The sequence below is a fragment of the Microtus pennsylvanicus genome, chromosome 5 (assembly GCF_037038515.1).
Source record: "Microtus pennsylvanicus isolate mMicPen1 chromosome 5, mMicPen1.hap1, whole genome shotgun sequence".
Lineage (NCBI taxonomy): Eukaryota > Metazoa > Chordata > Mammalia > Rodentia > Cricetidae > Microtus > Microtus pennsylvanicus.
Window position 1 is genome coordinate 64711104 of NC_134583.1, and position 71555 is coordinate 64782658.

Sequence of the window (71555 nt, forward strand, 5' to 3'; positions counted from 1 at the left end):
GTACCTGGCTGAATTTTTTTATTATTATTTTTTGAGACAAATAAGGTCTCATTATGTAGTCATAGCAGGCTTGGAAGTTGCTCTATAGACCAGGCTAGCCTGGAACTCAAAGAGATCCACCTGCCTCTGCCTCCTAAGTGCTATGATTGAAGGCGTGTGCCACCATACCCAGCCCAATTTTAAGTTTTTATTCATTTTTTGTTGTTGAGACAGGGTCTCATGTGGCCCAGGCTGGCCTTGAACTCACTCTGTAGCTCAGAATAACCGTAAAGTTACGCTCCTCCTGTTTCTGCCTCCCACCTCCTGGGCTTAATGGGCAACCGCCATCTCCCCCAGGTGTTATACCCAGCAGCGGTACTTAAACTCACCAAGTAGTTCAGTGAGCCTTTTCACCTTTCCATTTTAAAACAAGTCTAGGACTGGGGTGATGGTTCAGTGGGTAAAGTGCTTGCCAGAGTTCGTACCTCCAGAATCAGGATATGAAGTCAGAAACATGTCCAGCATTGTGGAGGCAGAGACAGGGAATACCCTGGGCAAGCTGGATGGGTAATGCATAGACTAACTGACCAGCAAGTCGAGAGATCTTGCCTCAGTAAATAAAGAGCAACATCGGAAGACAGCCAGTGTTAACTTTGGGCCTACACAAACACACTCATGTGTACACACCACTTACACATACACACCAAGGAAAAGAAAAAGTGTAAAAGGCTGGTCTGGTTTTGGTAGCACATACCTATAACCCCTATACTTGGAAGGCAGAGGCAGAAGGACCAGGAATTCAAGATCATCTTATGCTACAAAATAAGTTTGAAGCTAGCCTGAACTACACAAGACTTTATGTCAGAAAATAATGGCAACATAAAAAACCTTCCACAACACCCCTGAAATAGTCTGTCTTCAACCATTTGACTTTGCGATCCTACATTGTCATCTACAAAGTCCATAGTTAGAAATACACAACCAAATTTCCCCTCAAAATTAAATTGAAAACAAAAACTCGTAATGCTTTATGCCAGTTTTCAACATTTTGTTGGGCCACATTCATAGCTCTCTGGGGTGCATGTGGCCTATGGGAGATGTGCCAGGAAGGTTGTCTATGCATTCATTGTTCATGGGTTTATAGACCCTCAGTCTATTTTTTTTTTAAATAAGAAACCTTAAGACTTAACATTTATTTTTCCCATTTGCCATCTTTTTTCCATTAACCAACCTTTTTTCTATTATTGGGATAAAATATTAAACTCTTCTTTTGAAGAAAAATGTATTTTTCTCATTATGTTAGACTTTTTTTTTTCTGCAGAGCTTGGAGATTTTAGAGAAGAAAGAGAATAAAATAAATTTAGAAGCTGGCATAGTGTCTCTTACTTGCAATCCCAGCACTCAGGAGACTGAGGAAGGAGGGTCTTGAGTTCAAGGCCAGCAGGGGCTCCAGAGTGAGGCCCTCTTTGAGTAAAACAAAGCAAGTGTGTAGAGGCAGCTAAGCTCCATGGGAGAGCCATGGAGACGGCATCTGGTCTTCAGTGAGCGGCAGTCTCTGAACCTTGGCTCCCTGTCTGGCTGCCTCACAGGACAGGCACGAGGAGTAAGTAGGGTGGTGTGCAGTAGACTTGGATCAGGACTACTGATCATTAACTGGTATTGCTATGCTAACAGTGTAATGACCGCAATAATGATAGGCATAGCAAAGGTGTCTGGGTTTCCATTCTTTTTTGAGAGAAATACAGAGGGAGAGAGAGAGGGAAAGAGAGAAAGAAAAGGAGAGAAAGAGGGAGAGGAAGAGGGAGAAGAGGGACAGGGAGAGGAAGAGGAAGAGGAAGAGGGAGATTTACTCTATGACTCAGGATGGAACTTTTGTTGATTCTTCTGCATTAGCCCCCTGAGTGTTGAAATTACAGGCGTGAGTCACCACACCTGGCTGAAGGACTCTGATTTTAAAAGATGGGTTTTCACTGTGCAGTTCTTCTAATTTATGGGGATAAATATTGCCCTCAGCGGCTTCAAAACTGAATTCTGTACTCTCTTCTTTGAGGCTATATGTTTACCTCTAGTGTACCTCTTTATGTTCAGAATGACATGCCCAAAATAGAAGCAATGTGTATCTAGAATCTGACTGGGGTTATTTTTAGCTCTTTACTGAGGTGAACACACCCAGAAAACCTGTTGCCACAGCATTGTCAGTTGTCCCACAGCGAGCACAGCCACCCAGCATTCACACTGTGCCACAGTGTCCATGTGCTCTGGCCTGGTGACCTCCGAAAACCTACAGGACTGCCAGCTTTATTCAACTGTTGCATCCTGCGGTCTACGGGATGTCTTCTTTTGTGACCGCCTTCTTTTTCTTCATTTTGAGATTCATTTACTCATTAACTAAGATGCAGGATCTTCACCTCCCCTAATGCTTCTCTCATCAAAACATTATCATGTTTGTGTGTGGTATCACATGTAGGCTGCAATAAAGCTGTTAATATTTATTAAGTCTAGTTGAGACCTGGAGAATTGGAATAGGCTTTCGCCAGAATCGGGGAACAAGGAGGTAGAGGAAACAGTCTGTCTACAGCTTCAAAGGAAGAGTGGAGCTCAGGGGTATTGAGGACCCCGACTGTAGTCAGGCTTCTGGAGTAGACAGGCCATGCTCTGTCCAAATATTTTCCGAATTGTCACACCCCAGCTGTGCCCTGTGTTTTTCTACGAGCATAAGAATACATGAATAACGATGTCATCACTATTCAACTGAATATCCTCTTGCATCTGGGAGGTTTTTAGGGCACGTATAAATGTATGTGTATACATGTGTGTTCGTGTGTGTGTAAGTTTGTGCATGTACATGTGTGTTCTATTACATGTACATGAAGGCGTGTTTGCTTGTGTGTGCAAGCAAATGCAGAGGCCCGAGGTTGACACTGGGAGCCTTCCTTGATCACCCCCCAAACACTCACATAGGCAGAGCTGGCCAATGCAGTCATTCTGCTGGTCAACTTACTCCAGGGATCCCCCTCTGTCTTCTGAGCACTGGGGCTATAGGCAGACTATATGGCTATGCAGTGTTTATGACGGTTCTGAAGATCTGAACTGTGGTCCTCACACTTGCATGGTACGTGTTTAGCTGCTAGCTGTCACCCCAGCTCATGGGAGTTTTATGTCTACAGATTTTCAAATCTGAGACTTGTTGAGCCTGTGCATATATACACCCACATAGTTAGTAAATACTGCAAGGCTGTGTTTCAATGTCTGCCTGTGCCTTTCCCCACATTGTACAGCATTGGTTGGTGATTGCTTTAAAGTCTACCAATCTAACATTGAAAAGGCTATTTTATTTTTTTTCCCATGAAAATACTGCCTTTTTATGTTTATTGACCCTTTGGTCTCTCTTTCCTTTTATTTCCTTTCTCCTCCATCTGTGCTGACCACTGAATCTTGCCCAAGCCTTCAACCACTGAGTTATTACCTCAAGTCCCGACTTTGGATTGCATGGAAACGCTTACTCCGCTGAGCCATCTCCACAGTACCTACCATTCATCCTTCCTTGTCTTTTGTGAGACAGGGTCTCACTATGTATCCCTGGCTGTTCCAGAACACTGTTTGTAGACCAGGCTATAGACCAGGCTGGCCTCAAACTCACAGAGACCCTCCTGCCTCTGCTTCCCAAGTGCTGAGGTTAAAGGTTTTCACCACCACTCAGGCAGTTTCTCAGACTTTGTAATCAGACTGGGCATGGCTATTCTCATTTCTTCTTCTTTACTTTTCATGGGAATTTGTTTTTTTTTTAAAATAATTTTTAGCTCTTATTTTTTTATTTACTTGGACATCTGTATGTGTCTTATGAGTGTATACAGTGTATATGTAGGGGTGAATGCCAGAAGAGGGAGTGGGGTCCCTGCCCCGGCCTCCGGCTGGATTACAGGCAGATGTGAACCACCTGACTGAGTGCTGGGACTTGAACTCAGGTCCTCTGGAAGAGCAGCCAATGCTCTAAACTACTGAGCCATATCACCATCCCCAGACATTTGGATTTTTATCATGGTGACTGCTATAAAATCAACTTCACGAAGAGAGAGATCCACCGCCATTAAAAGGCAGGGGAGGACAGCCAGACTGTTGAGCTGGATGGAGTTGTCTTGAGCTAGTCTCAAAATAGCGTCTGAGAGACACTGAAGAGGATCACTGTGTTTTCTCTAGAATGTTCGCAGCCTTTCTGTGAACTTGCAAGAGCTCCCGGTCATGCCCCGGCACACAATCTGGCGACTGCAGGGTAATCGACTAGATCTGGATTGGATAGTCCAGGGTTTGATCTGGTGTCGTGGTCATGATGTCATCACAGATCTGACCACATTCTTGCACGAGCAGAATAGCTGTCCATGCAAGAAAAGCGGAGGACAATGTCCCCCCAAATGCTAACTGCTTTTGAGCTCCACCTGCGCCTGGTGGTGGGCTACAGAGACATTTTAAGGTAGCAGCATCTAAATAAGAGTAAAATAGAGGCCTTGGTTCTATATCATCCAGCTGTGAAGTCACTGGGAAAATCTGATCACCCTAGCCTACTAGGATCTTTGTGGTTTGAGAGACCACACTGCGCACAGGGTCTTCCAGACACTTGGCAGTTCTCAGGGTGAAAACAAGCTGGTTAACTAGAGACTCACCAGCCACTTGCTTTGGAGTTGTGGGATCTAGGCTTGCCTTGAGTGGGGGAGGGGCATGTTTAGAGGACTAACAGCTGGTTGGCCCGGGCAGGAGTGAGAGAGGATATAGTCTGATGTTTGAGGGAGCTGAAGTGGGTCAGAAGAGTCGAAGGAGAACAGCAGGGCCAGGCATGAGAGCATGGTGTGTGCTCAACTGTGTGGGCCCTGTGGTGTGAGATGAATCAGGGCAGGGGGTGGAAGGGCTGTGTCGCTGGCCAAGGGCTGCCATTTGAATGTGAAAAGCCTCCTGTGCTCTCCTGTGTTTGAGCTCTTGGTCCCCAGCTGGTGGGGCTGTTTTGGAAGGCTGTGAAACCTTGGTAGCATCTTGACACTGAGCCTTTGGCCCACTTCCGGGGCCTGTTCTCTGCTTCCTGGTGGCAGGTGTAATGTGACCAGCCACTGCAATCTGCACAGTGCCTTCTCCACTGCGACAGATGGTGCTCCTTCCTAAACTGTAAGCTAAGATAGGCCCTTCCTCCGTGAAGTTGCTTCCTTGTTGGAGACAGTCACTGGACGGACGGGGCAGGGAGCAACCATCCTGGTGCTTACACAGAGCCTTTCTTTGTCCCCCCGGGCCCATAGCTGGGCTGTTTCTCAGATCCTTCTGCAGTCAGGGGAAGTCAGGTAACCAAGTTCTAGCACATAGGTATACCTGGAAGAGACTTATTTCCAGACCCAGCCCATGGCAATCTCTTTCTACATTTACTGGAGGACATCCCAGGGCAGCAACATGGGGAGCTCAAAGATGGAAGTATCCTGGTATCCCAGTGACCACTTAGTGGAAAACTGTGTAACAGTTCTGTCAGCCATGAACCCATTATTATTATGTTAAGGCATTGAAGTGTTGGGGGACATGTTTGTAATGGCACTTAACGTACTCTCACAGAAGCCATAAAGGCTACTGTTTTCTTGGGCCCTATCTCAATGTATTTGTACAACAAGCCTATGGGAGTGGGTCCCTCCCATATACTAGAAGGGGGAATTGGACCCATGCCGGCACTGGGTGAAGAAGAGCATTCTGCTCCTCAAATACAGGCCCAAGTACCAAACTGTGCCGTACTGGCTCCCAGCAGTAAAGGAATGGATGAAAACTAGGTAGGCATGGGGACTGGGTGAGGAGTTACTTCAGTCTGTCTGTCTGTCCGTTTGTCCATCCATCTATCTTTCTATCTGTCTGTCTATGTGTATGTCTCTGTGTGTGTGTGTGTGACAGATTACATGTGGACAGCCTTGTGCGTTATTCTGCATCTTCTACTTTGCTCTTTGGAGACAGGGTCTTTTCTTATTGGATGCTGTGTGTACCAGGCTCGCCAGCTCACTAATGTCTGGGGATTCTCTTGCCTGCTGTCCTGTTTCTGCCTCTCTGTGTTGTAGGAACTAGGAAATTAGAAACTTGCTGGACCACTTCAGGTTTTATGTGATTTCTGGGGATTCAGACTCAAGTTTCACGCTTACCCAGTAGCTGCCCATTCCTAGTTAGAATTTTTAGAGCAAGCAGTGGCGCTGGTCTGGGAGGAAGCAGGAGAGAATTGCAGTGGGAGCTGCATGGGGAGAACGCGTGGTGACTATCTTATCTTGCTGCTCACAGGAACGCAGAAGGAAGGCCGAAGAAGCCTCTCGTACAGTGTGATGCTGGGGGAGGAGGAGGCAGGTGACAGAGTGGAAGATAATTGGTTGGCATGAAGGTAAGGCCAAACCTTTGGCTACACAAAGATGCTCAGGGGAGGCCTGTCGGGGCTCTGGCTTGCAAGGCAGCCGACACACTGCGCAGTCTTTGTCTGGGTGTATCCACTTCTGTCCTGGAGTGGATACTTGTAATCTGCACTACTGTGTTCAAGCTCTTTAATCTCTTTGTGCCTCCTTCAATCATCAAAAAGTACGGACAATGAGTAACAAGACTTATCTCAGGTCTGCTGTGATAAGACTCAGTGTGCCAGTCACGTGTAGGACGCTCTTGGCAAGGGGTAGAAATGGCCTTTAGACTCCCCAGCCTTTAATATTAGTCTTCTGTCTCTGTGCACAGACACTCAGATCAGAGCTCTCAGCCCAGCAGAATCCCGAAACTCAGCGGTTAGGACGGTGATGGGTTCACAGTAGCTATTTAAATATCTGTGAGACAGTCTAAGAAGAAAGCTCATTGTACCTTCTTCTTTCCCTCCCCCTTTCCCTTTCTCCCTCAGCCTCTCCTGTACTCTGTTAGTCCATCTGATGATCTACTTTTCTTCAAAGCTGACAGAGTAAACCTGAGCTTACAGTCTTTCCTTCCAATAGTGGCAACGTGTGCGTGACATAAAATGTACCTCTTAACTATCACAAGTGTGCAGTTTAGTGGCATTGAGTATCTCCAACTGTTTCATCCATCTCTGCCACTCATATCTAGAATATTCTCAATCCCACAACAAAAACCCAAGATCTCATTGAACAATAACCCACTCTACTCCAGGCTCTGGAAAACACTGGCTTTTTTTTTTTTTAAAAAAAAACATTTATAGATAGATTGACAGACAAACAAACAGAAAGACAGACAGATAGTATTTGTCCAGAGGTCAGAAGACAACTTGCAAGAGTTGGTTTCCTCCCTCCACTTTGTAGGTCCTGGAGGTCAAACTCAGTTATCAAGTTAGGAAAAAAACGACTTTACCCACTAGGCCATCTTGCTGCCCCCTCTCCCCTACTTTTTTTCTTTTTTTAAGACAAGATCTCATATAGGCAGGCTGGCCTCAGACTTCCTCTGTAGCCAAAGATGACCTTGTGCTCTCTCCTGTGCCCACCTCCCACGTGCTGGGATTACATGCGTGTATTAGCATGTCTGGGTCTGTGTGGTGATCAGGAGAGGGCCCAACCAGGGCTTCCTGTGTGCTAAACAAGCGCTTAGCCGAGTCCCATCCCGGCCCCATTCTTCTTTCTTTCTGTATTTATAAATGTGTCTGTCTGGGTGCATAATATGAGAGGAATTACACAGTCCTTTTGTAAGATCTCACTGATGTAGGCTATGGCATCCCAAAAAAGCACTTTCTCTTCTGTGGCATGCCGTACGGATAGTACCTACATCATGGAATATTCACCAGGTGAACGCGAGACAATCTGTACAAGGCTGTCAGCCGGTTCCTGGCACATACAAGTGTGCGGCGTAACACCCAAGTATGTAGTCTCAAGTTGATGGACATTATTATGTGTGCACTGCTTCATACGATTTTTATGATAGGTGTTATAGCTCTGAGGAGATTCCCCTACGGAAGTGATACAGTCTTGAGGGGAAAGACTTCCCCAATGGGAGTGTTACAGCTCTGAGGGGGAAGGCTTCTCCAATGCAAGTGTTAAGCTCTGCTTGTGTGTGTGTGTGAGGGGGATGGGGGTGGTGTTCCCTACTGCTCTGAGAGGAAAGGTATCCTGGCAGTTGGGAGCCAAAGAATACCACAAAGTCCCACTGCCCAACAAACCTCACACAAGACACTGGGAGAATGACTGACTGCCTCTGCTCAGGGGAGAACTGAGCAGAAGACAGAGTTTACATAGGCCTTCTTGGAGAACAGAGCTTTCCAGGGTGGAGATTTCCAGGTGGAGATTTCCAGGGTGGAGATTCCCAGGGTGGCATTACAGGGATTTCCAATCTTGATCTTGGGCTTTCTATTCTGTGGCGTGGAGCTTGGCTGTTTCTGGAGCTGCTGGGGTCTTTACGGCAGTTAGAGATTTTGTGGGCAGAGCCTGGTGGTCGGAGGTCCTCAGGGGTGGGGGCTTGGCCACTTGTGCCATGAGGGGCTTCTAGACATATTCGGAGTTAATTCGGGAATATATCTGGAGCTGCCTTGAGCCCTTCTCACGTCGGTTCACCCAAACCTTGTACGGATGCCGTGATAGGGTTCAGTCCTTGTCATCTGCAGATAAAACAGCCGAGGGGAAGGAGCTGAGTGGCATTCACTTGCATGACTAGCTCCTGACTTCATACTGGGCTGGGGGTTTGATGCAGGCAGTCCGAGTTGGTGGGGGAGGGGCGGGGAGGGCATCTCATTGGTGGTGCCCTGGCTTCCAGTATGTGAGGCTGTAGGTCCCACCCATCACCGGGTTTCCAAAGTCCACCAGCTTTACCACACAGAATAGTGTCACATTGTGTCTACTGCCCCAGGCAGCCAGCCATCATCTACACACATGCTTGCTGGATCAAGTTATGAGGATGAACGTGGAAAAGGTCCTAGGTGGCGAGAGGACCTTTGAGGACAGAACGATAATGGTAGAGGGGTTGGCTCCTACTGACTGTGCAGTTCTCTCCTGGTGGGGCCCTCCTCATGCCTGTGCACACACGCTGGCCACCTTTGGACCCTGGAGAGAGGAGGCACTGTGGAAGGGACCATGGAGAATGCTCAGCACGTGATGCAAGCAGGCCACACCTTTCCCGTTGTTGGCACCAAGCCCGGCAATCATTGATCCCACGTGGCCCTTGCCCTGTTGAGATTAGAAAAAAAAAGTTTACCCTTCTGGGGCACCTCCCATCCAGGCTTTATTGCTTTCTGGACACCTTTGGGGGAACGTCCCCAATCCTTTAAAAGCTGCTGTCTGTAGCGGACCAGTCTCTGTCCTGGAGATAAGGGCACACATTCTAGCGTAGCTAGTGTGCTGCTCCTGGTAGTTCCGGCTTGGACCTTCTTGCACGGATGTCTGGGGAGGTGAGTTTGTTGCCTGGGCAAAGGTACCAGGGTCGGGGATGGGGACTTCAGATTGGGGGCCGCTGCCACCCGTGTTTCCTCTCTTTTTCCCTACGGCAGACGCCAATGTGTGAGGTGGACCTAGGTGGGGGCAAGGTGAAGGAGACCAGCATGGCTAGCCGATGCCGTGTGTCCTGTTATGAGCGATACGTACAGCCGTGTATGGTGGAACTTTTGGGCTCTGCCCTCTTCATCTTCATCGGGTGTCTCTCGGTCATTCACAACAGTCCAGACACTGGGGTCCTGCAGCCTGCCCTGGCTCACGGGCTGGCTTTGGGGCTCGTCATCGCGACCTTGGGAAACATCAGGTGAGCCTAGTGCTAATACGGGGAGCTCTTGGGTACCCATTTTGGGGGGGTCTTACAAATATGGAGTGGGGTCATCTAGCTCGGCAGCCTGTGATTTCTGTGGGCAGGTCACCCTCCAAGCCTGTTAAATGGAAATAATACTGTAACTATATTTTAAAGTTATTTTCCAAGCCAACACACACCTATTACTACGCCTCCGCTCTATACCAAGCACCCTTCTGATGCCATTCTCTTCTCATAAACCCACGGAATAGGTCGTGTTATTTCCCCTGTTCTATTTGTTCTTCTTGGGGCAGGGGAGTGTTTTGTTTTTGCGAAACAGAAAGTCCACATCATTGGTAAGAGGTACATGCTAGAGGGGGCGGAGCCAGGAGTCAAGTTCAAGTGTCTGACTCTAGCTCCCAAAGCTGAGTGCCTCAGGAGAGGGTGGGGTGCTGTGGAAGTGGATTAGGAAAAGCACAGCAGCATAGAAGATCCAGCCAGGTTTTGTTTATCCACTGTGGTACACAGAAGGCCCCTGGGGCTCTACTCCCACAAGAGGGTTTTTTTTTGGGGGGGGAGGGAATGGTAGAAAGATGACCCTTCTCTTGTTTGGCTTTTATCTGGCTCAGTGGGATGGGTTGGAGGGAGGGGTTTCCTAAAAAAGCCAACTGTAATAGTGGATATCGTGTTTGGGGCATCTGATTGGGTGAACTGGGATAGGGCTACTCTCTGTCTAATCTCACTCGAAACCAGATCTGAGTGAGGACAGGGACACACTGTTCTCTGGAAAGCAAGAATGACCACTCTGCTGTCTCTTTAAATGTCCAAGGGAGGCTATGAATGGGATGGAAGGCATGTAACCCATCTAGGTGGTTTCCTGGCTGGGTGAAAAGGTGAGCCACCGAGCCTGTGTGCCAGACATAGAAGATGGCAACCGCTGGGTTCAGTGAAGCCCCGAGTATGACTAGCAGGCAGAGATTCACACTGAACACACACCAACGTCTTGGTTTTGCAGTTTACTATGTAGTGTGCCAATGTGGATCCTGGCCCCGTTTTTGGAGGACTGGAGCAAGCTCTGAGGGGTCTGGGGGAATTCATGGATGTTTTCCCTATGTGTTTGTCCCCAAGGCCACCTAGGGTCTGTCCACCCATCCCCAGCTCCCTCTGAGTCTCCATCCCACCACAAGGCTCTTTTGGGAAAATGGGGGATTTGCTGCAATTCTGCTTACAGCAGGGCTAAGACGGTCCAGCCTGCAGGCCCAGCTTGACGGACAGGCTAGCGTACGTAGTCTCACCTCATGGTGAGCCTTGGACCTGGCCTCAAGGCTTCCTTCTCCTCTTGGTTGTAGTGGCGGACATTTCAACCCTGCTGTGTCGCTGGGAGTCACACTGATCGGAGGCCTCAATGTCATGCTGCTTCTTCCCTATTGGATCGCCCAGCTGCTTGGGGGACTGATTGGGTCTGCCTTGGCTAAGGTTGGTGATCCCCGCTGGAACTGCTCTGCTGGCTTGTCTCCGATGGGCTTCCCTTCACCTCCCCAACTCTTGGGTTGATGTTCAATTTATGCTTGAAATCCTTCCACCAATCAAAAAGGCTAGTCCTGGGGCTGAGGGGATGGCCCAATGGTTAAGGGCACTGAATGCTCCTCTAGAGGATGTGGGTTTGATTCCCAACACCCACCTGGCAGCTCACAACCAGCTGGACCTCCAGTTCTAGGAGTCCCGCATCCTCTTCCGGCCTCTGTGGTTTTCAGGCATCCATCTGGGACATAGACATACATGAGCACAAAACATTCGTACACACAAAGATAAATAAAAAATATTTTTTTAAAAAGCAAGCTCTTCTTAGCTGCAGGCTCCCCATCCGCCAGCACTGGCAATGGAACGTAGTACCTTCAGTATGCCAGAGAACTGCTCTGCCATAGAATGCCATTCCCAGGCTGGGCCAAAGATTTTGTAGCTCTACACATAATTCCACGGGCTTCTTCTCCCTCCTTATCTCCTACCTCCCTTCCCCCCCTCCCTCCCTCCCTCCCTCTCTCCTTCCCTCCCTCCCTCGGTGCTCCCTCCTCCTTTCCATTCTTCCCTTCTCCCCCTCTCCTGACCCAGCAGTGCCTGTTCCCCTGAGGCTGACCCTTTCAACCCCTCACTCAGCCTTCCTCAAAGCCTGCAGGTCCTGCCTGACACATCTTCCACTTCCAGAGCTCGTGAGGCAGGCTAGTTTTGTGCTCTTTCTCTCAAAGGGGGTTATATAAAGCAGCAGAGGCTTTTGGACACAACACCTGTTACCCTCAATTTTCAGATGAGCAAAGCAAGGTTCAGAGAGGTCTTGTAGCTCCCAAAGTCACACATACAAATGAGAGGAACTGGGGTGCTGGCGTGGATATGTCCAATTGCAGTTGGGTTGGAGCACATGCCTGCTTGGTAGACCCCTGTGCCCAGCTCCCAGCGTCTCTCTGTCCTAGACTGAGTGGTTTTTCTCCACAGGCGGTGAGTCCTGAGGAGAGGTTCTGGAATGCAACTGGGGCAGCCTTTGCAGCAGTTCAGGAGCAGGGGCAGGTGGCAGTAGCCCTGGGGGCAGAGATCATTCTGACGATGCTGTTGGTATTGGCCGTGTGCATGGGTGCTGTCAACGAGAAGACCAAGAGTCCGCTGGCCCCATTCTCTATTGGCTTATCTGTCACTGTGGATATATTGGCAGGGTAAGTGTCCCTCAGCAGTGTGATGACCATGCCCAGATGTGGGCCCACATCAGGGCTGAAGACTACAGCTTCAGTTGCCAACAGGGGCCAGGGAAGCGTGGCAAATGGAGACAGTGGGCTGGTTTGGAGCAGGTGACGGGCAGTGGTGGGGTATGTGGCATCAGACAGTGCTAGGTGATTTTTGGCAGTGTGGGAATGTGGTGACCCTTCTCCTTCAGTTAGGGCTAAGTCAGAGACCTGGATTTTTATAAAAGTTCCTAATTTCTGCAGTAGAAACAAAACATTTCCTCAGGACATCAGTCTTATCAAAAATTTCCTCTACCCACCTATTTTATTTTGAGCCTCTTGTTCTGGGAGGCATTAAGGAAACAAAGTTGGGTAAGGAATCATTTTTCCCATTGTTTAGGTAGCCCAACAGGTTCAGAAAGGCAAGAAATGACGTAGGGTCACTGAGAGTCTAAATAAAGTGACAGACCTGGGACAGTCACCTACAATCTGATGACGTGTGTAAGAGGTCACTTCCAAAAGCTCAGTTCCTTCCTTCCTTTTGGAGACAGAACCAAACCTTTCTCAGTGTTCAGGTCTCTTTGCCACCTTGGGTGCGCTGGGAATGCAGATCAACAGTAGCGGTGCTTTACTGCCCTCTAGTGGCACTTGCGTTACTTACAAGTGTGCTCTACCACTCGGACAGGCTTCGGGTACAGAACCCAGTGAAGGCTGCAGGGCCCAGCCTGAAGGCATGGGGTCTGCAGACAGAGCCCAGAGTTAGAGGCACACCTTGTAATCAAGCCTCCTCTGATGAGCCTGGGGTACGTGCCCCTTTCTGGAGGAGGAGGGCACAGATCTGTGGCATGAGGACCTCAATGAGGCCGTCACGTTACAGTGATCATCAAGACACCCACGTTTTGTCCTCTATTCCTAGCTACAGCCTATGGGCTGGGCACTTTCATTTCACGCAGAGAGGTTAGACAAAGGTTACAGAGTAGAATTGCCTGGACTGGACTTTGAATGTAGGTCAACTGGATTCCAAAGTGAGGGATGTTCCTCGAACTTTGCTTTATAGACTTTGGAAAAGGATGTTTCCATTATTAACTTCTGTCATGACTAAGCAGGTGTTTTTTTTTTTTTTTTTTTTTTTGGCTGGCTATTGTTCTAGAATGTGTGGGGAGTGGCCTGTATGAAGGTCACATAGGAATCACCCTTTGCCTTTTACAGTCTCTGAGATCCACCCAGGAGCCCCTGGGAGTTTAGAGGGGGTGTCTGGGTGGGTGGACTGTAGATCTGATTAAGGGTGTGGATTTGAGGTAGGCCCTTCTGAGATGCTGGTGTATCTGTGTCTGCAGGGGTGGAATCTCCGGAGCCTGCATGAACCCTGCTCGTGCCTTTGGACCCGCCGTGATGGCTGGCTACTGGGACTTCCACTGGGTCTACTGGCTGGGCCCCCTCCTGGCTGGCCTCCTTGTAGGACTGCTCATTAGGTACGAGGGCGTCAGGGAGTCTCCAGCTGGTAGACTGACCTTCGCTAAACTGGCCCTGTCTCAGGCCATTGGCTCCAAGTGACAGAAATTCTCTTCATAAGGGGACTGACTCTTGGAGTTAGGAGTGAGATGTTCATGAATGGCTCTGGCTCCAAGTAGTGCTCAGACATATTTCTGGGGACTTGGAATATCTCATAGATTTTCCTTTCCCATGGGTGGGTTTCACATTTAGACAGTCTTGAAATTTTTTCTTTCTTTCTTTCTTTCTTTCTTTCTTTCTTTCTGTCTGTCTGTCTGTCTGTCTTTTTTTTTTTTTTGCACAATATATTTAGATCATACTCTTTTCCCCTCGAGGCACCCAGGTCCTCCCCATTTCCCTTGACTGTGTCTAAGAGGGTTGGATCTGGGCTGGCTGTGTGACCTTCTTGTACCACAGCACACTGCAGTGCAGTGGCCTCAGGCCATGCCCAGGGCCTGCTGTAAGACACCACTAATCACTCTGTTGCTGATTTCTGAATGGCCACCACAAGTGTCCTTCTGCCTGAGGGGGCTGAGCTCAAGGAACCACCTGTATACGGAGTTCTGGGCCGGGGGATTGGTAATGGGAGCTGGGTCTTTCTTCCAGGGGAATGGAGACCTTACAGGACAATTTATTTCTAGGCTCTTCATTGGAGATGAGAAAACCCGCCTAATCCTAAAGGCAAGGTGAAGCGCCGCTGGTGGCGTCCTCACTGCCTGGTGTCCTCCTCATTGCCTGGTGTCCTCAGCTGCCTGTCCTGAGCCAAGGACTGGACAATCGGATCATTTCCTGCAGGGCTGAGCTCAGAAGAGCTACTGTGGCAACAGCTGACCTTGGCCTGGCTTCTCAGGCAGACAGGATGCTGCTATGTCTTGCGCATGCTCCCCGAACTTGGATTTCCTTTGTGTCCATGGATTGCAACTGGGAATGTATGACCAGCAAGGCCTAAAGACAGGTGGAGACCACACAGAAAAAGAGTTTTTCTTCAGAGGGCAGGTCACAGGAGAGATGAGCATGTGGAGAAAGTGGTTGCTAAAGCAAACTGCTCTCTCTCTCTCTCTCTCTCTCTCTCTCTCTCTCTCTCTCTCTCTTCCTTCTCCCCTCCCCCCCATATATATATGTTGGGTTTGGAACCCAAGGTCTTATGCATACTAGGTTGAGCACTTTGCTACTGAACCTCCTGCTCTCCCTACCCTCTTTCCCCTTGATCCCACTGTTACAGAGGGGATTTCAGGAGCCCAAAGACCTCCTGGCTTCCCCACCTGCCAATGTGACTTCGTATTAAATTAAAAGTGTTTCCTTCCCACTGTCTTGTTGACAACTCTTTCATTGAAGACATGGATATGGATTGGGAGGAAATAAAAGCCTGGTGGAGCTGCAGAGTCTGGCTAAGCCTAATGGAGGCTGTTTTCCAGAGCCAATGTAGGTACTTAAGTATGGTCCCACTCAGAGCCTATCTGCACTCAGGCCGACCCACTGTACACTCAGCCTGGAACACCATGTTTTTTTTCTTAGACTCTAGCCAGAAGACCCTGCTGAAACTGAATGTAGAGCCCAGGGCCTTGATGAATGCCCAGTGCTGTCTGAATATGGACCAACCCACATCCATTGCACTCCACTGGGGTGAGGTAGGGATGGGGAAAAGCTGAAATCAAACTGAAAATCCAGATGCAGTTCACATACCTATGAACACCTGAATTTTGGCAAAGAAGCTAAAAATACACACTGGAGCAAAGACAGCATCTTCAACAAATGATGGTCAAACTGGATGGCTGCAAGTAGAAGAATCATGTAGATCCACACTTATCATTCTACAAAACTCAAGTCCAGATAGACCAAAGACCTCAACATAAAACCAGATACTTTAATCTGACAGAAGAGAAAGTGGGGAATAATTCTGAGCTCAGTGACACAGGAAAGGACAGCACAGGCGTTGAGAACAACAATCAATAAAAAGGATCTTATGAAACTGAAAAGCTTCTGTGTGGCAAAAGACACCTTGATTTGGACAAAGTAGCAGGCCACAGAATGGGAAAGAGCTTTACCAATTACACACCCAGTAGACGGTTGGTATCTTAAGTATATATAGAACTACAAAGACTGGACATCAGGAAAACAAATAAAAATGGGGTACAGGACTAAGCAGAGAGTTCTCAGAAGATGAAACACAAATGGCTGAGAGACACTTTAAAAAATGATGAATAAACCAAGAGTGGTGGCACACACCTTTAATTCCAGCACTTGGGAGGATCTCTGTGAGTTTGAGACCAGTAGGGAGTTCCAGGACAGCCAAGACTACACAGAGAAGCTGTCGAAAGAAAGAAAGAAAGAAAGAAAGAAAGAAAGAAAGAAAGAAAGAACGAAAGCCATTTTCATTCCAACTACCATTTACATAGCTAACTGAACACAGAGAAGTCGAGCTAGTGTCTAACTAGAGGTTTCACCCCCCACTTCTAGTAGTAGTGTTCACAGTACTAGAAGGTACCAGAGGAGAGAGGTAACCATCACCCCAGCTGTAAACCCTGAGATGTAAAATAGTGGCCTGCCTGCACGGAATGCCGGTGCACTAGTGGCACAGTGTTGTAGGAGTAACCAACCACTTTCTGATTGGATTTAAGGCCCATCCATGAGGTGGAAGCCATGTCTGACACTGCTCAGGTGGCCAAGAACCTGAGACTAGGTCGGACAGTGGCCTTGGTGAAAACCAATGATTTTGTTTTGCTTAAGGAATTTAGCAATAACATGACTACTAATAATGTTTTGCTGTCTCCATGGGTCAGGGACTTGTTCATCATCAGAGAAGCTTCCTCTTGTAGTGTAGATGGGAACCAACAAAGAGACTTACAGCTGGACAGTGTGCAGAGAGTCAGAGATTTTGGAAAACTCAGTTCTAAATGGCATGTCTTCATCAAACCCCTCACTTCAGGGCACAGGAATCTATGAAGAAGAAGTTAGCAACACTTTATTTTTATTTGTTTGAGTTAGCAACATTTTTAAGAGCCAATGGGGATGGAGGACTCCAAGGAAACAGTGCCCTCCAGACACAACAGGACTGCTGTACACATGACTGCACAGAGACTGTACCCAGCATACACAGTGCCTGTAGTTTCAAGCTGGATGGGGTCCCAGTGTTAAGGTGGGGAAGTGGACACGGGCTCCTCCCATCCCTAAATGAGAAGCTATCTGCAACTGACACTAGCTTTCAAAGTTAAAATTAGTTTTCTCCAAAGGAATCTCACTGGGTATTTTAACCATTCTTCAGGGCAGGCTTCATGCCAAGCATTTGATGGCCAACACAAAACTAACTCAGTGGTAATTTTGTAGACATTTGGTTTCATATTGCTTTGTTTGTGTATTTTTTGTGTTCTTGATCTTTTGCTCATATGTTATGGTTTCTGATTTAGTGTTTTTTTTCCTGTGTGAGTTTTTGTTTGTTTTGGAAATAAAGAGAGAAAGAAAGGGCATGGAGTTGGGTGGGTGGGTAGGACCTGAGAGAGTTGAGGGGGAGGAAAAGCATGGTCAGGATATATTGAAAAAAGTTTTCAACAAAAAGGAAAAAATTTTTTTAAAAATCATGGGTCATTTATGAAATAAAAGCATTTTGATACTATGGAGAAGCTCCAGGGAAAGACCATTTCAAATACAACAAAAATTCCCCCCATTTCTATAGGTTAAACAAAGCCCCCAGGGTAAAAGTGGAGGAAAGTCTCCATTACATTGGTGAGTACAAAGCCCACACTTATGCACAAAAATCTCCGTATCTATCTCTCTATCTTTACAGCACCAAAATTCTGAGTGGCCATCATCAGCATCTTCAGGAAAAGGGCTGGAAATTAACAGGGCTTCTGAGGCTGGCAGGGTTCCTGTCTACCTGGACCCTCAGAATATGATCTTATTTGGAAATAGTCTTTGTAGAGTCAAGTATACCTATCATACCTATCAGTATGAGACTATATTGGCATTGGGTGCTAAATACAGTGAGAGTTCTTGTAAGACAGAGAAAATGACACATGTCACATGGAATGCAGTTATTGAGCACACAGGAAAATGGGGAGACTGTCACAAGTCAACAACATGTGGAACCAGCAGAAGAGGGAGGAGGCAGGAAATCTTTCCTGTGGAGCCTTTGGAGGGGACAGATCCTTGCGGATACCTCAACTTTAGGTCTCTTGGCTTCTAGAACTGTGGAAGAATAAATCTGTCATTTTAAGTTCCAATGTTGACTGGGCGGTGGTGGCGCACGCCTTTAATCCCAGCACTCGGGAGGCAGAGGCAGGCGGATCTCTGTGAGTTCGAGGCCAGCCTGGTCTATAAGAGCTAGTTCCAGGACAGGAACCAAAAAGCTACGGAGAAACCCTGTCTCGAAAATAAAAAAAAAAAGTTCCAATGTTTGTGGAAATTTTTTATAGCAGCCCCAGGAAACAAATGTGGGCAGGCACTCTTATTCTCCTCTTCCAGCAGCATTAAGGGACTTTAGAGCTACTCAAGGTCACAGTATGTGGACAAATCAATTTGCTAAGATGAACTATGTTTGACTTCAGGGTCTAATTTCTGTTTCAGAGTAAGGGACTATTATGTCTTCTGCCTTGGATCTTGTCCATTTGTTCTCCATTAAAATGGGAACAGAAAGACATTTATTATAACTTCGCACTTTAAGTTTACAATTGAGTTTCACAATCCAGTTTCCATTTTGTTTTCTTAACTATAATCCCAGCACGGATATGAATTCATCTTTTTAATTTCACATTATGTGGTTTAATGTTTTCTCTATAGAAGGGTCTCAGAATGCACCACTCTTAGACACTTGAAATCTTGTATTCAGTTGCTATACTCAAGCTCTGTAATGAAAGGGAAGGACTGAGCTACACTTTGGCCACTTACTACAGAGACACATCTAGACACTGGCACTCTGTAGTGACCCAGCAATCAAAAGTCTTGAAGTCTTTGGATAGCACTGAAGTTTGTAGCACAAAGCAGCAGGTTATAAAATCCATGTGAGTCGGATGGTAGTGGCAGTGCACGCCTTTAATCCCAGCACTTGGTAGGCAGAGGCAGCTGGATCTCAGCGAATTTGAGACCAACATGGTCTAGAGAGCGAGTTCCAGGACAGCCAGGGCTATGCAAAGAAATCTTGTCTCAAAAAAAAAAAAATCCATGTGATGAGTGATAGAAACCCTTCACTTTGAATCTACTCTGTATTTAGTGGTTGGACTGAGCCATCTTACTGTGCCATTCTTCCTATGGTTTCTGGTTGTATAACTGAGAATATACATGCACAAAGCAGCTGACCTTCTACATTGATAATGATTGTTATGGTGAGAAAGGCTAATGGAAACCATAAAACTCTTCTATCAAAGCAGTGGTCAAGAGCAAGACTGTGAAAGGTTTGGTAGCATTCATCTGAGTTCGAGGCAAACCTGGGCTACATAGATCCTGTCTTCCATTCTCCAAATTAAAAAAAAAGTGCAATACTATAAAGAATGACAGACTTGTCCACCAAAAAAGGAGAAGCATCCTTTTTTTTTGCATAGGATGTTTTGGGATAAAAGCACTTGGGAAACAGCTTAGCGAAAGAGGGAGTGTTCTGACAATTCTTCCAGAAGAGGAGTGAAAGATTTACCTATGTGAAAGATGCTCCCCTCACCAAGATGAGAGATAAGGAATTGGGGCTGAGAGATTTCTACACAGATCTTGTCAAAAACCATGTGTCTCCTCGTGGCTCTCCCAGCCTAGTGATGTTGCTGAATCAGTACCCTGTTTCTCCTGGGTGGTAGACAAGCACTCAGGCTTTGTTATTTTTTGGGGCCTTTATCTGGAAGACCCTCCCACATACTGTTGCTCTTCTGCCATCTGTTTTACATTCTACCCCTCAGGCCCAGCGGGAGACACTAAGAGAATAAGTCTTCATTCTCTACAACTGTAGCTTTAGGGAAACAGCTAGGATCTCCTCCAGTTAATCTAGCATGCGACTCTTGTAGAAGCACATGTAGTATGTCTGTCCAACATCAGTTTTACCGTGGGAGTAAAGCAAGCTATTGTTTGGGATAACGGCAATGGCAGTTGGAGGACTGCTGTATACGAATTCACATGTCCCTTCTTGCTGGCTATCGAGGGCACTGTGAGCTGGCATGGAACTCAAGTTCTTTTTACTAGTTAAGGATTGGCCTTGAACTTCTTAAATATTCATTTTTATAAATAAAGACATCCTTCACATTATAGCAAACCAAAGATAGTCATTTATTTTAGACATTCCACATACAAGCTCTCAAGAAGACATCTAAGTGAACATTAATACAGAACGAAGACAGATGTCCATTTACACTTGCTCCTCGGATTAATTCAGGTGAAAATAGAGGCTTTGGACCATACGAATCACTGAGCTGCTCCTTCCACAGGGGTTTCCCTAATCCATGTATCTTGTCTGTCACTGAGCGCCAGAACTCACAAAATACTTTCTCCAATCTACTGATCCACCTTTGCCTTACAGGGTGATAGGGAGAGGGAAGTTTTCCTGTTACTGAACACAAGTGGCTTGTCCTTCCTCCTTACTAAGCAAGCTGGGCTGGCATTGTTATCATCTTCTCAAACCAGGAGATGGACTCAATGTGGCCCAGAGGTGGCATACAGTGGGTATGAATCTGGCCTTTCTATTTCTTTCATTTCATTTCTATGATGTTCCATGGCTTCATGAACATGTGCACTCCTGAAATTTTGGCAGTTAACTACTCAGAAAGAGAAGTTGTGATTTATCCAACTAAATTCAGGAAGTAGTAACAATACCAAACTTCTTTTGGCTTCTGATCTAATACACATTCCTTTGTGGCAGGAAGCCCTGATCTATTTAATGCATGAGTTTTCTTCTTTACAAAAACATGTTTCTTTCCAGGTAGAAAGAATTAGGCTGAAACTGTAACATAATCATCAGTAAGAATTAGCAAGGTATTTGTGGAAATTAATGAAAGCCTAGGCAGGAAATACAAACACAGTTTCTAAAATGTCTTTGCCAGAATGCCAGAAAATAAAGAATCTGTTTATACATATACCATTGTTCAAAAATAGGACTTGAGACAAGCTCCCAAAAAATATGACGGAGTAAAATAAATAGGTGTAGATAGTTGGCTGAGGTGAACTGTTCTGTCGAGATTTCCAGCATCCAGAGCAACGAAGCAGCAAGTTATAAAAATCACAGTGTTTCTAAGATTTAAAAAAAAGACCTGTTTTCTTCCTTGAAGTCCTTGGTATTGAGATCTATGGATCATTACAGAGTTGTGATAAAGATGTATTATTCAGGATGTGATCACTCATCCTAACTTTCATGCATTGGTTGACAAAAGAGAAACACACAAGCACCTTGGTCTAAGATGGTAGAAAGATCTGTTTCTTAAGAACTGAGAAAAGGACCACAAAATTAACACACATCCTAACAGATTGTTTAAGATTAGGATTACAGGTAGGAGAACACAAACCTACCTAGCTGTATCTTAGACACAGGAGACAATCACTTTGTCATGGTGGAGACAGAACAGGCCCTGGATCTTTCCTGTTGCTGGGAAAATGTATCAAAAAGTGGTGCTCAAACTGGTTTTCTATTTGCAATTTACAAAAGGTCCAGATGGGGTGACTGACCATCCACACTACCAAGGACCTAACTAGATTATTTTTTGCTGTAACACTTCCTTGCTGGAGGACAGCCACATGGTCCCCATCATTTTGTATGCCTCTCTGAGGTTACAACATGGTCTTCTATATAACAGTACATAAGTATTGGTGAACAAGCCATCTACTTTTTGAATCATGCTTCCACATAAGTATCAATCCTGTGAACATGTTACTAAGTGGCAATTTATACTAATGTGCATCTTTGCTAGAGCTGGAATTCCAGAACATCTACACAATTATAAGCACAAGCCTACTGGCACCACACAATTTTACTGGTCTAGGCAGAGCACCAACATGAAGCTGCATGTACCATTAGAAGTCTCTAATTCAGACAATACACAGGAAATAAGCTACTGAGGTGTCAACAATTATAACATTTCCAAAAAACACACATCACAAACAGTTACCAGCATTTACCTGAGTCACTTGCCTTCCAACAGGCTACATCCTATGTTGGCACCATAAAGTGCTTTTCTTTCTAGTGTCTACCTTCTTTGATACTTTGCTGAATGGGTCTCAAAAGATTCAAATATACGCACACAAATATCCTCTCTAGATGTTATCAAACAAGAGAGCATCTGACAGGAGCACAACCTAGCAAGAGCCCTGACTATGGTTCTCCTTTTACTATACTTGGGACTTCTTCCTCCCCAAAGCAAAGCTACACTGGGTTACCTATGTATTAAAGGTATGAATGCCACAGGCCTCATCTTCAAGTAACTGGTTTGGGAAGATCAAATTCTTGAATTTCATCTGTAATTCTATGAGTTAACTATTTACCCACCAGAAACTTTCTGGCAATATTTAGCTGATTAATGCCAGGGGTTATCAAAGACATTTCCCCCAGATGAGGAGGGAAATGGGGAAAATAAGGTGATTCTCTGGAGCGGAACTTTATAAACAGCTCTACCTTCACTGAGTGAACCACAGAGCTGTGGAATGATTTAGGACTCTCTAGTCAGGACTATGATCCTAATAACAGGAACTAGAAGCTTCAGAACCAGAGGCTAGTACGTGTGACGTCAACCCTGGAAATGTAGTCTGGACTGAGGTAGTAGCTCTTTGATTTAAAGCAGGCCTAAATAGTCCATTAAATATTTCAGGTCTCACATCCTTCTTCCTTACAATATTAAACTTTCAGAAATACTATTATATGACACTGAAATGTAGAGCTAGGCAGTTTAAAATATGCTAGCGTATCAATAGGTCTTCTTATAGGTTAAGAGTCAGAGAACTGATAGGGTAGAACTAGACTTTGAAGTCTGATTTTCTCTTAATGAGACAGCACTACCATGCATCCCCTCCCATCTGAGTGGGTCAAGGTAGTCTAAAAAGGTCAGGCTAGAGCACCTAGAACAATTAAGAGGTAAGTACAGACTTGTGATGAACAATGAAAAATTACTGGTCCCTGGAGAAGCAGCAGCCACTGGAGTTAAGTCTTCAGGAACAGAGAGGGAGATGAAGGGTGGGTAAGTGCTTCTCTTGGTGGGGGACAAGGTATTAGCAACATGACTTCAGCAGGGACACAGGGAATTAGGATCAACTTTCTAATGCAGACTTCTGAAGGACGCTATACAACTTTCACTCTTGTTTTATGCCCTCAAAACCAATATTGATCTGATACAGTTTTAATCAAACTCCTAAAAGTTCTACCCAGATATAAAAATCCATTGTCAAGTTGCTGTTAAGATCTCATATGGGTGATAACACTATAAAATGTTTCACCATTCATATATTTGAAAAGAACTCTCATCCATGTGCAAGAGTTTTGAAAGTTGCTGGACAATAGCATTAGCCTCAGCATTCTTATGGGAATTTTATTCTCAACTCAAAAAAAAAAAAACACAAAAAACAACCCAAAACTTATTCTCTCACCTTACTGAAAGTCAAGACTCATAGGAGAGAGGCAATCTGAGCATGTTAGAACATGAGGTGAGGGTAGATGAAATAATTTAGCTTAATTATATTCTCAGGCCTGTCTTGGGAACTGCAATTTATAGCTAAGTAAAGACTGCTTCAAAGAATGGGAGGAGTAGGGTAAGATGGCTAATGGGGCGTGTGGGAAAAGGAGCTCATTGTCAAAAGGTCTTCCTGAAGTCATCACTCTTCCCCTTGAGCAGGTTCTCTGGTGAGTACCCAGAGGGAGAGTATGGCAGTAGTTTTTCTCTCATGTGGACTTCCCGGTGTTTGGTGAGGAAAGAGCCTTTACTGAAGTGTTTGCCACACTGGGCACATGTATAAGGCTTCTCTCCAGCATGGATTCTCCGGTGTTCTCGGAATCTTGTACAGTTATTGAAGCTCTTCTCACAGTCTCCACATTTGTAGGGATTTTCTCCAGCATGGACTCTGCGGTGGGCACTGAAGTGAGAACTGTTGGTGAAGCTCTTCCCACACTCTCCACACTGATAGGGCTTCTCTCCAGTGTGCGTTCTCTGATGGATGATAAGACTCGAGCTCTGACTGAAGCTTTTCCCACACTCCCCGCATCTGTACGGCTTCTCTCCAGTGTGGATTCTCTGGTGGGCTCCAAAATTTGAGGAGTCATTAAAGCTTTTCCCACAGTCAAGACATTTGAAAGGCCTTTCCCCTGTGTGGATTCTTTGGTGTCTGATTAGGCTCCTGCTTCTACCAAAGTACTTCCCACAGACACCACACTTATGAGGGTTTTCCTTCTGGTGGGTCATCCTGCACAGAAGACGAGCACTCCTTCCAAAATTTTCTCCGTATTTGAGAAGTCTGTATGGTCTCCTTCCCACAAAAGGCCTCTGATGCACAGTAGCCTTCCCTATATCTCTAGGTTGAGACATCAGTTTTCCCTGTCTAATTCCTTGAAGGTTTTCCCATTGTCTTCCTGAGATGTATTCCCTTTTACAATATCTACTGGGGTTGGTATTTAAAACAAATCTTTTAGACTTTTCTATTAATGCTCCGTGGGGCTCTTTGTTCTTAAATATTACCTGTGTTGGATCCTCCTTAATACTACTTCCAGTTTCAAAATCTGGAAAAGGAAAAGACAGTAAAATTTCACAAAACTCCACATTAACAAAAATAATTTAATAATTAATCATGCCTACAATGATTATGATCCTCTAATGTTTTTTTTATTATTTTTTTATTGAAGAAAAAAAAATTTCAGACTCCTCCCAGCCTCCCATTTCCCTCCCCCTCCTCCCACTCCTCTTCCCCTCCCCCCACTCCTCTCCCCCTCCCTCTCCAGTCTGAAGAGCAGTCAGGGTTCCCTGCCCTGTGGAAAGTCCAAAGTCCTCCCCCTCCATCCTGGTCTAGGAAGGTGAACATCCAAACTGGCTAGGCTCCCACAAAGCCAGAACATGAAGTAGGATCAAGACCCAGTGCCATTGTCCTTGGCTTCTCAGCAGCCCTCATTGTCTGAGTTCCTCTAATGTTTATGGCTACACACTGTGACTTACTGATACACCATGCTTTAGCCTCTTTCAGTTCTATAAAAAGGCCAATGACATTTGCTACCATGTTGGTTCTCAGAACTGTTTTGAACTGAATTGCTATTCAAGGTACCATTCCTCATCTTATCCTTATTAACTCAGCAACAACTTGGTCTATCTCTCTGAAGTTGTAAACCATTCTATTTTCCTTCTTTCACATCTACACTAAAATATTACACTATACCTTATTTGAATATTTTCTAATGGACAACTCCAAATTCCTCAAGATATTTCTAATTCTTCAATAGCTAGTCAGGTTCTAGCCTAGGGTACTATTTTCCCCATATGATCTTGTAGCTGGTTTTTCTGGTTACCTCATGGACCACAATAATACAAATACTCCTTTATAATACTTCCAAAGCTAAATTTTCATTACACCCATTCACTATAAAGTACATCTTAGAATTGTGCTTCCGTGCTCCCCTATCCAAAATGGCACGGGGTTTTGATCCTACTTAATGTGCTGGCTTTGAGGGAGCCTAGCCAGTTTGGATGTTCACCTTCCTAGATATGGACGGAGGGGGGAGGACTTTGGACTTTCCACAGGGCAGGGAACCCTGACTGCTCTTTGTACTGAAGAGGGAGGGGGAGAGGAGTAGGGGGAAGGGGAGAAGGGTAAGAGGAGGGGGAAAAGGGAGGGAGGAGGGGGAGGGAAATGGGAGGCTGGGAGGAGGCGGAAACTTGTTTTTTTTTTTTCCTTTTCTCAATAAAAAAAATTAGTAAAGTCAAAAAAAAAGTACATCTTAGATTCCACTTCTCTGTGGATTTTATGGGAAGCATGACATCGTGAAGAGCCAGAAGCTTTGTAATGACATAGTTTGGTTCTAGCAACATCCTGGTCTCTAGTTAACTTTGTTTTTGTTATTAACTTTTAATTATGGGAAATTCACACACACAGAAGAATGAACAGTGTAATGTGTATAAAGAACTCCCATGAACTATTCACTTACCTTTAGCAATGATTTATTATTTATGGCTAATCCAGTGTCATCTCTATTCCCATACATTTCCAGGTCTCTATCCAGACACTTTGATGCAAATTATAAAATACATATTATTGTCTTTCATAAATATTTAACAAGCTGACTATCTTGGGCTAAATCAATCTAGCTTTGATCCCCCAAATCTTTGTGATTAAGTACATACTATAACATCTTGTTCTTAATTGTAGGTATCAACTGACTTCACTTCCACATATTCAAGTGAAATTGCTGGTTAGAGGACTAGCTTTGGCATGGGTGAGGAAGAGAAGGCAGTCAACAGTCAGTTCATTAATTTATATAAAAAGCTACAGTAATGTTACTTCTGATTAGTACTCTTTTTGAGGTTTTATTATTGGATTCAATATTGTTCTAGGATTTAGAGAAGTTATAACCTATTAGTTGACTCAGACAGTCACTGGTAATTTGATTACATTCTGAAAGTCACCTAAAAATAATATTCACCGGTATTCTTTTCAGTTATTAAAAAGGAAGTTGGAACTTGGGATATAACGCAGTAGTTAAGGACTTGGGTTGCTTTTCCAGATGAATAGAGTTTATGGCTCACAACTATCTGTAACTCTAGTTCCAGGGGTCTGACACCCTCTTCCAGCTTCTGTGGTTACCAGGCATGTACATGTGGTACATGAGGGAAAAAAACCCAAAATAAATAAATAACATTTAAAGAAAGAAGTTATATTGGACTTACTTATTCTTGTTTGAGACAGAGTTTCTCAACCCTGGCATTGGTTGTTCTGGAACTCATTCTGTAGACTAGATTGGTCTCAAACTCAAGAAATCTGCCTGTTTTAGCCTCCCGAGTACTGGTATTAAAAGTGTGTGCCAACAAACCTGGCTCGATTTACTCTTTATGATTTCTCATATAAATATCACCAGACAGCATATGTACGAAGTCCTTGCTCTGCTGTAACTGGCTGGACATTAGCTCCTCTTAATGAGCTTCTACAACTAATTCAGGTATTGTGATTGTGTAGTTCATTTAAAAATGTAATGTATATAGGTTGTTAATGGATAGTCATCTATAATAGTCAAGTTTGTAGTTATGTTAGGTTTTCTAGATGTACATAGATATATTTTTGATAGACATTCTTCATATCTTTCAAAGACTACAGAATAGGACATTTAATGTTTTAATAACTTAGGACTTTTCATGACAATGAGACACTCTGCTAGTGGCAGCACCAATCTACTTCAAGAAAAAGATGGGCATCGAAGAGGCTCCTTATGGAGTTTGATAGCCATTAGGGCAAGAAACTGCTCTTGCCTGGATTGTTGCATAAACTGGACACAGAGAACCCTCAGAGAGAGAACTGCTGAACTTGCCTAAAGGTGAGATGATCTTTCAGGGTTCCTGATTCATGAAAGAATCTGTGAGACATTCTGCAGGACACAGCAGATAGTGGCTGAACTGCCTTTGAAATTTCCTGCTTCATGGAAATGCCTGCTGGAAACTATGGGCCTGAAGGCCGAAGATGAATGCTCCAGCAGTACAAAAGAACATTGGGTGACTGTCCAGGCAGCGAGATGTCTCTGTCACTTCTAGAGTTTTGAAAGTTTCTTACTTCTTGTTTACTTAGGTAATATTATATCCATCTGGAGTCTTTGATAGAGTTGAAGAACGGTTAGTTATAGTTATGGTTTTCCTTTGTTATGGTAAAAGATAAAATAGATATAAATATTGTATCTGTAATTCTTACTTGATAACTGTTTTGTTATATGTAATTTTGCTATGTTAAAGTTAAAGCCTTCTTTTTTTTGTTTAAACAGAAAAAGGGGAAATGATGTGGGAGTGTCATATATCAATCTGTTGATTTCATTGGTTAATTAATAAAGAAACTGCTTGGCCTGATAGGTTAGAACATAGGTGGGTGGAGTAGACAGAACAGAATGCTGGGAAGAGAGGAAGTTAGGCAGACAGCATGCTGCTCCTCTCCAGGGCAGATGTGATGAAGCTCTGACCCTAGATGAATGTAGGCTAGAATCTTCCTGGTAAGTCACCACCTCATGGTGCTACACACATTAATAGAAATGGGCCAAGCAGTGTTTAAATGAATACAATTTGCGAGTTGTTATTTTGGGGGCTAAGCTAGCCATGCAGGAGCTGGGCGGGACGAAAAGCAGGCCCACTGCTCCTTCTACATCAAAGTGTTTGGTGCCAGAAGATAAAGTGTGGGAGCTGAAAGAATTTGGATACACAGATGTGTAGAGTCTAATATGTTCAAGGTGTGGGTGGTTCGGGAGAGATCATGAACCGTGACTTAGATATGAGAAAGCTTATGGAGCATGTAAAACACAGCAAGAAGTTTTGTTTCAGGAAAGCATAGAGAGAGAAAATACTAGCACATATGCCTTGAATGATAGGATGAACTCAGATTAAAGATGGCTCAATCAAAACATGGGTGAGAAGCAGGGCAGGATGGCACATGCCTGCAATCCCAGAAATCAAGAATTAGGGGCAAGAGGATCATAAGTTCCAGACCAGTTTAGGCTACAGTTGGGACCTTTCTCTCTCTCTTAGGATCCCTCCCCCCTTAAAAAGTATGGTTAAAATTAGGGTTTGAGACTTTTATAGTCTAGGCAAGAAACAGAGAAAGATGGAATAGAATAATGACTATCTATGACAATGAAAGCAGGGGTAGGCAGAATTAACAGTCTACTTAGCAAGTAATGTCATCTGCCTGGATGTAAATGCTGAGTGAGGAGGCTGGAAAATGAGCTTTAAAGGGCGCTTGTGGGGTTTTTACTACATTTAATGCTTGAGCTGGCAGTTAGATGCCAGTGAGGACAGCCAATGGGCAAGAGCAGGCTGCTGAGCTCAGGACCATGACAAAGCTTCTCATCTTGTCCCTGCCCATCCTTTTCCTCATGCACACTACACAGCAGTGAAATGCTTCTGATTTGAGCTTACTGACCTTCCTCCTCCAACTTTTTATTTTTATTTTTTAAGGGTAGAATCTCACATTCTCCTTTAAAGTATTTCTAGAAACAAAACACTGCCTGACCACCAAGACAGAAACTAATGCTAAAGTCCCCAAACCTGAGTCAACAGAATATAAGTAGCGTGGAAGGGAAGGACCACAAGAACAGGACCCACTTTACTCAGTTCTACTTCCCGTTTCTCTAACAGCAAATGGCATCCAAATATCTGAGTGAATCAACACGCACGAGCCATGTGCCAGGTGTACTGGTTTTTCAAGAAGTCACATTTTCTCCCCACTTTGACCCAAAGCCCCGATGACCCTTACCTGTTAGGCTTTGAGGTAAGTCTGTAGGTTCTTGGAACTCTGGCTCTTCTATAATTTCCTCCTCACTCATTCTCTCACTACTAGAATCTTCTAATACTGCTTCCTGGGAGGTCTCTTCAGGTTCCCAGATTGTAGGCTCCTGGGGTTCAACCTCAATGTGTCCTCTTTCTTGCCTTGAGAGTGGTGGGATTTCTTCTGAGGTGTTGGTGGAAAGGGCAGACGTTCGGCAGTTAATGAGGGCATCCATCTCCTTGTAAAATGCACAGGACTCCAGTACATGGCCATTCTTCACTTTTCGGTAACTCTTCTGAAGGCTTTTGAACTTGGTCCGGCATTGTTCTGGTGTCCGGAGAAAGCCACACTCTCGAAGCTGTTCAGCCACAACTCCATACAATTTGCTCTTCCGGTGACAGGCTTGAAGTGCTTCATAAAACCGAGTCTCACGAAGGATATCAAGAAAAGTTTTAGTTTCTTCATAGCCCCAGTGCACACCTGCCATTCAAGGACAAAGTTTAAAGATATAAAGAGACTGGAGCTTCTCTATTACACACACTATAAATGATAGAAAAGCCCTATTCTGGGAGAAAAACTGTGAAACACCATCTTTTGGACATGATAGTGTACTCAGGAACTCACAGCAGGTATGGCTACAGAAACTCTACACAGCCAGCCAAAACTCTAGCATAGGGTCGTGTGTGTGTGTGTGTGTGTGTGTGTGTGTGTGTGTGTGTAGCACTTGACAACTTCTGGAGGAAGAACTATTCTTTTTTGAGTGTTCCCACTGGTATGTTACCCATGCTTCATGGGATGGCCCCATACCCACATACGCATGGGGAACACCTACTGGATTTAGTATGTTCATAAATAAATGATGGGTAGTTAAGAAATACATGAAGTTTGGATGGTGATTTGGGGGGGTGGAAGGAAATGGAGGTGGATATGATTATATTTCATTGCATACATGTATGAACTTCTCAAGGACAAAGAAAATTATAATTAAAGTCTTATTCACAATAGCAACAGGAAATATGGAATATACAGAAACAAACTTTGTAAAACACAGTAAAGTCTATGTTTAAAAAATCTGTAATTCTTTATTCAAAGATTAACTAGAAAAAGTGAGATGCTGTGTTTCTAGTTACAAAGACTCAAGTTGCACAGATATTGATTTCAAATGAATAGGCAAATCCCAAAAACAGCAGTTTAATTGGAAGAGGAAGTGGTCTTCCACACTGCCACTGCTATGGAGACTAACTGAAGCACTTAGCCACCTAGAGTGTCTTTTCCACGTAGTTCATTCAGAACACTGGATTACAACCCCAAAAGAACAGCCTGAAATCTCCTACTAATTCTTTTACTAGTTTTCCTTGAGAATCAGAGTCATGTCCAAGTAGTTCTAAGTCTGATAACTCATCTAATCTTCTAATTCGAGACAGAGTATAATCTGTATGGCGCAGACAGCAGAATACAACTTTTCTTAGTAGTTTGTTAAACATGCTTTATGTTTTGGAAAAAGTAGTTGCTAGCCTCAATATTTACTGGATACTTCCAGTTCCATCAATCAACTCCTACACTTGAGACCATACCCAAGAGCCTTATCCTCCTGTTTTCAGATTTGTAAACACCTGTGTAGGCATGACGATCCTTCCATTTGTCAGCAGATCTGCTTATTTTGGGCACACATCCTCATGAACACACTTCCGGCTTTCCTAGCCTGATTTAAGTTTTCCATTTTATTGATGAACTTATCACCTTTATTACAATGAACTAGGAAAGACATCAGTAATAAGCGTGATGCATTTTAGCCTTTTAAGAGTACCTTTACCTGTTATGTCCTGTTGAACACCAGTAACAACCCTGTGAGTTCTTACTCATATATTCCACAGGGGAAAATTGAAACCCAGTATTGTTACATGATGCAGCTACTGTCAAAGAGTTATTAACTGGTTGTTTAATTCTGTGTGTTTTGGTCTCCAAATATTCAACAGTAGGTTCGTATGGTGCATCTTTTCTTTTCTTTTTTTTTTTTTCTGAACAAGATCTCACTGTGTAGTTCAATTGGTCTCAAACTTACAATCCTGCCAGGTCCTGAGTGCTGGGATTATAGGTTAGCAGCAGCAGGCCTAATCTTCTTTTACTTTAATACCTGTCTCCTATAGACGGTTCACCTCCTATGATGAGGGGTGTGTAGTTTTTTTTTTTTTGGAAATGTGTTAATCTTGGTTCAGTGAATTTGTGATTAGTGATATATTTACATTTATTTCTATCAGAATGAGAATGGCTCCCATAGACTCCCACAGAGAATGCCTGGATCCCAGTTGATGGAACTAAGCCAGATTAGTCTCGGAACAGGGTACTGATGTGATAGGTCTGACCGTGTAGTTTTTTGAAGAAATGTGGAAAACTTTGGACTAGGAAGTGGTTGAATGCTGTAAGTGAGGTTTAATGGGCTACCCTAGTAAGAACATGGAAGACAGTGGTGTGTTGACAGCTACGTATACCATGGAGGCTTGTATACTCAGGAGGTTTTAGAGGGGAACAATTATTAGCTAGAGACCATTGAGCTAGAAACCATTATTATGATATTTTTGCAAAGAATGTGGCTGCTTTTTGCCCTTGTCTTAAGAATCTGTGTAAGGCTAATTGAAGAGTTTTGGAGTATGTATTGGCAGAGATTTCAGGGTAGCCTAATACTTACTGTATCATGTGATTACTAGTAATCACTTTTATGTGGGTCTATGATAAAAAGGAGCAAGCAGAGCAAAAAGAAATACAAACTGTACAATCTGAGGAGAAGAAAAGCAACAGGAAATTTAATACTGGAGCCAAGTCTTGCGTTCTAAGAGATGAGAACTTTAAAGACAGGCCTGATGTGAAATGGAATAAAGAACAGTGTCCTCAGGACAACACCCCATTCAGCTAAGCTTCCAGCTTGTAAAAAGGAAATGCCAAGGGTTTTTCTGCTTCTGAAACAAAGGAAAGCTTATGAACAAATGAAAGCAATAAATCAAAACTTACGCAAATGTAATTTAAGGAGGTCCAGATTCCACCCCAAGCTTGCAGTAGTATTTGGCAACTTCAGCCACAGGAGTCTATCTTTTGAGTCATGAAAGATATAGTAGTAAAGGGGCTGTGAATCTTCCTCCCCAGTTAAGGAAAGTCATTAGGGACAGGCATATGGCAGGGGAGTCCTTGCATGTAGGTGCAGAAAAGTCACTTTGTGAAGCTGTGAAAGTGAAGACTGGATTGTGTTAGAGACCCCAGGATGTTGGAGGTACCAAAGTCATGGGATATCTGCCAGGGAGAGCTGCATATAGGGAATGATACCAGCTCAAAAAAAGAGAAGTGTTTCCAGTTAGCAAAGCTGGAAGGGAAAAGTCATCAAAGGCTTTTAGCATTGGACACAGAACTACAAGACTAGGGGTTTGCCCTGCTGGGTTTTGGTCTTGCGTTGGTCCAGTATTTCCTTACTATGCTCCCATTCCTCCTTTAAGAATGGTAATATATATTCTGTGGTATTCTATGTTGGAAGTATGTAACATGCTTTTTTTTTTTTGCAGTTGGTTCCAATTAAGAGACTGCCTTGACTCTCAGAAGAGACTCTGGACTTTTAAATACTTTTGAGACTGAAAGATTATGGGGACTAAATGCATTTTATTATATGGCAACAAGCCTATGGGGGCCAGGAAGTAGGATATGGCAGTTTGAATAAGAATGTCCCCATGGTTAGTGGAACTGTTTGGGAAGGGTTAGGAGGTATGGCTTTGTTGGGGGAAAGCTTTGAGATTCCAGAAGTTCACACCTTTCCCGTTTAGAGTTCTCTCTCTGTCTCTGCCTCTCCCCCCTTTTCTACTTGCTGATAAAAAGGTAAGCTCACAGCTACTACTCTAGTACCAAGACTGCTTGCCTGCTGCCATGTTCCCTGCCATGTTGGTCATGGACTCTAATCCTCTGGAACTGTGAGCCCCAACAAACTCTTTAGATTAACAGACAAGTAACCAAGACATATGTTTCTGTATTTATTTATTTAGAGAAGGGGCTTTGCTATATGGTTCAGGCTGGCTTCAAACTCCTGCTGTTTCTGTTTCCCATGTTCTGGGGTTATAGCTGGTGTGCCACCAGGCCTGGCTCTTCCTATTACTTTTATGTGACTCATTGTTTTGTGTTCTGTTTACTCTTCTTTCTTGCCTTTTAAATTGGACAGAATAAAGTTTGTATTTCATTTCCTCTTCTCCTTTACACTGTTTTGTAACTGGCCATACTGTATGGACTAATAAGATATCCTTCATCTATTACAAACTAACACAACTGGTTATACTAATCCTCAAATAATATTAGACACTTGAACTTTTTAGCTCCACTTACCTTCCTTCCACAGGAAGGTATAATAAATATGATTTATGATATCCCTTCCATAGGAAGGTATATAATAAATATGATTTATGATATGTGTATATATGAAAGTCTGCATCTGTGTGTCTGGTGCCCAGAGGCCAGAAGAGGGTGTTGGATTCACTGGAACTGGAGCTACAAATGGTTATGAGCTACCGTGTGAATGCTGGAAACTGGACGTGGATCCTCTGTAAGAGAAGCCTGTGCTCTTAGCCACTGAGTCATCTCTATACCCTGACCACCGAATATTTAAATGCATGCTTAGCTCTAACTTGAATAAGAGCTTGCAGGCTTCTCAGAGTTGTTACTCAGGCTGAGGACAGCAACAAACACCTAAGTGCCCTTTTAGTTGTGGGGCAATATCATAGTGAAAGCAGCATCGAGTGCGATAACCCTCCCCAGGATTAATCTAATCTACTACTTTCTCCACAGGAAACACTTCTATCTTCACACCAAGAAAATAAAACAGCATAATTCTTACCACTTAGGTTTTGAAACAAGACAGGGGCAGAAGGAATTTCAGACTTGCGTATAAACTCAATGCCCACTTCATCACCATCGGAGTCTTCAGCACCTTCTTCCTCCTCCTCCACCAAACTGATCTGTTCTTTAGCACCAATGCCAATGCTCTTTAGTCTGGGGAGAGAGATCATGGCCTTTGTCTTATCAGTAGATGAAATATGGGCTGCAGGGTTTAACAAGGCATCCATGTCCTCAAAGAAGGCACAGGGTTCTAGCATGTGGCCATTTCTCACTTTTCGATAACTTTTCTGAAGACTTTTGAACTTGGTCCGGCACTGCTCTGGTGTTCGAAGGAAGCCACATTCTCGCAACCATTCAGCCACAGCACCATATACCTGGCTATTTCGGGGACAAGCCTGGAGTGTTTCATAAAAGCGAGATTCCTTGAGAATTGCAAGAAAAGTCTTGGTTTCCTCATAGCTCCAGTGTACACCTGCAATTTTTTCATCTTCTAAACCCCACTGTTGCTGTTCTCGCCACACTTTCCCTGAATTCCTTGCCGGGACTTGAACCGCATGCACTGATTTCTCTTTGATGTAGTTGCTTGTCAGAACATTATTCTTCTTATTTGAGGAATGTAGACCTACAGTCCATGGTTCCTTTCTCTGTTCCAACTGGGCTATCTTGTTAGATGTAGACACAGTGCCTCCTACAGTAAGAGAAACATGTTTCACAGTAGGCACAGATGTCATTACACACCCCAATCTCCTGTTAAAACATCTCCTGGACTCTTTGTTTACAGCTCAGCATTCCTCAGCCAGGACCATGCACACTGTGGTTATTTACATGATGTCTTTAAGCACAGAAATTTAGAAATGCTATCTTACTCTCATGTATATACTGCTTTTATCTAGTTAATTCTTTCAGGAATACTCTCAACAGTAAGACATATTTCTCTAGTTTTGACTCTTTCTTTTGGATGACACTATATCACACTGTAGATTAGGCTAGCCTGAAACTCACTGATGGCTTCAAATTCATAACAATCCTTCTGCCTCAGTCTCCCGAGTGCTAGGGTGTAGTCCCAGAGTCACCACAGCTAACTTAGTATTTGTTCATTTTACTTATATATGTGCCCCAACACACCCATGCATGCATGCACACAATATACAACTGGGGCTATTAGTGAAGTAAAGAATCTGTATTAAGCTATATTAATCACAAAGTCTGGTATTGCCATAAAACAAAGAAAGTAAACTTGAATAGACAGCCCTGAAATAAATCCATCCACATATGGTCAACTAATCTTTGATAAGGGAAGAGGAAAGTATGTTCAATGAATGGTGCTAAGAAAACGGAGTATCGGGGGCTGGAGAGATGGCTCAGCGGTTGAGAGCACTGACTGCTCTTCCAGAGGACCCGGGTTCGATTCCCAGCACCCACATGGCAGCTCAAAACTGTCTGAAAATGCAGTTCCATGAGATCTGACACCTTCACACCAACAAATATAATAAAGTTAAATAAAAAAAGTAAAAAAATTAAAATAAAAAAAAGAAAACGGAGTATCTACATGTACAAGAGTGAAACTGGACTACTATCTTATACTACTTGCAAGAGTTAACTTGAAATGCATTAAATGCTCGTGGGGCTGGAGAGGATGCTCAGTTGGTAAAGTGTTTGCTATATAATCATAAGGACCTGAGTCTGATCCCCAGCATCCATGAAAAAGGCAGGCTTGTTGATAAGTGCTTGCAATCCCAGCAGAAGGATCTCCAGGATATAAGCTCTCAGCTACTGCTCCAGCACCATGAACACCAACCCAGAGGGTTAGAGTCCATGACCACCATTGCAAGGAACACGGCAACAGGCAAGTGAGAGACCATGCCTCAAAAAGTATGGAGGAAGACAACAGAAGATACCAGACATTGGCCACTGGCCTTTATATGTACACAAACACCCTGTACTCCCCCACATGCATGTATATACATGAGACCTAAACATAGGACCTGCAACCATAAAAGTCCTAGAAGAAAGAAAGCATAGGGAAAAAGATAATTGACCCTAGTCTTGGAAATTTTTTTTTTTGGCTATAACAACGAAAGAGGCAATAAAAGCTTTAGCATAGCAAGAAAAATAATCAACAAAGTAAAGAAACATCCTGCAGTCTAGGGAAAATACTTATAACCATATATGTTTCAAAAGGTTGAAATTTAAAATGTACAAGGAACCATATAATTCATAGAAAAACAGCTGATAAAAAATGGGCAAAGAATCTGATGTGCAAATGACCAACAAGTGCATGAGAAGGCACTCAACATCATTAATTAACAGAAAAGAGCAAATCAAAATCATAATGAGTATGACTTCACATCTGTTAGAATGGTTAGCATCAAGAAGATAAATTAGTAAGTACTGGTAAGGATGTATAGAAAATGAACCCTATGTACTGTTGGTGGGAATGTATACTCATCCAGCCATTGTGGAAAACAGTATGGATGGAACTTGAAAAATGAACTTGAAAAATTACTTGGGACAACTGTCATGCACCCCAGCTCTCTCACTTCTGTATATATTTGTAAAGGAAACCAAATTACAGCTGAGGCACCAGCACTCTGGAATTCACTGGAACATAATTTACAAACCTAAGGAAAATTATGGCATAAACAAAAAATTTTTATCAATGGATGAATAAAGAATATTTGAAAATGGCTCAGTGGTTAAGAGCATTGACTACTCTTCCAGAGGACCTGGATTTGATTCTTAGCACCTATAAGGTAGCTCACAACTGCCTATAATTACAGTTCCAGGGTATCTGATGCTCTCTTCTATCCTCCCTGAGTGAGCACTAGACACACAGGTGATGCATAGGCATACACGTAGGCAAAATACTCATACACACAAAATAAAAGTAATAATAAAGGATATGTGAAAATCTATAAAATGGAAAAAAGAAAAGAGAACTATAGAAAGAATGAGTTCTATATCTAAAAGTTTTAGATATCCTGGACTCAGAGTGTATTACATCATGTGAAATAAGCCAGATGGTGAAAGACAATTATCATACTATCTGAGCTATAAGTAGAATCTTAAAAAAAACCCAATATATATAGGAATACAACAGTGGTTTCTACTGGTTTCTGCACGGTTTGAGGTAGGCAATCCAGGCACATATAAAGAACGAATTGTAGCTATATACAGGATACATTCTGGGATCTAGTGATGCCCATAGCTTACAATAGTGTACTTCAGATTTGTCACTAGCTGAGAGTAGATTTTAAGTATCCTTCCTGTTAACTATGTGAGGTATGGTGTGTTAATTGAGGTCATCACTGCATAATGTATATAAAATAATAAAATTTCACATCTTAATTTTATAAAGTTTTATTTGCCAATTATACAATAAAAGTTTGGAAAAACTTGGCAGAAGAAACAAATATTCAAACAAAAACTTTGGTGTAGATATATCAAATAAACAATGTGAAACCGTTTTGCTTAAAGAGATTAAGAGGAGGGAAGATAAACCTTATAATTTAGCTTCAGGGTCTGAATCATATCAAACGTCTTTCTCTATACCAAAGAAACTGCAATCTACTTTCTTTTTCATGAAGTGGAAAAATAATCAATGAGTTCACCCCCCCCCCAAAAGCCCTGACTGTCCTGGAGTTTGTTCTGTAGACCAGGCTAACATCGAACTCACAGAGATCCACCTGCCTCTGCCTTTCAAGTGCTATGATTAAAGGTGTGTCCATCACATGACTGACAGTTCACTTTTAATTGGTATAGATATATGTTTAGTGAATACTGAAAATAAATAAATAATTTCATTAACTAAAAAACTCTGTTGATGGAAAGAGGGCCTGCTTTTTGTCCTGGTTGCCCGGCTAGCTTACACCCGCAATAATCACACAGAAATTATATTAATTAAATTACTGCCTGGCCCATTATCTCTAGCCTCTTACTGGCAAACTCTCACATCTTGATTTAACCCATTTCTATTAATCTGTATGTCACCACGAGGTCATGGCTTACCGGGAAAGATTTAGCATGTCTGACCTGGCAGCTCCATGGTGGCTCTCTGACTCTGCTTTCTTCCTCCCAGAATTCAGTTCTGTCTTCTCTGCCTACCTAAGTTCTGTTCTATCAGGCCAAGCAGTTTCTTTATTGATTTACCAATGAAAGCAACACACAAACAGAAGGACCTCCTACACCAAAACTCCAAACAAGCCCATCCTATCAATGTAATAAAAACAGTAAGAACATGAAACAAATTGTACCTGCTGCTCTAAGTCCTGAGAAGAGCAAGTGTCTCCAATGGGAATCTCAGTCACACTGCTGACTCACTGCTGCTCTAAGTCCTGAGAAGAGCAAGTGTCTCCAATGGGAATCTCAGTCACACTGCTGACTCACTGCTTGTTTCACTTTTTGGTGGGGGGAAAGTTTCCTTTCATTTTTTTTTTTCGAGACAGGATTTCTTTGTGTAGCCCTGGCTGTCCCAGAACTAGCTCTGTAGACCAGGCTGGCCTCCAGCTCACAGAGATCTGCTTACGTCTGCCTTCTGAGTGTTGGGATTAAAGGTGTGCACCACCACCACCAGGCTGGAGGGCAAGCTTTTTAACCTCACTGTATCCTGAGGAATAACACCATCTGTTCAAAGACTAGTGCACAGTTTTCCACACAGTATCCAGTATGTATGCAATGGACTTTAGCTTTCTTCTTCACATAGCACACACAGAAAGTTTGCAGGATTTTCCTAGAGAAGCCCATCAAATCACACCCTTTCTGAGAAGCACTGGGGATGGAGACTTGTTCTTTAATTCTCATGTGAGAGAAGTAGAAGAGGAGGCACATAGGCTCAAGTACTCAGAAGTTCTAGGAAGGCAAAGCAGTGAATGAGCGGCCAGAGCAGGAACCATGGCAGTTGAGCCTTTGGCATAGTTTTGGTCAAGTACTGCCATGTAGGAGGATGGGCTGACTGTTTCTAAAGTCTCATTTCTAAGAAAAAAATGTAAATTTTTCTACACTAACTTTAATTAAAATATCATGCAGACCAAAATATCTACAGGCCATATTTAGTCCATAACGAATTAATCTACAATCTACAACAAAAGATTGGGGCAGGTGTCTCTGGGCCTGGGTTGTTTCATATGAAATTGTATAATAAAGGAGATAGGCTGAACTGGAATTCTCAAAGTATAGTCCCTCTTCACTAATGGCATATTTCATGAGTGACTCAAAGCAGACAATAGGGTGCCTGATAATTTTTGAGGACCACCTTGTTAATTTTGTGACAAATATCATGTTTTTAGAAAGGGTTTCTCTGTGTAGCCCTGGCTGTCCTGGAACTCACTCTTTAGACCAGGATGGCTCCGAACTCACAGAGATCTGCCTGCCTCTGCCTCCTGAGTGCTAGGGTTAAAGGTGTGTTCCATCACTGCCTGGCAATGCTGTGATATTTTATACTGGTAATTTTTTAAATATTTGTTTTTTTAACAAAAGATAATTATTGATTTGCCTTTATCCATTTATTATATTGTTTATTTTATAATCTCAGTACTTATATTTTTTATTATTTTATGACTCAATTAATTAATGTATGTGTGTATGTGAGTGTCTGTGAACCACAGTATGGATATGGAAGTCAGAGGACACCTTCTGGAAGTTGGTTCTCTTTTTTTACCATGTGGGTTTTGGGATGGAACTCCCATTGCTTATCTCCGCAACAAACACCTTTACTCACTGAGTTATCTCACTGGTCCTAATTTCTGAACTTCAACGATTATATTTAGTATTGTCTAGTAGAACTTTCTGTGATGATGAGTGTAGTATTAATTGTGCCATCCTATATAGCAACTGAATACCTTAAATATGGCTACAAAGGAATTTAGTTGCACCGAATTTTAATTAACGCAATAAACTTAACACTTGTTTAAAATTTTTTAAAAGACTCATTTTTTAAATCTTATGTGTGCGTGCACATGCTATGTATGCATACCATGTATGTGTAGTGCCTTCTTAGAACTGGAGTTACATATGGCTGTGAGCTACCATGTAGGTGCTAGGTAACAAACACATCTGAAGAGCAGCAAGTGCCTTTAACTGGTAGGCCATCTCTCCAGCCACAAACTGAAAATTGAAACGTATGTATGGCTAGCAGTTACTCACCAGGCGGTACAGAATTATAGTGTTTATAATGTATGCTCTATATCCATTGGTTATAAAATTGGTATCAGTACACATTTGCATGAACAACCTGTGTGTATATGTGTGTGTGTGTGTGTGTGTGTCTGAGCATAACCCCAGGTGCTGTTCTTCAGGTACAGTCCAACCCTGTATATGTGTGTGCAGGAGCACTTGTGTGTATATATGTGTAGAGGTCAGAGGCAAACCTCAGGTGGCATTCCTTAAGTACTGTCATTTTCTTTTCTTTTTTTTGAGACAGGGTCTCACTGTGCAGCTCTGGCTGGCCTGTAACTTAACTCAGAGATATGGCTGCTTTTGCCTCTGAGAGCTGGGTTTTAGAAACTATGCCATTTCACCTGGCTTTCTATTTTATATTTTTAGAGAAGTTCTCTCACTGACTGGTAACTAACCTAGTAGGCTAGGTTAGCTTGCCAACAAATCCTAGGAATCCACTTGTGTCTGCCTCACTTCCAGGACCAGGATTATATGAATGTACTACTACATTTAGTTCTCTCTCTCTCCCTCTCTCTCTCTCACAAGGGTACTGAGGATTGAATTCAGGTTCTTAAGCAAGAACTTTACCAACTGAGCAATCCCCCTAGCTTGTTCACCTTTTTCATATTTTAGGGGATCAAGTATACCACTGTCGGGCTGGGTAGGCTACGCTGACTGGTTAGTGAGCTCTTGGGATCTGCTTGTCTCTGCCTCCCCATCATGGGTTTACAAGTACATTCTACCACCGCTCACTTTTTCAAATGTGGACTTTAAGGGCCAAATTTGTGTCTTCATGCTTCCAAGCACTTTCCTGACTGAGCTGCCCCCCCCATTCTGGTTGTGATATTACTCATTAGTCTTTGCCATTTGAATTAAAACTCATACATGAATGAATACTATTTCTCTCTCCTGTGAAGTAGATGGAGACAGTCCTCTGAAAACTTGCCTGGAGAGTGACACTACAGTGGTCATGTAAGCCTTCACACTTGTCTACTTAAATAATTCACCAAGGTTACTAGATTTAAATCACTTTTTATTCAATATTTAAGATTTCGATCCACCCGTTAGGCAGCTCTACATTAGCTGTTGAGGTCATTATTGTTAAATAAAAACAAACTGTAGTAATACCTGGTGACTTCACAGACCTTTAGGCTGATGAATGTAAGTTTGTATTTCCTGTACTATAAATATGGTATTCATATACAACTCCTGTTAAGTGTTGTAACTACTATTATAATGTTCTTTTTGGAAAGAGTACATGAATAAGGAAAGGGAAGAGATAAGTAACTACAGCAGACAATCTGTGGAGATTCTTTAAGCCAGTGTTTTTCTACTTTCCTAGTGTTGTGACCCTTTAATATAGTTTCTCATGTTGTGGTGACCCCCAACCATAAAATTATTTTTGTTGCTATTTTATAACTGTAATTTTGCTACTGTTATGAGTCATAGTGCAAATACCTAGAGACAAAAGTTTGCCAAAGGGGCCATGACCCACAGGTTGAGACCTACTGCTTTAAGCACTAACATTTACAACTATTTATCACCAGTTGGAATTAAAATATAAGAATGCTTACCCAGGGAAACCATGCTCCCTGCACTTTCCTTCCTGATTTCGTGGTGGAGATCCCTGTGAGTGGGACTCTGATGTACACTCTTTCTGTAGGACAAGCTTCTCATTGTGTGGACATCTTTCACTGGTTCCTGTAACAACACTAACACCAGTGACTACCAAGACAACTGCAAAGGCTTTACATTAGGAACAGCCACGGATGAAGCAGAGGAGGGCCCTAAAGGACTGAGTAGAGGAAACGTGTGTCATGTGTAAGTGGAAGATATGGTAAATAATGAGGATGCGATAATGTAAGAGAGCTGGTCCAGCAAGGAGTTCATTACTGAGAAGACTGAGTCTAACCTCTTCTGGAAAAGAAATGAAGGGAGAAATCTCTTTGGAAGAAGTGTAAGCAATGCAGGCTAGTAAAAGCATGGGAAATAACTGTGACTGAATTCCCTAGAAGGAAGGCCAGGGAGGAGGACAATTACAATTAACCTGGGAGTAAATTACCTGGGTTGTCACCTCCTGATCTACAGTGTTCCATTCATCACTAGGGACAGGAACCCAGAGAGAAGAGTGAGCTAGAAAAAGAGAAGAAACAATTATGGTATACAGTAGTCTGAATTGTGGTGCTTTAATTCATGCTGCTTCTCCTTTTAATAAACGAGAGCACAGCTGGGCAGTGGTGGCACACACCTTTAATTCCAGCACTTGGGAGGCAGAGGCAGGTGGATCTCCATGAGTTTGAGACCAGCCTGGTTTACAAAATGAGTTCCAGGACAGTCTGTTACACAAAAAAACACTAACAGAGAAACACTGTCTCCAAACAAAAAAAGAAAGGAAGGAAGGAAGGGAGAAAGAAAAGAAAAGAAAGGAAGAAAGAAAGAAAGAAAGGAGAGCATATCAAAATCTACAATAGTAATGGATGATTTTTTCAATGAGTTTAGAGCAATGCCCAAATCTACCTTATCCTAATAGCTGGGCTCACAGCTTCAATGCTTCTGGAGCAAGCAGATAATACAGTGCACGAGGAGAAGGCTAGGACTGGGGAACTGGAGAGAGCATGCTCCACTGAAGAGCACAGCCTATGCTTGGCTCTAGATGGTGCTTCAGCATGAGACTGTGACATTTGAAGACTCAGCATTTCTGATGTTTCCAAGAGAAGCCAGATATGCTGGCTCATTTTTATCTAAACCTGACAAGCTAGAGTCATTTGGGAAGAGGGAACCTGCATATTGAGAAAATGCTGTCTGCCCCCACTGGCCTGTGACAAGCCCATGGGGTGTTTTCTTGATTGATTACTGATCTGGAGGGTTCAGCCCACTGTGGATAGTGTTACCCCTGGGCAGGTGGGTATAGATGGTATACGAAAGTAGGCTGAGCAAGTCATGATGAGCAAGCCTGTAAGCAGCACCCTCCATAGCCTTTGCATCAGCTCCTGCCTCCAGGTTCCTGTCCTGTTTGATTTCCTGTCCTGACTTCCTTAGATGTGGAAGTAGAAGTGAAATAAACCCTTTCCTCCCTGAGTTGCTTCTGTCATGGTGTTTTATCACAGTAACAGAAACCCTAAATAGGACACCAGAAACCTGGGACTTTTGTGAGATATCACATTTTTAGAACAAAGAGCAAAAACAAAAACTCCAAATCCTAAACAAAAATTCTTTGTAGGTAAAATATACAAGTCCTATTTGATGTACAAGTTACCGGTTTGTCATTCCTAGCATAAACTAATAGTTTAAGAACTGAGAATTTAGTTCTCAGCTAAGTCCTGCCAACACAGCAAACTGTACAGCAATGGGTATAATGAGCTCTTAAATAACCTTCTCAGTGCAGGAGAAAAGAGAACTTTTTATATAGCAATCTCAATGGTCTATCTCCTTCTTTGAGCTCACCTTCAAGAGTAATTTACATGTGAGCAGAGCTCAGAAGCTTGCTACGCCTTTCTATAGAAGTAAAAAAAAATCACTTAAAATTATGTGTATTCGTGTGTGTATGTGTGTTTCTGTCTGTCTGTCTGTCTGCATGTGGGTGCCATGGTCTGTATGTGGAAGTTGGGGACAAAAACTTTCAGGAATTGGTTCTCTCTTTCCACCATAGGGATTGAATTCAGGTCATCAGGCTTGGCAGGAAGTGTTTTTATCCGCTAAGTCATCTTACCAGTCCCCAAATAATTTTCTTGGAAACATCATGGTCTTTGAAAAGTTTATGGCTGAAATCGCATTCCTTCATAGTTAATTATCTTTCTGAGATATCCAGTCCTCAAATTTCTGTCCTCCTTCCTCAGTCTCCAACAGACTTTTTTTTTTATCCTTTTGAAATTATCACCATGGATGGCAATGTCCAGAAACATTATGAATAGGTATTTGTTATCATACCAAGTTTCTCACTTAAAGTTACTGGAGCCACCTAACTCACATGATAAAGGGAGCTCTGATACAAAGAAATACAGGGTAATTCAGAGTCCACTAATATTTGCAACACATTCCTTTATATAGGGTTGGCTACAGCAGAGAGCCACTGTGAATCTTTTCTTTCAGTGAAAGCTGTTTCGACTCATAGCTGAAGTTTAAAAATATTTTTTTCCATTATGGGAGAAAATAAATTAGCATTTATTGAACACTATTATGCATGCACTGGCTATTTTTCATGGCCCATTAACAACCTTGCTATTTTTCTTTTACAGATGAGAGGATAGAAAGTTTGAAAAAGAACCTAAGTCCACAAAAACAAAACATAGGAGAGCTGGGTTATGAACTCAGGTCTGCTTGCCTCTTTCAGCCCAAGATCACAGTGTGGGGGGAAACAAGAAATAAATGAAGTCTTTAGACAGGCTCTTTCCAGATCTCTCTGCTAGCCTATGAAGTGAAGTGAAGACACATTTTGGGAGATGGAAAGGTAATTGGGCTGGGGAGACAGCTCTCTCCCTTCTATCTGACTTCTTGTATCCATATGGAGGGCAGCTAGATGTTGCCCTTGTTTGAACACCAGTTAGGTGTGGTATCCCTTGTTTAGGAAATCTTACCATTTCTCCCTCTCATGCAGCGTTCTGGAATGCTTTATCTTGTGAGTGAAGTTTTGGAATAAAAATATCTTGTTTCCATTTCTCAACAGTTTTTCAAGTTGCTTGTGGTCAGCTGAGAGCACATACACATGTGGCATGACTAAAGTGAATGCTGAGCGGAGAATTTTAAAACAACTGACCAGATTCAAAGCTGCCCTGGGCAATCTAAGTTTCCCTAATTTCCATCTTTATGATCCTAATTTACTTTGGTAAGCACATATTCCTGACTCACTCACTTACTTACTTACTTACTTACTTATTTATTTATTTATTTATTTATTTATTTATTTATTTATGATTTCTGTCTTTTCCCTGCCACCGCCTCCCATTTCCCTCCCCCTCCCGCAATCAAGTTCCCCTCCCTCATCAGCCCAAAGAGCAATCAGGGTTCCCTGCCCTGTGGGAAGTCCAAGGACCACCCACCTCCTTCCAGGTCTAGTAAGGTGAGCATTCAAACTGCCTAGGCTCCCACAAAGCCAGTACGTGCAGTAGGATCAATTGAGACAGGGTTTCTCAGTAGCTTTTGGTTCCTGTCCTGGAACTAGCTCTTGTAGACCAGGCTGGCCTCGAACTCACAGAGATCCACCTGCCTCTGCCTCCCAAGTGCTGGGATTAAAGGCGTGCAACACCACCGCCTGGCTTCCTGAGTCTTTAAACAGATGAAAAATTTCTTTACAAGTATTCAATTTATTTTTCAAATGGATATCAAAAGTACTTATACTGAGCAAGCCATAGTCTTTGGGATACTATGTAGGGATACACGGTCTCTGATCTGGGTGTACTCTGAATTCTTCTTACCATTTTTGGGTAAAGGCCTATACTCTCTTTGTTGGCTCAGCTGTTCCTGGTATCCTGAGTGGAGGCTTCCAGCTTCTTTCTGAGGAACAACGCTGTGCTGGGTCTCCAGTTGCTCTGGCTCAAAGTCAGCTACTTCCCACACAGTTCCAGGTGGGGCTTGCTTCTCTGAGGGTAGGGGACTACTGACCTGCAAAGTAAAATCAACGTCATAATGGAAAGTAGAGGAAAAGACCTGCAAACCAGGGCATTAAAGGGCAGCAGAACTGAGAAGGAATGATGTCTCTGTGGACTGAAATGGACTCATAGGAGTTCAGGAATAAGGGAATAAGAAAGCACTTTTTATTTGCCTTTTTTTTTTGCGTGCACGGGGGTGGGGGTGGTCATTACTACAAAGACCTTGTACCTATCAAGTGCACACAAACTAATCTGAACACTAGTTAACTGAAAACTTATAAAACCAACTCCTAAACACATCCTGTGCAAGGTGAAACCACAAACCTGGCAAACACTGCAGGATTTCATGAGTTGACAAAAGGGTGTTGAAAATGACTATACCAGCATGCAACAATGCTGAAAAATGACGGTCTGGCAGTTAAACTGGATGAATGCCAAGGACCATGGCACTAAGTGCACTTCACAAGACAATGGCTGGAAGAGTAAAGGATTAGAAAAGATTCTCAGGTACCCATGACATCTCCCCCTCCCACCAAACACAAACCCTGTGATGCATTAACTATTTAATACTGTCTAGATAGTTTTGGTGGAAACATTTTCCCATCCCCTTCATTCAAAATCCTCTCTCACCTTCTTTCTCAGTCTTCTGGTCTCTTTCTCCAAATGTGCTACCAGGGCCACGGCCTCCTCTCCACTTTCTGGGCACTGCTTCTTTGCCCAAGCCTGAATCTTCTCCGGGAGAATGGTGAGAAACTGTTCAATTACCAGCTGCTCGAGGATCTGCTCCTTGGACCGCATTTCTGGCTTCAACCACCGGCAGCAGAGTTCCCAGAGTTTACTGAAAGCTTCGTGGGGTCCCGTCACGTCCTCGTAGGAGAACTGCCGGAAGCATTTACGAAAGGACTCACATTCGGTGCTGCCCGATCTCGCCAGAATGGGCTCTGATGCCCACGCCGAGTTCTTTTCCACTTGCATTATGATGCACTCCTCAACTTCCACGTCGACCTGAGAGTCCAGGACTGTAGCCATGATCCAACCAGGGCCAACAGGTCTAGCTCCAAGGAAGGGCCCAGAGAAGCTTCCGAGTGCCCCCTTACTTAAATGCCCTTGGAAATACGGTTCGGGAGGGAGATAAAAGATAGCGCGTCAGCCGGAACAAGGAACTCCAGGGCTGATGAATCAAATTTTTATTAGAATCTTGAAAAGGTGAATGTGCATCCACCCCAAAAGTCTGCAAACCCGCCCTCTTCTCCAATCAAGAGGTGCCCCCTCCCGTGAGGTTCGTTCTCTAGGGGCCAAGGTCGGGACGAGAACCGGACGCTGGGCTGGGAGGGAACACAGGGACTGAGGAGCTGGGCTGAGGCGGCGAGCGGGAGGGGGTGTGTCCGCGAGGCGCGGCCGGCCTAGGGCTCTTGGTTCGGGTCCAGGCCGCCGCAGGTGTCCAGCCGGGGCAGGAGTGTCCGAGGCCGGGACAGGGCTCTTGGCGGCTTCCAGCAGCGCCCGCGGCACTCCGGACTCCTCCACACGAGGCTGCCGAGGGCCTCGGCCAGGGTTGGGGGTGTGGAGGAGAAGAAGCAGCGGGACGAGGCGAGGCCTCGCGGGGCGAAGAGCTGGCGCGCAGCCTCGTCAGCTCGCCCAGCGGGGAGCGCGGGGGGCGCTGGGAGGCGCGGGGCCACGCATGCGCCGCTCGCGACCGGGGACGGGGGGCGGGGGTCCGCGTGAGGCTTCCTCGCAGGCGAGGGGGAGGCTGCGTGGAGGAGTCTCGCGAGAGCGCGCGGCACCGTGACTGGCCGCCGAGAGACTTTAGGGGTGAGGGTGCGAGGGATGAGCTCGGGGCGGAGGGACACGTTGAGGTCGGAACCCGTTTCTCCAGAGGCCGTGAAGCACGGCGCGAAGCAGCAGTGAGTGTCCTGCTGCAGGCCCTGGAGACGGCCCTGTGGAGTGGTTTCCTTAGTGAAAGGGGATGCGAGTGTGTGTGCGTGCGTGCGTGCGTGTGTGTGTGTGTGTGTGTGTGTGTGCGCGCGCGGCGCGCGTGGGGAGTGGACTCCTTTGTTTGGCGGAAGGATTACAGCCAGGGTTTGGCCATACATATTTAGAATGCTTGCTGTCTGGGATCCTTAGAGCCATCAGTCCTTCTGAGAAGGATATGTGCTAGACTCTGTTCAAATGTATGGTCTAGAGAAGTCTCATTTTTCTTTTTGGGAATCTCTTAATTGTGCAAGGCTCTGGGTCTGAGTGGGCAAGCATGGTTAAAAGGGCTACCTGGTACCTAATAAACCAGACCTGGATTTCTCTGCTGCTGCGAAACTCCATAGCTAGATGTCCCAGAACCCGCCAGTTCATGAATACGTATCCAGTATTTATGGAGTGCCTGCCTATATGTGACAGTGCTTTAGGCTCTTGACATTCATTAGTGGGCAACGCAAATCTTTTTCTCAGAGTCGGCAGCTTATTAGAAAACAGGTCAATGACTTATTAATCAGGGTTTTTCCCACAATTTGACCAATTCTGACATTCCAGAGGCACAAAACATCATATGTATACAAGGCATAACTTGAAGGAAGGCCAGACATAGTCCGTGGGTGCACCTAGTGTCTGCCAGGGGATAGATCAGAGCCAGCACACAGCTTGTCTTAACTGCATTTAAAAAATAGTATATATTGTGTACTGGCTTCCTAGCAGACATGGTGAAGGGGGTGAAAATAACCAGCATCCTCTTACCATTTTTGAGTTTTCAATCTGGGTATGGAAAACATCAACAAGCCGCAAATAATGTTCTCTGTAGCTGTGGTGACTTCTTCCAAGAAAAGAAACACATCTGAGATTTGGTCTAGGTAAGAGGCCTGGGTAAATTTCTTGGAAGAAGCCTTTCTCGGGATGAGATCCAAAGGACAGACTAATTACGGATCGAGCAAGCCTTGTCTTGACAAAAATCCCGTCCAGAGGATGGGGGATGCTTCCAGTTATAGTTTAGAGCACTCAGACCTCAGTAGGGCGACGCAAGTGCCGAAGGTGATGGATGGGAAACCGAGGTTCAGACTCAGACAAGAAGAGGCCCCTTCATTTTTGCGGCTCATTTATGGTATTAAGCCAGGTGTGTATCTGAGCATCTCAAAATCATGAAGGTTTGCCACACTCGGGGAGATGTTAGCTTGAGCTGAATGAAGCAGAGTATAAGACACGAGGGAGCTGGATGAAGTGGTGCTTGCCTGGAATCCCAGAACTTGGGAGGTGGTGGAGACAGCAGGATCAAGAGTTCATGGCCTTAAAGCAAGATTGAGGCCAGCCTGGGCTACATGAAGCCCTGTCTTATGAATTGAGTGGGAGACATTAGGGAATGGTGGGGACTGAATAGGTTACATTTTTCCTCTTAGGAGTAGCTATTAGATCTAACCTTTGCTACTAGACTGGAAAAGGGGTCAAGACTTGCCAGGCCAGGTTAATTAAAAGAAGTTGGTTAGCAATGGGATAATCACACTTTTGAACAACTGAGAAGCACACCCATTGTTTCTACTAGGATGATAGCTTTATGAAATAGGATGTAAAATATTTTTTTTTTGAGAAAATCTTGCCAGGTGGCCTTGTCGTGTGTGTGGTCTTTCTGCTTCTACTTCTGGAGTGCTGGGATTCCAGGCACTCATCACCATGCCTGCATGGAAATGTGCCTCCCTCTGCCTCTGGATTTGTGCAGGTGCTTGTCAAGGGAGGCGCATGGAAATTTTTCATTTGTTTTTGGTTAAGAAATTGCTTTCCTTAGGTCTTGCTTCAGAAAAAAAAAAGATCATTTTCTTTCTCTGTTACCTTGGCTTAAGTAAGGCAACATTTCAAGCCTGTCTTTTGAAGTTGCAACCTGTCTTCTGTAAAAGTTCTACCTTGAGTAGAAGACATTTGGACTCACCTTCATTATCTCTTAGGTGTGGAGATTATTATACTTTCTGGTCTTTCAGAAGTACATACCCATATCTCAGAGGAAAATTTCAGAGATATACAAAAGTAGAATTAGCTCATGTTCTTGCCATTCAGCTGTAACTGTAATCTCTCTACTCTGTACCTCCATCAAGTCTCCTGATCCAGAAGTGTTTTTGAAGCAAATTCTGAGCATTCTGTGTATCCTGTGCAGGCATCAGAATGTATTGCTGAAAGTCAAGGGCTCTGATTTGAAGCAACTTCGGTAACATCATAAGCCCACCCCAGGCACATCAACAGTTCTTTTGAATAGAGGCTTTTAAAGGACAACCAAGGTCCCCATGTTTGCTAATTAACCATTATTCTGACTTCAGCACGAGTGTTTGTGTCTTGAGAGCAGAAGAGTAAGTATTATTTTGACTTCAACATGAGTGTTTGTGTCTCGAGAACAGAAGAGCACATTTGTCAACAGAGAAGTACATTCACACACAGGTCAATAAATGCAAGCTGGAGACACTGAAGAGTAGTTATTTCCCTAAGACCTCAGTCCTCTGAGTAGATCGGAGACTTCTTTCTCTTCGATCCCCAAAAGAGCAGTTAACCCAACTGCTTCTTTGGTAGACCATCTCACCATGGTCTGTCATTTCATAAGCCTTCCTAGCTGTTTTGGCACTGCTCCCCTGTCCATGGTGCTGACCCAGTAGCCCTTTGGCTAGCCATCTGAAGAACTGAAACTTAGTTTGGTTAATATGATTTAATGTAGGATTACTGTAAAAGTGATCATTAAATATGCATTAAACAGCTGCAAGAAGTGCTGTTTATACATGTGCCAAGTAAAACTAACCCCACATTCCAAGCTGGAAAGCATCCCAGTAATACTGGCTAACTTTCATTTCTTTTATGCCCTCATAAGAGAAATAGCCAGACTTAGACAAATACAGCATGTGTATTTGTGTGTCTATCTCAGAAATGTATTTCAATGATGTGGGAGTGTCATATCTGTTGATTTCATTAGCTAAGCAATAAAGAAACTGCTAGGCCCATTGGATAGGCCCACCCTTAGGTGGGTGGAGTAAACAGAACAGAATGCCGGGAGGAAGAGGAAGTGAGGTCAGACTCTACAGCTCTCCTCTCGGGAGCAGAAGTCCGACATGCTCCCGGCTCCTGGTCAGACTCGACAGCTCTCCTCTCCGGAGCAGACGCAGGAGAGACGCCATGCTGCCTGCTCCAGGGAAGACGCACACCATGCCCCAGCTCCGACCCAGGATGGACTTAGGCTAGAATCTTCCCGGTAAGCGCACCTAGGTGCGCTACATAGATTATTAGAAATGGGCCAGAGCAGTGTTTAAAAGAATACAGTGTCTGTGTAATTACTTGGGGCATAAGCTAGCCGAGCCGGGCAGGCAGCTGGGGTGTTTGGGGACGCAACCCTGCCGCCGCTCATATTACTACAAATGACGCCCAGACGTGTGGCTAACTGAACCCACTGAAAGCCTGAGAAAGCTTGGGAAAGAGTAAAGCATGTTTTCTTGATTGTGACAATTTCTCTGGTCTACTTTGCTTGCTAGAGGCAAGCAAGTGCCTCATCTAAGAGAGGCTTCCTGACTCAGCTTCAGCTGCAAAGCCTGCAGCTCATTAAGAGGTCCTGCCACGAAACACTTAAATGGTGTTGACGAAAAGCTGAACGCATACTTTTCGGTTTTCAACCTTAGCAGGAAAAAAGCTGCGCCGTTTAAAAATGCCGGCTTTCTGGGCCATCCTGCCAGGGCAAACTCTGACTGTTTGAGGCAGGAGGGCCGGCTACTGAGAGAGGACTTGAGTGTTGTCTGTTGTAGCTTGCTGGCTGGCAGGGACCTTGCAGCCAGTACCTCAGCCAAGAGGCTAAAAAGCTAAGGAATGGACTGGATCTAGCTGGCAAAGCCACACCTTTAGTCCTACTGATATTGCTTGGCAATTTAAAGGCTCTTGTGGTCAGAAAAAGAGAGAGATACAGTAAAAAGAGAGATTCAAAGACAAAGAAAATTTCTGAATGGTTTAAAGTGTGTTAAAAATATATGCAGACTAAAAGTTAAAATTCTTAAAGTAAACCTCAAGTAAACTTCAAGGTGTGGTAGCACACGCCTTTAATCCCAGTGCCTAGAAGGCAGAGACGAACAGATCTCTGTGAGTTCAAGGTGTAGTAGCAAACACCTTTAATCCCAATGCCTGGGAGGCAGAGACAGGCGGATCTCTGAGAGTTCAAAGACAGCCTGGTCCACAGATATACGCTCAAAAAGCAAAAAGTTAACTTAGGAATGTCTCAGCTTAGATTCTTAAGCGCCTAATGATTTAAAGGCGCAAATCAAAAGTGCTCCTGGATAGTAAAAAATTGCAGATTCACAATAGGACAGATTCAGACCACTAAACGAGTCATACTGTTGGATGAATGTACGTTGGCTTGGGAGAGAGAAGAAAAAGAATATAGAGAATAAAGTTAATGGTTTAAAAAGAAAAAAGTAAAAGTAAAGTCTTTAAAGAGACAGAGTACAGATAGTTATAGATATAAATAAAAATAAGCCGCGTAAAGATGGAAAATTCACAGAGAGTCTGGATTATGTACATTGTGTTTTCTTTAAAATTTTTGACTGTGAAGGAGCTAAGTACAGAGAGACATTTCATTACATGGGCTGCCAAGCTAAACCAGAATGGATATAAGGGTATTATGATTTCAGAATTTGGGTCTAAGGATATGATGCTTTGGAGAGAGTCTTCTTTTGTTTTCACAGAGGATGAGACTCTATGGATTTCTTCTATTCCGATTTGGTATGATAGACCACGTCCTCCTGAAGGGTTGCTGTGAACATCTTCAGAAAATTGCCTTGCTCAACTGCCAACTGAGATAAACCTGGCACACAGGTTACACCCTAAATAATCTGATTAACGACGCCCCCATTCAGCAGGAAGCAGTTTGGAGAGAAAAAACTGCGCCCATGTTCCCAAATATAGTTTATAAATGTTCTTTTACATTTAAAGGGGGAAATGATATAGTTATGAATAATTTGCATTGGTATGGATTTTAAGGTCAATTTTGTTATATGTATAAATGTTTCTGATGTAACTTTTACTTGATAACTGTTATATGTAATTTTGCTATGTTAAGGTTAAAGCCTTCTTTTTTTTTTTTTGTTTAAACAGAAAAAGGGGAAGTGATGTGGGAGTGTCATATCTGTTGATTTCATTAGCTAAGCAATAAAGAAACTGCTAGGCCCATTGGATAGGCCCACCCTTAGGTGGGTGGAGTAAACAGAACAGAATGCCGGGAGGAAGAGGAAGTGAGGTCAGACTCTACAGCTCTCCTCTCGGGAGCAGAAGTCCGACATGCTCCCGGCTCCTGGTCAGACTCGACAGCTCTCCTCTCCGGAGCAGACGCAGGAGAGACGCCATGCTGCCTGCTCCAGGGAAGACGCACACCATGCCCCAGCTCCGACCCAGGATGGACTTAGGCTAGAATCTTCCCGGTAAGCGCACCTAGGGGCGCTACATAGATTATTAGAAATGGGCCAGAGCAGTGTTTAAAAGAATACAGTGTCTGTGTAATTACTTGGGGCATAAGCTAGCCGAGCCGGGCAGGCAGCTGGGGTGTTTGGGGACGCAACCCTGCCGCCGCTCATATTACTACATTTCAAGTATTATTTTTTAATCAAAGGTAATTAATTGTTCATTTTACAAATTAAAAATTGCCTTCTTACTGGATAATAACAGTAATTGTCAGAATAATGTAAAATATCCTAGTTCTTAGACTGTTGAGCAAGACAATAGCAAGGAATGTTCAACCACTTTCCCCTTCAATGCAGACAGACAGGCAGAGACAGCCAGAGGATTAAAATTTTTTGTGCCAGTCAACTTTTCTACCACTGTGTCATACTCTGAGCCCTCAGCTATTTCTTGATATATTCATGAAGTTCTCATTTTTTTTTATGTGGGCTGGAACAATGGCTCTGTGGTCAAGAGCACTGGTTTCTCTTTCAGAAGATCCAAGTTCAATTCCCAACACCACCCAGTGTCTTATAGCCACCTTTAATTCCAGTTCCAGGGGATCCATCTCCCTTTTTTGACCTTCTTGGACACTAGGCATGCATGTGGTACACAGGCAGGCATACATGCAGACAAAGCACTCATGCACATGAATAAGATACATTTAACAAAATTTAATGCATATGTTTTTTATGAAGCACCATGCTAGACACTATTAGGACAGATAGATAACATGACTTAAGTCTTTTACTCAAAGCATTAACAATTAATACTAAAATGGAGAAAGTCAGAATTAGTATTTATTAGAATAAATGCGATTGAGGTATGTAGGGTGGCCATATTACAGAGCAACAGCCTGTGTAGGTGTCTCAGCTGTATATCCCCATGTATATGTGTGCATATGTGTTTGTGTGTATGGAGCCTGGAGGTCAACCTTAGATGTTTTTCCTTAAGAGATGGTCATTTTGGTTTTGGGGGTCCAGAGCTCACTGATGAGGCTAGCCTGACTAGCAGGAGCCCCTAGGTGTCTTTCTGTATATGAGTGTTTTGTCTGAATGTATGTATGTGAGACACAGTGTGCCTGGTACCTGAGGAGGTCAGATTCCCTGTAACTGGAATTATGGAGAGTTTTGAGCTGCCACATGGGTACTGGGAACTGAACCTGAGTCCTTTGAAAGAAATAAATGTTCCTTACTGCTGAGGCAACTCTCCAGCCCCTGCTCTACTTAATAAAAAGACCCCATTGAGTGCTGCCTTCTGTGCAAATGTGTAGGTCCATCTACTGGAGAATGGACAGCTTCTCAGAAGCTCTGTCCCTAAAGAGAACTGGCTCTTCCTCCCCCAGGAGCCCTTAGGTGCCAATAGCTCCTCAGCTAGGGAGGAGCTAGCTATTCACATTAGGAGTTGGGCTGACCTGATCTTGTGTGGATCTTGTCCATGTGTGCAGTGACCCTGCCATGTTCAACAAATATTTTACTGTAGACACCCACTATTTCTGACTCTTAAGATTGTTAGGTTTCAAACCCTGGGACAAATGACTGAGGTGCCTATTTAACATACCAAAGCAGACACTGGCCTCCATGTTCTCCCTGCATCCTTCATTCCCTACCTGTTTCAGGACCCTTTTGGCTTGCATACCCTATTCCCTATCCTAAACTTCTCCATCCCAGGGTCTGGGCTGCTCTTTACCCAGAAGCCCTTTCCTATATAATCCAACCATTTTGGTTACCTGGTCTTTTCCATCTATTCTCTTTGGACCTCCTGGCTGATGCACCTGGTTCCCCTCCCCCCATTCCCGCCCACTTTCCTCACATGGTTCACAATCATGTCTACTCTGGACTCTGCCAGATGTTCCTGCCTCTGTCTATGCTCTCCATCTTATCTATAATAAACCTTCTCTTCCACAATATCTAGGAGCAGTCATATCTATTCCTTTTTTATTTCTTTTTTCTTTCATCTGTTGCTAAAACCTGGGACCAGCCATATTCTTTTCTTTTTATTTCTTTTTTTTTTCATTCAGAAATTTGTCTGCCCCATCTTCCATGAAATATCTGAGTCTTTTTTTTTTTTTAATTAATTAATTTATTTATTTATTTATTTATTTTTTTTTTTCTAATATTTATTTATTATGTATATAATATTCTATCTGTGTATACGCCTGCAGGCCAGAAGAGGGCACCAGACCCCATTACAGATGGTTGTGAGCCACCATGTGGTTGCCGGGAACTGAACTCAGGACCTTTGGAAGAACAGGCAATGCTCTTAACCTCCGAGCCATCTCCCCAGCCCCAATTTATTTATTTATTAAGGATTTCTGCCTCCTCCCCGCAACCGCCTCCCATTTCCCTCCCCCTCCCCCGATCAAGTCACCCTCCCTAATCTGCTCGAAGAGCAATCAGGGTTCCCTGACCTGTGGGAAGCCCAAGGACCGCCCACCTCTAGCCAGGTCTCCTAAGGTGAGCATCCAAACTGCCTAGGCTCCCCCAAAGCCAGTACGTGCAGTAGGATCAAAAACCCTCTGCGATTGTTCTTGAGTTCTCAGTATTCCTCATTGTCCTCTATGTTCAGCCAGTCCGGATTTATCCCATGCTTTTTCAGACCCAGGCCAGCTGGCCTTGGTGAGTTCCCGATAGAACATCCCCATTGTCTCAGTGTGTGGGTGCACCCCTCGCGGTCCTGAGTTCCTTGCTCGTGCTCCGTCTCCTTCTGCTCCTGATTTGGACCTTGAGATTTCTGTCCCGTGCTCCTCTGTCTCTGTCTCCTTTCATCGCCTGATGAAGGTTAATATTCATGAGGATGCCTATGTGTTTGTCTTTGGGTTCACCTTCTTACTTAGCTTCTCTAGGAACATGCATTATAAGCCCAATGTCCTTTATTTATGGCTAGAAACCAAATATGAGTGAGTACATCCCATGTTCCTCTTTTTGGGTCTGGCTTACCTCACTCAGGATAGTGTTTTCTATTTCCATCCATTTGTATGCAAAATTCAAGAAGTCCTTGTTTTTTACTGCTGAGTAATACTCTAATATGTATATATTCCATACTTTCTTCATCCATTCTTCCGTTGAAGGGCATCTAGGTTGTTTCCAGGTTCTGGCTATTACAAACAATGCTGCCATGAACATAGTTGAGCATATACTTTTGTTGTATGATAGGGCCTCTCTTGGGTATATTCCCAAGAGTGGTATTGCTGGATCCAGGGGTAGGTTGATTCCGAATTTCCTGAGAAACCGAAACACTGCTTTCCAGAGTGGTTGCACAAGTTTGCATTCCCACCAGCAATGGGTGAGTGTCCCCCTTTCTCCACAACCTCTCCAGCAAAGGCTATCATTGGTGTTTTTTATTTTAGCCATTCTGACAGGTGTAAGATGGTATCTTAAAGTTGTCTTGATTTGCATTTCCCTGATCGCTAGGGAAGTTGAGCATGACCTTAAGTGTCTTTTGGCCATTTGAAGTTCTTCTGTTGAGAATTCTCTGTTCAGCTCAGTGCCCCATTTTATAATTGGATTGATTAGCCTTTTACGGTCTAGTTTCTTGATTTCTTTATATATTTTGGAGATCAGACCTTTGTCAGTTGCGGGGTTGGTGAAAATCTTCTCCCAGTAAGTGGGTTGCCTTTTTGTCTTAGTGACAGTGTCCTTTGCTTTACAGAAGCTTCTCAGCCTCAGGAGGTCCCATTTATTCAATGATGCCCTTAGTGTCTGTGCTGCTGGGGTTATACACAAGAAGTGGTCTCCTGTGCCCATGTGTTGTAGAGTACTTCCCACTTCCTCTTCTATCAGGTTCAGTGTGTTCGGACTGATATTGAGGTCTTTAATCCATTTGGACTTGAGTTTTGTGCATGGTGATAGATATGGATCTATTTTCATTCTTTTACAGATTGACATCCAGTTTTGCCAGCACAATTTGTTGAAAATGCTGTCTTTTTTCCATTGTATACTTTTAGCTCCTTTATCGAAAATCAGGTGCTCATAGGTTTGTGGATTAAAGTCAGGGTCTTCTATTCGATTCCATTGGTCGACTTCTCTGTTTTTATGCCAATACCAGGCTGTTTTCAATACTGTAGCTCTATAATAGAGTTTGAAGTCAGGGATGGTAATGCCTCCAGACAATCCTTTATTGTATAAGATTGTTCTGGCTATCCTGGGTTTTTTGTTCCTCCATATAAAGTTGATTATTGTCTTCTCCAGATCTGTGAAGAATTTTGATGGGATTTTGATGGGGATTGCATTGAATCTATAGATTGCTTTTGGTAGAATTGCCATTTTTACTATGTTTATCCTCCCAATCCAAGAGCAAGGGAGGTCCTTCCATTTTCTGGTGTCTTCTTCAATTTCTTTCTTCAAAGACTTATAGTTCTTGTCGAATAGGTCTTTCACTTCCTTGGTCAGGGTTACCCCTAGATATTTTATGCTATTTGTGGCTATCGTGAAAGGTGATGCTTCTCTGATTTCCCTCTCTGTTTCCTTATCCTTAGTGTAAAGGAAGGCAACTGATTTTTTGGAGTTGATCTTGTATCCTGACACATTACTAAAGGTGTTTATCAGCTGTAGGAGTTCTTTGGTAGAATTTTTGGGGTCACTTATGTATACTATCATATCATCTGCAAATAATGAAAGCTTAACTTCTTCCTTTCCAATACAAATCCCCTTGATCTCCTTATGTTGTCTTATTGCTATTGCTAGAACTTCAAGCACTATATTGAAGAGGTATGGAGAGAGTGGACATCCTTGTCGTGTTCCTGATTTTAGTGGGATGGCTTTGAGTTTTTCTCCGTTCAATTTAATGTTAGCTGTTGGCTTGCTGTAAATAGCTTTTATTATATTTAGGTAGGATCCTTGTATCCCTATTCTCTCCAAGACCTTTATCATGAAGGGGTGTTGAACTTTGTCGAATGCTTTTTCAGCATCTAATGAAATGATCATATGATTTTTTTCTTTCAGTTTATTTATATGGTGGATTACATTGATAGATTTTCGTATGTTGAACCAGCCCTGCATCTCTGGGATGAAGCCTACTTGATCATAATGGATAATTTTTCTAATGTGTTCTTGGATTCGGTTTGCCAGTATTTTGTTGAGGATTTTTGCGTCGATGTTCATGAGTGAGATTGGCCTGTAATTCTCCTTCCTGGTTGAGTCTTTGTGTGGTTTTGGTATCAAAGTAACTGTAGCTTCATAGAAGGAGTTTGGTAATGACCCTTCTGTTTCTATATTGTGGAATACATTAAGGAGTATAGGTATTAACTCTTCTTGGAAGTTCTGGTAGAATTCCGCATTGAAACCATCTGGTCCTGGGCTTTTTTTGGTAGGGAGGTTTTTGATAACCTCTTCTAATTCTTCGCGACTAACAGGTCTGTTTAGATTGTTCACCTGGTCCTGGTTTAACTTTGGTATATGGTATTTATCTAAAAAAGTGTCCATTTCTTTTATGTTTTCCAGTTTTGTGTTATACAGGCTTTTGTAGTAAGATCTAATGATTCTCTGAATTTCCTCTGTGTCTGTGGTTATGTCCCCCTTTTCATTTCTGATCTTATTTATTTGTGTGTTCTCTCTCTGTCGTTTAATTAGTTTGGATAGGGGTTTGTCGATCTTGTTGACTTTCTCCAAGAACCAGCTTTTTGTTTCATTGATTCTTTGGACTGTTTTCTGTGTTTCTATTTTGTTGATTTCGGCCCTCAGTTTTATTATTTCCAATCTTCTACTTCTCCTGGGCGCGTCTGCTTCTTTTTTTTCTAGAGCTTTCAGGTGTGTTGTTAAGTCCCTAATGTATGCATTTTCCGTTTTCTTTAAGTGGGCACTTATTGCTATGAACTTTCCTCTTAGCACTGCTTTCATTGTGTCCCATAGGTTTGAGTATGTTGTCTCTTTATTTTCATTAAATTCAAGGAAGACTTTAATTTCTTTCTTAATTTCTTCCTTGACCCAGGTGTGGTTCAGTAGTTGACTGTTCAGTTTCCATGAGTTTGTCGGCTTTCTGTGGGTAGCATTGTTGTTGCCTTCTAACTTTAATCCATGGTGATCAGATAGGACACAGGTGGACACTGATATTTTTTTGTATCTGTGGAGGTTTCCTTTGTTTCCAAGTATGTGGTCAATTTTTGAGAAGGTTCCATGAGCTGCAGAGAAGAAGGTATATTCTTTCCTATTTGGGTGGAATGTTCTATAGATGTCTGTTAAGTCCATTTGCTTCATTACCTCCAATAATTCTCTTAATTCTCTATTAGGTTTCTGTCTGATTGACCTGTCCCTTGTAGAGAGAGGTGTGTTGAAGTCTCCTACTACTAGTGTATGTGGTTTGATGTCTGCTTTGAGTTCTAGTAATATTTCTTTTACATAAGTAGGTGCTTTTATATTGGGGGCGTAGATATTCAGAATTGAGACGTCATCCTGATGAATTGTTCCTGTTATGAGTATAAAGTGACCATCTCGGTCTCTTCTGATTGATTTTAGTTTGAAGTCAGTTTTGTTAGAAATTAATATGGCCACACCTGCTTTTTTCTTAGGACCATTTGCTTGAAACACCTTTTCCCAACCCTTTACTCTGAGTAGGTGCCTGTCTTTGTGGTTGAGATGTGTTTCTTGCAAACAGCAGAATGTTGGATCCTGTTTTCGTATCCAATCTCTTAGCCTGTGCCTTTTTATAGGTGAATTGAGCCCATTAATATTAAGTGATATTAATGACCAGTGGTTGTTTACTCCGGTTATTCTTATTGCTTTTGGTTGTAGAGATTGTGTGTCTCCCTTCTTTGAGATGTGCTGGTGAAGGGTCACTAGATGCCTGGGTTATTGTAGGCAGTGTTGGCAGTGTTGGATTCCTTGGGTTGTGATATTCCTTCTATTACTTTCTGTAGGGCTGGATTTGTGGCTACGTATTGTTTAAATTTATTCTTATCCTGGAATGTCTTGATTTCTCCATTTATAGTGAACGAAAGCTTGGCTGGGTATAGTAGTCTGGGCTTGCATCCATGGTCTCTTAGCTTCTGCAGAACATCTATCCAGGACCTTCTTGCTTTCATAGTTTCCATAGAGAAGTTAGGTGTAAGTCTGATCGGTTTACCTTTATAAGTTACTTGCCCTTTTTCCTTTGCAGCTCTTAATATTCTTTCTTTAACCTGTATATTTTGTGTTTTGATTATTATATGGCGAGGAGATGTTTTTCTTTGATCCAGTCTGTTTGGTGTTCTGTATGCTTCTTGAATATTTAAATGAATATCTTTCTTTAAGTTGGGAAAGTTTTCTTCCATAATTTTGTTGAATATATTTTCTGGGCCTTTGAGCTGTGACTCTTCTCCTTCATCTATACCTATTATTCTTAAGTTTGGTTTTTTTATTGTGTCCCATATTTCCTGAATGTTTTGTGTTGAGAATTTGTTGGTTTTGCTGTTTTCTTTGATCTGTTCGTTTATTTTCTCTATGGTGTCTTCAGCATCTGAGATTCTTTCTTCTATCTCTTGTATTCTATTGATTATGCTTGTTTCTGTAGACTCTGCTCGTTGAGCTAGATTTTCCATATCCGGCTGGTCCTCAGTTTGTATTTTCTTCCTTGCCTTCATTTCAGTTTTCAATTCTTGAACTGTTTCCATTACCTGTTTGATCGTTTTATCTTGGTTTCCCAGGGTATCATGTACATATTTACTCATTTCTTCAAACTTTTTGTTATACTTCTCATCCATTTCTATAAGGGCATTTTTTACATGTTGTTTAAGGGACTCTATTGCATTCATAAAGTCAATTTTTTCCACTTCTTCTGTGTTAGATTGTTCAAATACTTCTGTTGTAAGATCCTTGGGTTCTGGTGTTTTCATGTTGTTTTTCAGATTATTGGGTGAGTTCTTGCCTTGGCGTCTGCCCATCTCCTCCTATTAATCCTATCTAATAGGTCTTTTAAAAACCGGATCAGGTTTCCCTGCTGGCCCAGGGCTCCGCTTACAAAATGCCCTCGCTCTGTTTCCTGGTTTCTGCCTCAGGCCAAGAACCCTCTCACCCCTCCGAAGTGTCTTCCGGACAGGACCAGGCTCCCCGTTTGCCAGTGACCTGGCCAAACAAAGGCCTACCTCTTTGATTTGATTGTAGTAGGGCGATCTGCTCTCCTTATTGCCCGCCTGACTCTGCTGCTTGCGTCTGCTGCCGAGCTGGTCTCCCAAAGCCTCTTCCTGAATGCGCCGCGTCTGGCCGCCGGCGCTCCGCCGCGTCTGGCCGCCGGCGCTCCGCCGCGTCTGGCCGCCGGCGCTCCGCCGCGTCTGGCCGCCGGCGCTCCGCCTCTGTGCGTCTGAAATATCTGAGTCTTGGAGGGAGGGGGTATGATAAAGATGTCAAATTAAGAGTTGAGTATTACCCATTCCCTTCTTTTCTACACATTGACCCATTGTAGATCTCTGTATTAACTGCCATCTCTTGCAAAAAATAAGCTTCTCTGATGAGGGTTGAGAGATGCACTAATCTGTGGATATGGAAAGAAGAACTTAGGGGGAAGCTCGTTACTATGTCCCCCATGGGGGACACCTAAACAGTTAACAGTAGTAGGCACAAATTCCATCTTATGGAGCAGGTTTTAAATTGAACCAGAAACAATCCAGTTACTTCTATAACATTCATGCCACCATTGCAGTGGTGGGCATACCTTGTCAGGCCAGTTGTTATTGTAGAATGCAGAGAAAGTGAGCATACAAACTTCTAATACCGTGAAAGCTGCAAGGATGAGGCTTCTAGATTGGTACCAGCTTGATTTCTCCATGTCTTATAACTCAAATATCTTATATCTTTAGCAGTACAGTCTGACTGTCAAGTCTGGAGGGCAACTGTAGCCTCATATAATAGACTTTCCAACACTATTTTCCTGAGTAACCCCTGTCCCCATAGAGTTTTGTTCACACCCCTGGGAGGAATGCATCTGTCTGCCAAGGAATGCCACTGGCAAGAAGTTCCTCCCTACCCTCACCCCTCAGCAATATGCCTTAGCTCACTGAAGGGCAATATGCAGGCAACCCTTCATTTAGCCAGGAGACCATGATGTATGCAGACTTTGTGGAAGAACATTCTTGGAAATAAAACAAGTGTACATAAAATCTTTGATATGGGAAACATTGTGAACCCTTGCGCAAAATAAAAGAACACTATGGCTGGAGAATAAAGAACAAGAAGATAAGTGGAACCAGAGTTCATTATGAGACAGGCAATAAACAGGCCGCAAGGGAGATCCTGCAAGCCAGGCTACTGCATGTGTAATTGATACTACGAGTGAGTTTCATTTTACATTTTCACATGTATTATTTTTGTTCTAATTCATCCTCTCCCTGAATGCACACCACCCTTTTTTTTCCTGGGGGAGATGTGGACAAGCAGCTGTTCACTCCAGGTAAGACATCAAAGAAGTGATTCTGGTATGACAAACTGTGTTCACTGGTGACTCTAGGACAGCAGCATCACCAGAAAGCCCGCTGATGTCAGCATGGAAGAGGACTCTTGAAAGCTGCATCTCTGGATCTCCCTGTCCAACCTGTAGGCAGCTCCACTGTAGAGTCCTGTCCCCAGCAAATGCTTACTGCTTATATAACCTCAGGGGTGGTATATCCTATGAGTCTCGCAGTTTTCTCAGTTTCCAGAGTCTAATTATTTTATAAACTTCCTGACTCTCATGAGCGTCTTTCCGTCCACTGGGAGGGAATGTTTCGAGTCCAAGAAAGTAGCCACACAGTATTTATTCCCCTCTACCCCCTCTTGCTTACTGACACAGTAGCTCACTGTGTAGCACAGGATGGCCTGGATCTTATTGTGTAGCCCAGGTTGGACTGGAAACCCTTGCTTCAGCTTTCCAGTGCTAAGATTCAGGCATGTATTACCACACCTGACTTACAGAAACAGATTATCTTGGCAAGATATTCTTGAGTTTGAGGATGTGGGATTCCCCACTGTCCACCACTGGCCCAGGATTGACATAACCATGTGTAGGGCTAACCAGTAGCCCTCTTTTTCTTTAGTCCACTTGGCACATTGGTTCATATGGGAGATTGATGATCAAATCTAGAATTTAGATTCCACTGTTGGAATCCCCAAGCTTCTATTTTTCGGGAAGTTAGGCAGAGTCAGTCTGCCTTGTTTAGCTTGGGAGTCAGAGGTCCAGCTGTGTATGTGGATGTTTACAAGCATATGCTGGAGTCTGAGTAGGTCTCCATGAGAATGGGCTAGGGGTGTTACTCAAAGTGGGGTTCACACAGTGCATTGTGGTTGCTGAGATTGTAAACTTACTTTATACGCTGTTGGGTGGCCTCCTGGCTTGCCATCAGGAGAGTCTGCCTGAGAATGAGACCAAATAGAGGACAGAGGAGGCATAGAGTCACTTGAGCCCCTTGAGCCATCTAGCTGAGACTCAGACAATGGTCTTTTTGTTTTGTTTTGTTTTCCCAAGGCAAGGTTTCTCTATATAACAGTCCTGGCTGTCCTGGAACTTACTCCATAGACCAGGCTGGACTTGAACTCACAGAGATCCACTTGCCTCTGCCGCCCAAGTGCTGGGATTAAAGACATGCACCATACCCAGTCTTTTAGATTTGTTTTGTTGAGTCAGCAAGTCCCCTTGTTTTGCTTAAGTCACTTTAGAGAATTTCTGTCACTTGTCACCCAACTAGTTCTGACAAATATGCTTGGCAAATGTTTCAGATTGTCTCTTGTGGCTTAAAAACACCGTGCTTCGTAGATCAGGGGTTGGTAGCATAGGTTAGTCTATGATCTTCATAGGTAGGCAAGGAAGAAGCTAGGACCAGACATGAAGTTTCACTAGAAAGCAAAAGATGAACCTTCCTTCCTAACAATTATAGAAATAGCTGCAGCTTGATTACCAAGAAACACCAGCGCCTGTGGTTCAAGGCCTCTTGGAGATGCTGTTGGGTGTCAGAATTAGTGAACTGTCAGGTAGACTAGAGCTGTTTATAGTGTTTGAGCTTGCAGTTTGTGGGATTTCATAGTTTTGTGTTCCTTGCCATTTTGCTAATGCGATTTTGTAAGCAAACACTGCCTATAATGTAAATCTTACACACACACACACACACACACACACACACACACACACACACACAGGCTCCTCAAAACAGCTCACAGTCCTCTGCTTCTCTGATTAATCACATGTGTAAAGCATCATGTTCACAGGAAACCTACAGGTGGCAATTATTGCCTTGGAGATTTGCTGGGGAACAACTGGAGCTGCCACTTAGGGTGAGAATATGTTAAGAAGCAGCGAAGTGACAAGCTCTCATAGAGACGAATGTGACCGGGGGCAGCTGAGCGCACAGCAGTTGGTGGGGTCTGCTTGGTGTGCATCGCAGATGACTTGTGGGTCTCCCTTTCTTCACAACACTCAAGAAGCAGTCTATGATAGAAACGTGAGATTGTTGCTTGACTTTGTTAGAGCAGCCTTTAAAAGCACTCACACTTTTCTCTGGACACAGGTAAGCAGTTGGACCAGTGTACCAGTCCTTAAGCTTCTGAATGATCTCCATACCAGCTGCTAAACAGCTGTTACTTTGAGCATCCCGAGGGTCATGCTATAGCCATCCTGACTGGCAACCTTTCATTTTCAGGACCCAGTGGCTCAAATGTCACAGCCTCAGCTTTGCTTTTATGCTAATTTCAGAATCTATACTGATTGGCCAAATGCTTTTGCTGTCTGATTAGTCCGTATGTTAAATATCTGCAGTAGCATCCTCGGAGCAGTCCAAAAAGATGGGCACTATGCAAGCAGGAAGAAGCTCCGTGCATGGCTTATTTTATATTTGATGTGTTCTTCATTAATATTTGAAAGACTTGTCAACACATAGTAGGTATGTATGTGTTTAAATTTACATCCATTTATTTAAGTCTGTATTGGTATGGTTTGAATGTACATCTCAAATGTTTTGTGTTTGAAACTTAAATCCTAAATCTGCTAATGTGTTTGGAGGAGGAGACTTTGGGAAGCTATTAGTATTTCCTGGGCTCATGAGACTGAGCCCTCCTGATGGCATCTAGTGGTTTTATACAAAAGAAAAACCAGAGCTGTCTCACTCTGTCTTTGTGGCATCTGAACTCTTGGTTTGCAATCGACAGCTCTGTTTGGGAAGCATAGAGGTACGGCAAGGTATTGCAAGAAATGTGCTCTAGAGTCAGGCTTTGAGAATTTAGACTTGTGCTTACATCTTCTTAGAGGAACATAGGTAGGGAAAGCCAAGGCAGGCTCGCTGAGATGGTGACTTATGTTCCCAGAAGACTCCATGAGGAGAAATGGCAGGAAGGCACAGGGATGGGTGTCTAGACAGGATCAATAGAGGAAAGAGAAGGAACTAGGGGCCCTATAAAATACCCAAGCTAGCATCTCTTAACAGATTTTAAGTCTTAGGCTTCTCATGTCCTGAATGTATAAAGTTGTTACTTTTCTTTTCTCTGAGGCTTTGTCTCAGTCTTTCATGGTCCTTTAATTCCTTATTTATGCCAGAGAATGAATTTGGCAATCCCCTCAACAACTGCCATTACCCCCATAAAAGTGCTATTTCTAGTTCACTTACTTGCTTTGTGCTTGTGTTTAACATGTATGTTCTCAATGGCTGCTCCAACCACCTTACCTGCTACTTGTCACCTCTGCTCACCATCACATACACTAACCCTCTGGAGCAGCAAGCCCAAATAAACTCCTTCTTTTATATGTCTTGGTCATGGTGTCTTAACACATCAATAGAAAAGTAACTAATACGGTCTCACCATGAAATCTCACTTCAATGCTGTGATGTAGCGCAAGGCACTGGCTAGTTGTTGAGCAGCTGCTAGTGCTGTGCCCCACACCTTCCAAGTCTCCGGAACTGCACTAAGTAAACTCCTGTACTTTGTAAATGACCAAATACTTTATTATAGCAACTGAGGGGCCACATATAAAAGTCAAATATGAATCTATTTCCTCTTCTCTTCTATGCCTGAAGTGGCAACATGGATCTGAATTCCAGCCCTTGATCTACTATTTGCTATCAGTGTGACCTCATAGGGAGATCTGCTGAATCTCAGCCATGGCTACATATTACACACACACAGGATATTTTACAAATACATGTAGTTGGAAAACACCCTTAGAACTTTTGATCCCAGAGGTTTTGGGGGAGGCCCAATTATCAGATTTTATTTTTAGCATAACTTATTTTCTAAGCTTTAGTTCCCAGTTTTTGGGTGCCTATCTTAGACTGTGGGCGTGGCCTTTTACACATTTTGACTTTCTCTTGATTACAGAGGTAACAAGTGAATTCATCCTTGTGACCAACAATTCAAGCAGCACAGAAATCAAGTAAAAAGTAATAACAAGCATTTCCAGCTCTTGGACTCGGAGAAACACTGCTAAGCTTCTTTGTGAGTCCCTCCAGAGATGTACCTTGTCTCCTTTTACATTGTAAGTGTCTAATCATATGAGTAGGGTAATTTACACTGTTCTGTGATCTCCTCCCATTTGGCCTAACAGCCGTTCTTCATGTCAGTAAGTACACATCTACCTTGTGGTCTGAATAACTGCATCTGTTTCACAAACAATGTGGAGACCTCAGCACTAACCACTCCATTTACCAGCCAGCATTTAGAAAGGTCCCAAGTTTTCAGTCTTCTGAGCAAGCCTACAAGGAATGCTTTTGTATGTTCACCCCTATGGACATGGATAAGTTTTTCTTTAGGTTATTCCTATGATTTCTATCTCTGGACCAGACATTATTACATGTAAAAGCATAAATTCTAACAACATTGACCTTCAGAAAAAAAATCTGTGTTCATTTTCACGTTTAAACAATAGTGAATGAAACTGCTTGTTTTTCCAGCTTAAAAAAATTTCTTATGCTTTCTGGGAATAGTTTTTGTTTTAGGTATGTATTTATAGCCTATCCAAATGAGGAAGTTGGGGAGAGGGCTCAATGGCTGAGTTCTGATTTTCGGCACCTATGTAAACATTAAGCATGACAGGACATGTCTGTCATACCAGCTGTAGTGTGCGTGGAGACAGGCAGATTCTGGGGGTGCCCTAGACAGCCACTCTAGCTGAAGCTAAGTGTTGTGAAATCTGAGACTGCTAATAAAGTTTATTTTGCATCAGAGGGTGGAGTCAGTGATTGGCTGACTGGAATTAGTCAGAGAGATTTTTGGAGGACCCAGATAGGGGGCTCAGGAAGAGATAGGTATGGCCTTAGAGAGATTTGTGATCTTTTTGATCTAGGAAGTGTGGGGAGTAAGGATCGGTCAACTAATCACTTCTCCACCTGTTCTTTGGATCTACCAGTTTCTCCCCTCCCCCCCAATATCTGACTCCTGGGTTTTTATTGCTATTAGAATAACTTAGGTAAACACATCAACTAAGTGCAGTTTCAAGAGAGACCCTCTTTCAAAAACAAAGTGGAAAAACACTTTAGTCACAGGACATGAGGAGATCAAGTTGATACCAGCTAGGAAGTATCTTTCTTACAGTCTAGCTTTCATAGTACTGAAAAGTGCTATGTAGGCTGTTGGGGTAGAAGAGACTTTAGCAGTCTTATACAGCTGTGAATGCTGTGAGCTACACTGAAGGCTGGGGTGGCAAATACGCTGAGAGGTGCAATAGTGGCACGAAGGCTATGGGGACAACCAGCTACTTTCTGAGTGGATTGAAGGCCTGCTATGATGACTGGCACAATTATATCTGCCAAAAGCTTATGGTTGGAAGCTCATAGACTCCAGGGATGAGCCTACGATTATTTTGCTAAACAAAGTATCAAACTGCCTTCTAGATTTATATCCCATAGATTGGTGCAGCTCTCAGACTTCATAAAAATGCTTCCTTGTGCAGTGGGTGTTTGTTAAAGAGCAACCAACAGCTGACCAAGGCACAGAGAATAAGTGGAGTGCTCAGTCACAAACAGGACATGTGTATCACACCCAATCCCCAAAGGCTTGGGGACCGCTGAGGAAGAGGGTATGGAAAGATTATAAGAGGCAGAAGTCAGTAAGGATTGGAGAGAAACAGTATCTGTCTTACTTATAAACTCCTGGAAGTTATGTTAAGACTTGCACGAGATGTAAGCAGTCAACATTCCAGCATGGAGGGGGCAAGAGTTTATGAGCCCTTCCTCCTGTCTAGGTGGCTACTGACAGTTGACAGCTTTTAGGAGAAGAGCCAGTTTCCTTTAAAAGTATGGCTCCTGTTAGGTCTATCACCCATCAATGTATGGCCCAACAGTATTGAGTATATGCGAATCATGAATTGATCTCAGTGGGTTATTAAAAAGCTAAACAACAACAACAACAAAAAAGAAGAGGACACAAAGTTGGGGGAATTAGGGAGTGGGAAGTGGATCTGGGAGGAGCTGGGAGGAAGAATGGGGATGAATATGATCAAATACATTGTATGAAATTCTCAGAGAATTAAGACAAATAGTATATTAAAATAAAGTGTGTAGCATGTGGGCCTGCTAGTTGGGGTTTCTGTCCTGCCTGGTTCCCACAATCGTTAGGTCCTAAAGAAATTACACAGAAGTCTATATTAATGATAAACTGACTGGCCCATTAGCTCAGGCTTTGTATTAGCTCTTATAACTTATAATAAAAGTGGGAAAGATATTAGTGCCCTCAGACAAAGTGGAGAGTACTAGAGGAAGACACATGATTCTGACCTCTGTCTCCCACATATGCTCTCCCTCACAAATGTTCACACATGCACACATCACACATAAATGCATACATAGAAACATACAAAGAACAAATCTGCTGCTTGCATTTACTCAATTACTTACAACATTGCAATAAGTAAATAAAGTTTTTTTTTCAAGTGTTCTGTCCTTTTAAAAAGTTGTGGAGCAATTGGGCTACTGTTGAGTTTGAAATCTCCTTCCTGAGGGCATAGGGTCTAAAGGTTCTATGCACACTGCTAAGAGAGAAGAGCAAGCAATAGTCCTATCTGTCTATAAAGCTCACACAAATCACAGCAATGCCCACCATGGCAAGATATCTCCAGTGGTGCAATCGTGGTGCTAATATCTTAGTGGCAACCAGCAAATGTCTAATTGGACTTAAGCCCCAGTACTGGAAACTCATGGTTGGTGAGGTCATAAAACCTAGAGAACTTACTATGCCACTGTACTAAACCAGGATAATCTCTATATTCCAAATATTACTCTTTTACCCACAGTAAGTAAGTGTAGCTCTTACCTCTCCTCAAAGAAGCCCTTTCTCCCTTTTTTGGGCATAGACAGAGTCCATTAAAGAAATCCACAACTAGTCAAAATTCAGAGAACAGCTGGCCACAGATGCCCAACCCCATTTGGTATATGTACAACAATTGATACATTTATCATTCAACTGAAGATAGCCCCTACACCTGAGACTCAAAGGACATGGAAGACAGGGCAGAAAAATTGGAAGCAACACTGGACTGAGGCATCTTCTGTGAGATAGTGTCTTATATATGTGCTGGCTAGTTTTATATTAACTTGATACAAGCTACAGTCATCTCTGAGGAGGGAACCTTAATTGAGAAAAGGTCTCATAAGATCAGATGTGGGCAAACTTGTACAGCATTTTCATAATTAGTGATGGATGCGAGAGGGCCCAATCCATTGTGGGCTATAAGAAAGTAGGCTGAGCAAGCCACAATGAGCAAGCCAGTAAGCAACATCCTTCACAGCCTCTGCATCAGCTCCTGCCTCCAGATTTCTGCCCTGCTTGAGCTCCTGCCCTGACTTTCTTCAATTATGGATTGTGATGTGAAAGTGTAAGCTGAGTAAACTCTTTTCTTCCCAACTTGCTTTTGTCCACAACTGTTTTATCATAGCAATAGCAACTCTAACTAGGACAATATATGGCAGGGAAACTCCACCCATAAAACCTCAAGAATGTGGTAACCTAAAAAGATCTGTGCCGTGCTAACACCAATTGATATGTCAATATCAACGGGGAAAGTGTCACAAGGTCCTACACCTAGCTACAGGCAATTGCAATTAATGACTTATGGGAGCGCATGAGAGAATCAGTCTTCTCCAGAGATGAGTCTCCTGACAGGTTATCCAGGTACAAGTGGTCAGCCTTAAACATGTATACATATAAGTAGCACTAAGCAGATCCAGCAGGTTATATTTATATATACACACATATGTGCATCTGCATAAAACAATAATGAAGAATAGGTCTTGAATTTGAGAAGGAGTGAAGGGCAGAGGAAGAGGTGGAGCGGGGAGAGAAAGGGTAGAAATTATGTAAACATAGTACTTATGTATAAAATTCTAAAACATATAAATTCAAAAAGTGTGGCTTGGTGCCTTTTATTTTTTTGGTCTATGGCTAATTTTAAGTTGTTTTCTGGGTATGTTAAGATAGAGGTAGGGGTTCTTTCTTTCTTTTTTTTTTCAGTCTTGTTTTGTAGCTCAGGCTGACCTTGAAGTCATGAACTTCCTGCCTTAGCTTTCCAAGTACTAGCTCTGTGGTATATGTAGCTATGCTTCGTGAGGTAGAGATTCTTTTAGATTTTTTCTGTAGATATTGAATTGTTTCCACATCATTTGTTAAAATGTCTTCTCTTTCTGCACAGCACCGACTTGACACCTTTGTTGAAAACAGACGAATAGCAAAGTGTACAGGATTGAATCCTTATCCCCAGTCTGTTCTCTTGATCTATTTGCCCATCCTTGGAGTCTGTCATTCAGCTGGAGATTATCAATATCCTTTGTTGACTCTTTCTATATATCCCAATTTCCTTAAACAGGAGCATTCTCTTTCAGCAGCAGCAAGGGATGAGGAAAGCAAACAAGGCAGCGAGCTGTCTGACTGCTAGGAAGACAATTCCCAAGGCATCAGAAGAATCCACCCTGCTCATGTGTGCTTCCCTTGCACTGATTAGTGGCCACAGTTAGATAATAAAGCAACAGACATTTAATCACTACTTCTACCCAAGTTATGGCTGTGCCAGTAAAAGGTAAAATAGGGCCATAGAGGCCAAGAGTTCCCTAAGCTTCTGTTTAGCCCAGTGCCTTGAATTTATTCCCAAAACCCATTGCCTACTCTCACTATCCATGGTTTAAAGCTCCTGCTCCAGCCTTGCCAAGAAAGATCTGTTGGGAGCATCCGCTTCCAGGAAAGATCTGGTGAGAACACCCACTCCCAGGGTAGATCTGGTGAGAGCAAACACTTCTGGAGAAGATCTGGTGAGGCCACACACTGCCAGGGTAGATCTGGTGAGACTGCACATTGCCAGGGTAGATCTGGTGAGACCACAAACTTCTTTTACCAAGAACTTCTGTATTAGTCTGCTGGGGCTACTGTAAGAGATGGCAGGC

At 43.3% G+C, this 71555-nt stretch overlaps 2 protein-coding genes and 1 long non-coding RNA gene across 3 annotated transcripts; 2 read left to right on the forward strand and 1 right to left on the reverse strand.

Annotated features, from left to right (window-relative positions):
- Positions 1-9189: 9189 nt before the first annotated feature.
- Positions 9190-15171, forward strand: Aqp8 (aquaporin 8). The gene is made up of 6 exons (XM_075974852.1): positions 9190-9337; positions 9437-9684; positions 11016-11142; positions 12154-12368; positions 13712-13846; positions 14507-15171. The coding sequence occupies exons 1-6, from the start codon at positions 9326-9328 to the stop codon at positions 14553-14555; spliced, it is 786 nt and encodes a 261-aa protein (XP_075830967.1). The 5' UTR covers positions 9190-9325; the 3' UTR covers positions 14556-15171.
- Positions 15172-17535: 2364 nt separating this feature from the next.
- On the forward strand, positions 17536-33387 carry LOC142849676 (uncharacterized). Its single transcript, XR_012910612.1, has 3 exons — positions 17536-17585; positions 29114-29246; positions 32792-33387. It is a non-coding gene; the product is annotated as an uncharacterized LOC142849676 (long non-coding RNA).
- Zkscan2 (zinc finger with KRAB and SCAN domains 2) lies at positions 20086-47483 on the reverse strand. Its single transcript, XM_075972127.1, has 7 exons — positions 46475-47483; positions 45671-45857; positions 42322-42392; positions 41834-41960; positions 34105-34794; positions 29232-29723; positions 20086-24522 (listed from the first exon to the last, which is right to left on the reverse strand). The coding sequence occupies exons 1-7, from the start codon at positions 46871-46873 to the stop codon at positions 23603-23605; spliced, it is 2886 nt and encodes a 961-aa protein (XP_075828242.1). The 5' UTR covers positions 46874-47483; the 3' UTR covers positions 20086-23602.
- Positions 47484-71555: the final 24072 nt, after the last annotated feature.

Coding starts and splice junctions, on each gene's coding strand:
- Aqp8 (XM_075974852.1), top strand. Junction 9,685..11,015: donor GCGACCTTGGGAAACATCAG/GTGAGCCTAGTG, acceptor TCTTGGTTGTAG/TGGCGGACATTTCAACCCTG. Junction 13,847..14,506: donor CTTGTAGGACTGCTCATTAG/GTACGAGGGCGT, acceptor ATTTATTTCTAG/GCTCTTCATTGGAGATGAGA.
- Zkscan2 (XM_075972127.1), bottom strand. CDS start 46,873: ATGGCTACAGTCCTGGACTCTCAGGTCGACGTGGAAGTTGAGGAGTGC. Junction 29,724..34,104: donor CTTGTTTCAAAACCTAAGTG/GTAAGAATTATG, acceptor CTTGAATGGCAG/GTGTGCACTGGGGCTATGAA. Junction 24,523..29,231: donor CTTACCTCAAAGCCTAACAG/GTAAGGGTCATC, acceptor TTCCTTTTCCAG/ATTTTGAAACTGGAAGTAGT.